Source organism: Bombina bombina, chromosome 6 (assembly GCF_027579735.1).
Source record: "Bombina bombina isolate aBomBom1 chromosome 6, aBomBom1.pri, whole genome shotgun sequence".
Lineage (NCBI taxonomy): Eukaryota > Metazoa > Chordata > Amphibia > Anura > Bombinatoridae > Bombina > Bombina bombina.
The window spans coordinates 788,725,828-788,797,916 of NC_069504.1; the positions used below are offsets into that span (position 1 = coordinate 788,725,828).

A 72,089-nucleotide genomic window follows, 5' to 3' on the forward strand; every position below is an offset into this window, starting at 1 on the left:
CCCCCCCAAACCTTTAGCTGAACAGTAGCTGAAGGATAACTGTTCTCTGATCACTTACTATTGTGAGATGAAGAAATTTTGAGGTAAAATATATATATTTTTTTGATAACACAAATTGTCATTTTGATGGACTTGTCTTGTTCACATTCTGTGCATTAGCTATGAGACTTTGAATTTCCATGTAAGATGTGGTAAGTCCCCAAGCTGAAGAACATTCTAAGATATTGCTTAATATTACGATATTTGGGTGACTTTTAGTACTGCTACTACTCCACCCTTTCTATATATACATATATATATATATATATGTGTGTGTGTATATATATATATATATATATATATATATATATACACACATAAAAAAAAGTCCAGCAGTCACTCACAAGCTCTCTGCTAGGATTAAAAGCAAAACAGGAATAGTTAGTTACCGCATTTTGTCAAATGGGACAATCTCAGGTACCACGTCAAGGTTTTTTCCAAGTACCTGAGTTCGTAATACAGCCACACAACTGCAGCCATGCACACAAACTTATGCAATCACCCTGGGCATAAGCAAAACAAGGAGAAAGGACAGCACATCCAGACCGAACCGGGTACACATCCCATGACCCATAAACAGGCTCAGCTTTTATTGCTATCGAACTCACATAAAGCTACACTATTTACAGAGTCACAGGCAGTTAACCCCGGGCCTGCCAGGGTGCAGGTCCAAAGGGTGAATTACAGAAACAGACACTGAAACACACACATAAAAAAGTCCAGCACTGGAGGCGGAGCGAGCGGCTAACTAAGATGGTCGCATGTAACTGAAGCTCCTCACGCAGGCTGGGCAAGTTAGCTCATAACCACAGATAACAACGAGGCACAGAGATATAAAACCTCAAACTGAGTATCGGAACATATAGAGAACGTTTGCTGAAATTTTGGTCCAGATCCGTATGCTATTACGGACATTATTTGAGCCGTCTACAACTGCGCCACGAGGCCTTTAAGCTCTACGCCACAGACAAGATGTAACACAGACCTCCACTCAAATCCACATACTATCCGGATCGCCTAACATAATGGACACAGGTGAAATGTATAGCTTTATGAAAGAGGCGACAATGCTTGCACTGGTTGCTGTTAAGTTTACTAACTAAAAATATGGAGCATGCAGCGCTTTAAGATCCACCCTATCCACATGATACAAGGCCGAAATTTAGCAAAGGGGATATTTTTTGCTTTTAGTATACGCATGTAATCCTACGCCATATTAGGTCTATACACATGATCTGAAATGCTGCATTTGGGTTGAAGTACCTAACTTACATCGTTTCCCAGGCTTAACATATATCTGTATATGAGATGCAAGTCGCAGCTGCGAACCGAACTGATCCATATAACAAAGTACATACTGACACCCTGACTCATCTCTACACACGTCTGATGAATTCTTTCTCCTTATAGACAAAAGTGAAAATCTTTATGCAGCTGTGATTTGTTTTTTATTCTCTCAGTGGTTGGACACCAGATACTCATATCTATAACTGAGCAGTTAGCTGAGAAGAACATCCTCCTATCCCTCTTCCCACTGTTCTTAGTAGCAGTGGGTCAAATCCACTACCCTTTCCCGAGATCGCTCTGTGAGGGCAAAAACCCCAGGGAGCGGTGTTCCTATTTACTTAGACTCATCCTTACTATATCATAAATATAATTGATCACCTGCTCTAACTTACGAAACACCTCCATGATGTCGCAGAGAAAATTGACCAGAAGTGACAAATCTCAAAAACTGCCTTTAACAACCCAGGGAGCCATGAACTCTTTTTTCAAACAAGCTGAAAAGCAAAAAGGCAATAAAGATCCAGATACCATACTAAGCTCACATGATGAAAGCTCTTGTGAAGCTGCAGATGCCATGTCAGACCTACAGCCTACAACTTTAAATGTTGGAAAAGATGATATTATCACTTATGGCGCTATGGAAGCTCTGATAGAACAGGTTAAAACTTGCATTAAAAATGAGTGCGCAGGTTTGAAGAAAGATATTTCGGACTTATGCTATAGAGTTGATACTTTAGAAGAGCATGAATACATATCATCTCAGAAGATTGCAAACCTGTCCTCTAAAGCCTTTCAACACCATCATCGTATGACAGACCTAGAGGATAAATTAGATGATTTAGAAAATCGCTCCAGAAGGAGCAATCTACGCTTCAGGGGAATTCCTGAGACCATACAAAACAATGAGATACAAGATTATTTACAGTCCTTTTTTGCAGACCTGGTAAAGAACAACTATGGCACTCTATCTGACATCATCTTGGACAGAGCACATAGAGCCCTACGTCCCAAGCCATCAGACAACTTACCTCCTCGGGACATTATTGTGCATTTTCAAAACTTCCACCATAGAGAGACTATCTACAACTATGCAAGGAAACAATCTTCTATCCAGTTCCAGGGTCACCGAATTCAGATATTCCAAGACTTATCAGCAAGAACACTCCAAAAGAGAAGAGATCTTTCCTTTTTAACCTCCATCTACGTGCTTTGAAGATCCAGTACAGATGGGGATTCCCAACTTCAGTTATTGCTGTTAAAAATGGGAAAAAAATCGAATGCTCTTACCCACCGGATGCAGAGCAATTCTGCCAGCAGTTGGGGATACCGTTGCCTGACCCTCAAACCTCAACTGGGCAATCCTCTACATCAAGTAAACAGGAAACCTCTAAATCGCAAAGAAGACCCTGGATGGACACTACAATCCCTCTAAACAAGCGGTGACAAACCAGTAATGAGGAGGATGAGATTCGACCACCTTGAAGGAGACACGTAACTATGTGTGATTGCCTATGCTGTCTATGCAACATTTGTTTGTAGACTTTCTCTCCTTTTATTTCAGGTTTAGAGGGAACTGTTTCCAATCACCCTTCAAGTTATATTACACTACACTTTATGTGTTTAAGGGATCTCTCATTTATGTTTTGAGGAAAAAGATCCTAGATGTTCATCATGTTTCGATGTGTTTTGTCCAGTTATCTTGTTATTAATAGCCCGCATGTTTTGCACATATATATCTATGTAATTATATGATAATAGTCATGTTTATATTCAGTCGTACGATATAATAGTTTATGATTGAGTTGTTGAATGACCCCATAAGCTAGCTGTTAACTGCTGGGACAGGAATAGTCTCAACCTTGACTTAATATAAAGGCCCCATTTATTTTCTATCTCACTCACTAATACTCCTCAAACATGGATAGTAGCCCCTTAAATGTCTTAAATATCTTCAATGTCTTAAATGCCTTAATCACTAGAAGCCAATTAGACAATAACCTATCCATTAACTGCAAACTCTGTTTTGCGAAACAAAAGCCACTCTTAGATAACAATAATACAGAGCTATTCATAGGAATCACTAATTCCCCTGAGTTCATAAATGTGAGATATGCACTGTAGAAGCGAACTATGCCACTTTAGTCCCCTTAAGTGGATATAAAACTGCAAGAATGTCCTGTTCTACAGAAAATTCTATATTATTCACAATGCTGCTATAAAGATATCTGTTTATATGAAAGTTTTGCTTGGATCTGAACAAATATGATAGCATACGCATAACATACCCCTTACCCCCTCTCCCCTCCTCCCCCCCCTCCCCATCTATCCTCTTACCATTCCATGTGCCTCCTACACGCTCATCACAATGCACCAGTGGGCATTTGCCCAGCTTGCCCAGAAGCCTCCATCAACTTAATTCCTCCAATCCCTACTCTATACCACCTTATTAGGCTCTTAGCCATACACTTTCCATTTCATTTTCACACATTGGTTCCCTTGTACAAATCTCTGGTTCCTTTATTTTAGAGGACACACACACACATATCCTTTGCAATGCCTACCCATCCACATGAAGGATCAATATCAATAGCCACCCAAAATGTGAAGGGATTCCTATCAGCTGAAAAACGCTCAATTGCTCTCCATGACTTTTACAAGAGAAATCTTGATATCATTATGGTTCAAGAGACACATTTTAAAAGAAACCATGAGCCCACCCTCTCGTCCAAATATTACGATAAACACTACTATAGCTCAGGCCTGACCAGACATAACGGTGTTTGCACTCTATTTAGACGCAATACCTCCTTTGACCTACTACAACAATTCAATGATCATGAAGGTAGAATTTTAATACTGGTAGGACTTTATTATGGTAAGCCTATTACTCTCGCAAACATATACGCCCCCATCAGACCCACCCCCTGTTTTTTTCGAAAAGTTACCAACAAACTCCTAGATATTGCCAAAGGCCCAATCATATTAGGTGGGGATTTTAATTACCCTTCGGACCCTCTACTGGACACTTCAACAGGTCACTCCTACCTAAGAAATTCACAGATTAGGAATAATAATACATCTCTCCACACACTTAAACTGTTCGAAACCTGGAGAACGGTACACCCCTCCATCAGAGATTACACATTTTTCTCCCACCCACAAAAATCTTATACCAGACTTGATTACATATTCTGTGACCAAGCCTCATTGACGAATTTGGTTGACTCAAAAATCTCACACACTACATGGTCAGACCATAGTCTAGTTAAATCTATCTTTAAATGGACGAGTAAACCCAGTCACAGTCTAAACTGGAGATTAAATGAGTATATCCTCACAGACAATGAAATCATAGACCAACTCATCAAATTTACAGACGAATACTTTGTATTTAATATATCTGCAGACACGAACACCGCAAACAATTGGGAATCCTACAAGTGTTATATTAGGGGAGTTATCATACAGCTAACAGCGAAACTTAAAAAGCAGAGATCTGCTCAATTCGATACTTTGTCTAACTCTCTAGAGAAAAGTGAAGCTATACATAAAAAAGACCCAAAATCCCCACAAAAATTGTCCGCAGTAACGGAAGCTAGGGAAAGCCTTAATAAATTCTTGGTAGAAAATGCACATATGCGAGCCCTGACAACAAAAGCTAAATTCTATGCTGAATCAAACAAAGCCGGAAAAATGTTAGCCAGATTCTTAAAAAAAACTTCCCTCTCATATTCAATCCATTAAACAAAGCACAGGAGTAATTTGCACTAAAAACGAAGATATAGCCGATAGCTTTGTTACATACTACACCTCACTATATAACATAAACAACACAAATGATCAGAGGAACAGAGACAAGCTACAAGCGTATTTAGATTGTATAGATGTTCCCTCTATCCCTGAAGAAGACGTGTCTATGCTAGACTCCCCCATTTCTTTACTAGAAGTGGTCAACATGGTTAAATCCATGTCCAATGGAAAATCACCAGGTTCAGATGGCCTTACAACCAAATTTTACCAGTTATTAGTAGGTAATCTTGCCCCACATTTACAAGAGCTATTTCTCTCTATAGACCAGGGTCTTACGTTCCCCCAATCTCTTTTAAATGCTATGATAACAGTAATTCCGAAACCAGATAAACCCAGAGATCTTGTTGGCAACTATAGACTGATTTCTCTCTTAAATGTAGATATTAAAATATATGCCAAGATCTTAGCTAATCGTCTTGCCCGTGTCCTACCGAAGGTCATCCACCCTGATCAGGTGGGATTCGTTAGTGGCCGTGAAGCAAAAGATAACACCGCTAGACTCCTACATACATTATTAACCTCACACGAACAAACAAGCCCCCTAGTGATGCTGTCTACTGATGCTGAGAAGGCCTTCGACAGGGTCGACTGGCATTTTATGTGGTCGGCCCTGTCGAAATTCGGTCTCTCAGACATATTCTTGTCCAGAGTACAAGCCCTATATCATAACCCTCGAGCCACTATTAAGGTTAATGACATAATATCACAATCTTTCCCTATCTCTAATGGCACCAGGCAGGGGTGTCAGTTATCCCCTCTCCTATTCGCTCTCACGGTAGAAATCTTAGCTATTCAAATCAGAAACAATCCAAATATTTTGGGAATTAGGGTAGGCAACATCCAACAAACATGTCTCCTGTTTGCAGATGACATCATCTTCACTCTGCAGGCACCACTAACTTCCATACCAGCCCTGATACGAGATCTGGAGAGTTATAAACAACTTTCCAACTACTCAATTAACATGAATAAATCGAGCATTATTCCCATCCATATGAACTCAATGGAAATGGACTATATTTTACATAAAACTCCCTTCCCTGTCGTAAATACCCTTAGATATCTAGGACTAAATATACCAAAGAACCCTAAGAATTTATTCCAAGAGAACTATACAACACTTCAAACTCATGTCTTCTCCTTATTACATACATGGCATAAGCAAGGACACCTTTCCTGGATAGGCCGCATAAACACAATAAAGATGATGATACTCCCTAAATATCTATACATATTCCAGGCTCTACCAATATCATTACCGAGACACTACCTTCGTACGCAACAAAAGATGCTAGATTCTTTTATTTGGGCTTACAAAAAACCAAGGGTATCAAGGAATTCCATGTATTTAGGTAAGGAGGAAGGTGGCCTAAATGTCCCAAATTTAATTCAGTACCACAAAGCGACACATTTAACACGAATAGTCTCATGGTCTCATAACCCCACCTCCAAACTATGGATCCAAATGGAAGCAGCCTCCCTCGGCTTAAGTGGGATGCGAGATCTATGTTGGCTCCCTAAATCATCCAGACCCCCTATAACCAAGGCTAATGAATGTATAAAAACTACCTTAACCATATGGGACTCTCTTATTCGAAATTCGAACACTCTCTCTACCCCAATCTCCCCAATGACTCCACTGTTAAACAACACCCTTTTTTTATCCCAACACCAGTTTAAATTTGAACCAGAAGATTCTTCCCTGAAAAATATGCCTATATTTTTACTCACAGAAAACTCCCAAATTAGGGATAGAATTGCCTTAAGGGAATCAATAGGCTCTCCTTTCCACTGTTGGTTTCCCTATTTCCAAATACGACAAGCAATTATGGATAACCCTCATAAAAATGATTGCCTCCGTCCGCTTACCCCATTTGAGAAGCTATGTAATACAAAAGACATTCAAAAATCCCATCTCTCTCTCACACATAAACTCTTAAGAGCTATCCACACAGTCAAACTACCCTCATATACCACCAAATGGGAAACTGAACTTCGAGTTCAGCTCCCAAAAGATACCTGGCTACAATGTTTTAACACAGTCCACTCCTCTTCCTCCTCACTCATCCTAACCGAACTTAACTATAAGATTATCTCACGCTGGTATCTCACACCTCAAAAATTGAATGAAATATATCCAGGAGCTAACTCGAGCTGCTGGAGGCGATGCGGGGAAGTGGGCACACTTTCCCACATATGGTGGTCCTGTAACAAAATGTCCACTTATTGGGCTCAAATCGAGTGTTGCATCAATCTTATATTGAACACACAGATATCCCTTTCGGCAACCATGATCTTACTAAACCAAATCCCTAAATTGGAATGTATCTACCGGAGGAAACTCCTTCAGCTGATGTTAACATGTGCCAGACGTGTTGTCCCTCGGTATTGGAAACAGGCTCATCCCCCTACTTATGACCATTGGGTGACAGAAGTCACACATATACTAGCTCTAGAGAAGAGACATTATTGTTTTGTAGGAAAGAGAGATTTTATACTAGATGTAATTTTCTTATGGGAACAAAGAACACTATGACTATACAAAAGCGACCCTTTTTCACTGCTATACACAACAGGCTCTATAATCATTCGAAGTATGTGTTTTACTCTATGTAAGGATTAACTGCAAAGGAACTACATGGAATCACGTTACAGTATACTATATTACTCTATAATATATCTTTACACATCTTTATATTTGTCTACTTCCCCCTATCCCCTACCGTTACCTGCCTGAACCCCTCTCATATTCCTCCTCTGACTTCCCCCATCCCTCTTGCTTTAAGATACGACAGAGACTCAAGGTAGCTGGAAAACATCCGCTGCTTTATGCTGTCTAATTATTTATCTATGTTACACCTAAAAAAGACAAGTGCAAGGAAATTATATTGTATTGTATTTCACCATGACATAATGTACCCTTGTATACCTTTAGACCTTTATTTTTGCTGTATATCATCCTACTGATCCCTATCGCCGCACACCCTAACCCTCTCCATATCCTTCCTCAAACCTCCTTTTTCCCTCCCGCCCCCTATATATCCCCTCTCTCGTTATATACCTTTTTACTAATCCCTATTGTTATTTGCCCTAACCCTCTCCATACCCTTCATCAGTCCACCTCTCTCCCTCTCACCCAAAGCATTTATTTTTAATTTTATTTTTGTTTCCCTTCAAAAAAGGGAAAGAAATGGTCAATAAGATGTTATAATATCTTACTGTAATTGAAAAGCATTTATTGGTTTTTGTTTGTTGTTCATTCTATGTCCTTGTTATTTCCCAAAAAGTCAATAAAAATTTGTTTTAAAAAAAAGTCCAGCACTCACTCACAAGCTCTCAGCTAGGATTAAAAGCAAAACTGGAAGAGTTAGTTACCGCATTTGGCCAAATGGGACAAGCTCAGGTACCACATCAAGGTCTCTTCCAAGTACCTGAGTCCCTAATACAGCCACACAACTGCAGCCACGCACACAAATGCAAGCTAATAATCAAACAAACTGGGAACAAGTCAGGGTTCACAGACTTATGTAATCACCCTGGGCATAAGCAAAACAAGGAGAAAGGACAGCACATCCAGTCCGGACCGGGTACACATCCCATGACCCATAAACAGGCTAAGCTTTGGTTGCTATTGCACTCACATAAAGCTACACTATTTATAGAGTTACAGGCAGTTAACCCGGGGCCTGCCAGGGTGCAGATCCAAAGGGTGAATTACAGAAACTGTGTTTCAGTGTCTGTTTCTGTAATTCACCCTTTGGACCTGCACCCTGGCAGGCCCGGGGTTAACTACCTGTGATTCTGTAAATAGTGTAGCTTTATGTGAGTGTGATAGCAACCAAAGCTGAGCCTGTTTATGGGTCATGGGATGTATACCCAGTCCTAGTGAGGGGTTAAAAGTTACTAGCCCAGAGGAAAAAGTTACTAGTCCATTCAATGTTAAATAAAAGAAAAAGTGGAGTAGTGGAAATTTGAAGCTCTGTATATATATATATATATATATATATATATATATATATATACACACACAAACAGAAAGGTATTGGCGCACATCCATTTTCAAAAGCACAACATATTTTTGGAACTGCTGCAAAAAATTGCCTGCAAACAATATCAAGAGACAACTATTCTTTTTAAATAAAATTGGGATCTTAGTCACACAATATGGCCATATTTTACTTAGCCAGTCACAACTTACAAGGTGCCCCAATATAGGCTGGTCCTAACACTACATTCTTTTTGCCACAGAGGGCTGAATCATTCCTGCTTTTACTCTTTATAATAGAATGAGACCCCCTGGCATAATATTTACAACTCTATTACACTGTCATGAGCACACCTGAGCTTGGGTGGGGTGGGGGAGATGGTCAGTCTCCCTGATTATGTTTAAATACAAATACAACATTAGTTTTTTTAGCACACCTTACAAAAAGTTTATATACACATCTTTGGGAGTGCTGCCAATATGACCCAGTAATTACACAAACAGAAAGGCATTGGCGCACATCCATTTTCAAAAGCACAACATATTTTTTGAACTGCTGCAAAAAATTGCCTGCAAACAACATCTAGAGACAACTATTCTTTTTAAATAAAATTGGGATCTTAGTCACACAATATGGACATATTTTGTTTAGCCAGTATTTTAACCGGTATTAGGTTATTTTGTTTTTTTTAGTATTTTGGCCTGTATTAAAGGATTACTGTAGTTTTATTCTTGGCATATGTAACAATTATATAAATCGGGTTATAATGTTCAAAGAAATAATTTGCACCTACTTGCAGTTTCAAACGATCCTTCTAATATATATAAAATTTTGTTTTAACATTTTCTAATGACGTAGGCTAAGACAGCCCACAAATATGGGCTGTACAATCGTCCGTATATTCAACCAATAATATTCAGCTTTTATGAGTCTAATTAAAATATTTAGTCGGCATCTCGCGCATGCGCAATCTGATCCGAGCTATAAAAAAAATATTTCTTTCTTATGCCCACACAATAATAAGTTGCTCATTAATGCTAGGGAGATTCTCTATGCGAACAGCACTCACATTATTAGCATTATTAGCGCAGCTCTGTCACCCGCTCTGCAATTTCAATACAGAGAAACACAAGGTGACGTATTTTCTGACGTGTCAAAACCTTGCGCTGGCGCCTAGCGGATAATGTCTGCCATATTGGTACCTGGGTTCTCATGCAAGATAGGGCTAGGTGATCAGGTACCCACAGAGTGGGTTTGGAAATCAGGATTACTTTGTTAATCAATTGCAGGCAAACAGTAAGTTATTACAAAGTATGTGACATTAATAAGTGTCTTAATTTTAAACATTTTATCTATTTTTCTAACATTGTTTTTTGAGTTCAGTGTCCCTTTAAAGGGACATTGAACACTTTAAGATAATATAAAATGATAAATCATTTATAAATAAAAAAAGTCTGCTATATACTTTCATTGTTTATTTTGCCCCCCTTTTCTGCAATTCCATTCTGAAATTCTGAGTTTTTCAGTTCCTGTTAGAATTGGAAGTGCAGAACACTGTTATATTCCACACAGTCATTGGCTGCACACTCTAGTGACCTATTTAAAACTGTCCCTGATTGGGCACAGCAGAGAAGGTAACCTAAGTTACAACATGGCAGCTTCTATTGTTTTATAGGCACTAAAACATTACACTTATTTTGTCAATGTTTAAACATCTATTTAAACTTTTAAAAATACATCTACATGTTATTCTCAGACTAATATTTTCTGTGAATGCATCCTTTTATTTAGCATTTATGTAGTGTTTAATGTCCCTTTAAGCTATATGATATAATAGTCTGTATTAGGTTTTTCAAATATATATATTATCCCTTCTTAAGCTTTTCTATATAACTATATTTTAAGCCTGTTTTAGGCTATTTTAAATTTAGCTATACAGGGAGTGCAGAATTATTAGGCAAGTTGTATTTTTGAGGATTCATTTTATTATTGAACAACAACCATGTTCTCAATGAACCCAAGAAACTCATTAATATCAAAGCTGAATAGTTTTGGAAGTAGTTTTTAGTTTGTTTTTAGTTATAGCTATTTTAGGGGGATATCTGTGTGTGCAGGTGACTATTACTGTGCATAATTATTAGGCAACTTAACAAAAAACAAATATATACCCATTTCAATTATTTATTTTTACCAGTGAAACCAATATAACATCTCAACATTCACAAATATACATTTCTGACATTCAAAAACAAAACAAAAACAAATCAGTGACCAATATAGCCACCTTTCTTTGCAAGGACACTCAAAAGCCTGCCATCCATGGATTCTGTCAGTGTTTTGATCTGTTCACCATCAACATTGTGTGCAGCAGCAACCACAGCCTCCCAGACACTGTTCAGAGAGGTGTACTGTTTTCCCTCCTTGTAAATCTCACATTTGATGATGGACCACAGGTTCTCAATGGGGTTCAGATCAGGTGAACAAGGAGGCCATGTCATTAGATTTTCTTCTTTTATACCCTTTCTTTCCAGCCACGCTGTGGAGTACTTGGACGCGTGTGATGGAGCATTGTCCTGCATGAAAATCATGTTTTTCTTGAAGGATGCAGACTTCTTCCTGTACCACTGCTTGAAGAAGGTGTCTTCCAGAAACTGGCAGTAGGACTGGGAGTTGAGCTTGACTCCATCCTCAACCCGAAAAGGCCCCACAAGCTCATCTTTGATGATACCAGCCCAAACCAGTACTCCACCTCCACCTTGCTGGCGTCTGAGTCGGACTGGAGCTCTCTGCCCTTTACCAATCCAGCCACGGGCCCATCCATCTGGCCCATCAAGACTCACTCTCATTTCATCAGTCCATAAAACCTTAGAAAAATCAGTCTTGAGATATTTCTTGGCCCAGTCTTGACGTTTCAGCTTGTGTGTCTTGTTCAGTGGTGGTCGTCTTTCAGCCTTTCTTACCTTGGCCATGTCTCTGAGTATTGCACACCTTGTGCTTTTGGGCACTCCAGTGATGTTGCAGCTCTGAAATATGGCCAAACTGGTGGCAAGTGGCATCTTGGCAGCTGCACGCTTGACTTTTCTCAGTTCATGGGCAGTTATTTTGCGCCTTGGTTTTTCCACACGCTTCTTGCAACCCTGTTGACTATTTTGAATGAAACGCTTGATTGTTCGATGATCACACTTCAGAAGCTTTGCAATTTTAAGAATGCTGCATCCCTCTGCAAGATATCTCACTATTTTTGACTTTTCTGAGCCTGTCAAGTCCTTCTTTTGACCCATTTTGCCAAAGGAAAGGAAGTTGCCTAATAATTATGCACACCTGATATAGGGTGTTGATGTCATTAGACCACACCCCTTCTCATTACAGAGATGCACATCACCTAATATGCTTAATTGGTAGTAGGCTTTCGAGCCTATACAGCTTGGAGTAAGACAACATGCATAAAGAGGATGATGTGGTCAAAATACTCATTTGCCTAATAATTCTGCACTCCCTGTATTAAGCCTGTATTAATTTGTGCTGCGGCATCTGTTGATGCTATTTAAATATCCGATAATAATAATAAAAATAAGGCTCTATTAATCTATTAAGGCTATATTATGTAACTATTTTAAGCCTGTATTAAGGCTCTATTAAATATATCTTTATTTAGACCTTTCATATGGCGGCGTCATTAGTGACGCGAGTGTGTCATTTCCGGTTATTTTTGGCGCCAAAAAAGTTTACGTTACGTTGTGCGTCATACTTGGTGCCAAATTTTTTTCATTATTTCAATACCCCATTGAAGTTTGCCTCTTGCTTTTTCTCAATCAGAGGCCTATGCTTTTGCATTTTTTCCCATTCCTGAAACTGTCATATAAGGAAATAGATAATTTTGCTTTATATGTTGTTTTTTCTCTTACATTGAGCAAGATGTCCCAATCTGATCCTGTCTCAGAAGTTTCTGCTGGAACATTGCTGCCTGACATCGGTTCTACCAAAGCTAAGTGCATTTGTTGTAAAAGTGTAGAAATTATTTCTCTAAATGTCATTTGTAATAGTTGTCATGATAAACTTTTACATGCAGATAGTGTTTCCATCAATAATATTACATTGCCAGTTGCAGTTCCCTCAACTTCTAATGTGCATGATATACCTGTAAATTTTAAAGAATTTGTTTCTGATTCTATTCTGAAGGCTTTGTCTGCATTTCCACCTTCTAATAAACGTAAAAGGTCTTTTGAAACTTCTCATTTAGCTGATGAAATTTCAAATGACCAACAACATAATAATTTATCCTCTTCTGATGAGGATCTATCTGATTTAGAAGATCCTTCCTCAGACATTGACACTGACAAATCTACTTATTTATTTAAAATAGAATATATGCGTTCTTTATTAAAAGAAGTGTTAATTACTTTGGATATTGAGGTAACCAGTCCTATTGACGTTCAGTCTAATAAACATTTAAATGCTGTTTTTAAACCTCCTGTGGTTTCCCCAGGGGTTTTTCTATTCCTGAGGCTATTTCTGATATGATTTCTAGGGAATGGAATAAGCCAGGTACTTCTTTTATTCCTTCTTCAAGGTTTAAAAAATTGTATCCTTTACCAGCAAAATCTATAGAATTTTGGGAAAAAATCCCCAAAGTTGATGGGGCTATTTCTACTCTTGCTAAACGTACCACTATTCCTATGGAAGATAGTACTTCCTTTAAGGATCCTTTAGATAGGAAGCTTGAATCTTATCTAAGGAAGGCCTATTTATATTCAGGTCATCTTCTCAGACCTGCTATTTCTTTGGCTGATGTTGCGGCTGCCTCAACTTTTTGGTTGGAGAATTTAGCGTAACGAGAATTGGATCCCTGCATATCTAGCATTACTCGCTTACTGCAACATGCTAATCATTTTATTTGTGATGCCATTTTTGATATTATCAAAATTGATGTTAGATCCATGTCTTTAGCTGTATTAGCTAGAAGAGCTTTGTGGCTTAAATCGTGGAATGCTGATATGACATCTAAATCTAGATTACTATCTCTTTCTTTCCAAGGTAATAATTTATTTGGTTCTCAGTTGGATTCTATTATTTCAACTATCACTGGAGGAAAAGGAGTTTTTCTGCCTCAGGATAAAAAACCTAAGGGTAAATCTAAGGCTTCTATCCATTTTCGTTACTTACGTCAGAATAAGGAACAAAAATTCAATCCTCCTCCCAAGTAATCTGCTTCCAATTGGAAGCCTTCCTCAAATTGGAATAAATCCAAGCCATTTAGGAAACCAAAGTCAGCCCCTAAGTCCGCATGAAGGTGCGGCCCTCATTCCAGCTCAGCTGGTAGGGGGCAGATTAAGGTTTTTCAAGGATTTTTGGATAAAATCTGTCCAAAATCATTGGATTCAGAGCATTGTCTCTCAAGGGTATCGAATAGGATTCAAAGTAAGACCTCCTGTGAGAAGATTTTTTCTCTCACGCATCCCTGTAAATCCAGTAAAAGCTCAGGCTTTTCTGAAGTGTGTTTCAGACCTGGAGTCTTCAGGGGTAATCATGCCAGTTCCTCCTCAGGAACAAGGTTTGGGGTTTTATTCAAACCTATTCATTGTACCAAAGAAAGAAAATTTATTCAGACCAGTTCTGGATCTGAAAATTTTGAATCGTTATGTAAGAGTACCAACTTTCAAGATGGTGACTATAAGGACTATTCTGCCTTTTGTTCAGCAAGGACATTATATGTCCACAATAGACTTGCAGGATGCATACCTTCATATTTCGATTCATCCAGAACACTATCAGTTTCTGAGATTCTCTTTTCTTGACAAGCATTACCAATTTGTTGCTCTTCCATTTGGCCTAGCAACAGATCCAAGAATCTTTTCAAAGGTTCTGGGTGCCCTACTATCTGTAATCAGAGAACAGGGTATTGCGGTGTTTCCTTATTTGGACGATATCTTGGTACTAGCTCAGTCTTTACATACTGCAGAATCTCACACCAATCAACTAGTGTTGTTTCTTCGGAAACATGGTTGGAGGATCAATTTACCAAAAAGTTTCTTGATTCCTCAGACAAGGGTCACCTTTTTAGGCTTCCAGATAGATTCAGTGTCCATGACTCTGTCTCTAACAGACAAGAGACGTTTAAAATTGGTCGCAGCATGCCTGCACCTTCAGTCTTAGTCATTCCCTTCAGTGGCTATGTGCATGGAAGTTTTAGGTCTCATGACTGCAGCATCGGACACGATCCCCTTTGCTCGTTTTCACATGAGACCTCTACAGCTTTGCATGCTGAATCAATGGTGCAGGGATTATACAAAGATATTACAATTAATATCCTTGAATCCCAATGTACGACACTCTCGACATGGTGGATAGATCACCATTGTTTGGTTTAAGGGGCTTCTTTTGTTCGGCCAACCGGGACTGTGATCTCAACAGATGCGAGTCTTTCAGGTTGGGGAGCTGTTTGGGGATCTCTAACAGCACAAGGGGTTTGGAAATCTCAAGAGGCGAGATTACCAATATATATTTTAGAACTCCGTGCAATTCTCAGGGCTCTTCAGTTTTGGCCTCTGCTAAAGAGAGAACCGTTCATTTGTTTTCAGACAGACAATATCACAACTGTGGCTTATGTCAATCATCAGGGTGGGACTCACAGTCCCCAAGCTATGAAAGAAGTATCTTGGATACTTGCTTGAGCGGAATCCAGCTCCTGTCTAATCTCTACGGTGCATATCCCAGGTGTAGACAATTGGGAGGCGGATTATCTCAGCCGCCAGACTTTACATCCAGGGGAGTGGTCTCTCCATCCAGATGTGTTTTCTCAGATTGTTCAGATGTGGGGTCTTCCAGAGATAGATCTCATGGCCTCTCATCTAAACAAGAAACTTCCCAGATACCTGTCCAGGTCCAGGGATGTTCAGGCGGAAGCAGTGGATGCACTAACACTTCCTTGGTGTTATCATCCTACTTACATCTTCCCGCCTCTAGTTCTCCTTCCAAGAGTGATCTCCAAAATCATCATGGAACAGTCTTTTGTGTTGCTGGTGGCTCCAGCATGGCCACACAGGTTTTGGCATGCGGATCTGGTTCGGATGTCCAGTTACCCGCCTTGGCCACTTCCGTTATGGCCGGACCTACTATCTCAAGGTCCGTTTTTCCATCAGGATCTCAAATCATTAAATTTGAAGGTATGGAAATTGAACGCTTAGTTCTAAGTCATAGAGGTTTCTCTGACTCAGTGATTAATACTATGTTACACGCTCGTAATTCTGTCTCTAGAAAGATTTATTATAGAGTTTTGAAGACTTACATTTCATGGTGTTCTCATAAATTCTCCTGGCATTCTTTTAGAATTCCTAGAATTTTACAGTTCCTTCAGGATGGTTTGGATTAGGGTTTGTCTGCAAGTTCATTGAAAGGACAAATCTCCGCTCTTTCTGTTTTATTTCACAGAAAGATTGCTATACTTCCTGATATTCACTGTTTTGTACAGGCTTTAGTTCGTATTAAGCCTGTCATTAAATCAATTTCTCCTCCTTGGAGTCTTAATTTGGTTCTGAAGGCTTTACAGGCTCCTCCGTTTGAGCCTATGCATTCTTTGGACATTAAACTACTTTCTTGGAAAGTGTTGTTCCTTTTGGCTATCTCTTCTGCTAGAAGATTTTCTGAGCTATCTGCTCTTTCTTGTGAGTCTCCTTTTCTGATTTTTCATCAGGATAAGGCAGTTTTGTGGACTTCTTTTAAATTTTTACCTAAGGTTGTAAATTCTAACAACATTAGTAGAGAAATTGTTGTCCCTTCCTTATGTCCTAATCCTAAGAATTATTTGGAGAGATCCTTACATTCTTTGGATGTGGTAAGAGCTTTGAAATATTATGTGGAAGCTACTAAAGATTTCAGGAAGACTTCCAGTCTATTTGTTTTATTTTCTGGTCCTAGGAAAGGTCAAAAGGCTTCTGCTATTTCCTTGGCTTCTTGGTTGAAACTTTTGATTCATCAAGCTTATTTGGAGTCGGGTCAGGCCCCGCCTCAGAGAATTACAGCTCATTCTACTAGATCAGTCTCCACTTTGTGGGCTGTTAAGAATGAAGCTTCAGTTGATCCGATTTGCAAAGCGGCGACTTGGTCCTCTTTGCATACATTTACTAAATTCTATTGTTTTGATGTATTTGCTTCTTCGGAAGCAGTTTTAGGTAGAAAAGTTCTTCAGGCAGCTGTTTCAGTTTGATTCTTCTGCTTTTGATTTAAGTTTTTTTCTTTCAAAAATGAAATAAACTTATTTTTTTGGGTTGTGGATTAATTTTTTTCAGCGGAATATGGCTGTTTTTATTCCCTCCCTCTCTAGTGACTCTTGAGTGGAAGACTCCACATCTTGGTTATTGATATCCCATATGTCACTAGCTCATGGACTCTTGCCAATTACATGAAAGAAAACATAATTTATGTAAGAACTTACCTGATAAATTCATTTCTTTCATATTAGCAAGAGTCAATGAGGCCCACCCTTTTTATGGTGGTTATGTTTTTTTGTATAAAGCACAATTATTTCCAAATTTCCTTTGTTGATGCTTTCTACTCCTTTCTTTATCACCCCACTGCTTGGCTATTCGTTAAACTGAATTGTGGGTGTGGTGAGGGGTGTATTTTTAGGCATTTTGAGGTTTGGGAAACTTTGCCCCTCCTGGTAGGATTGTATATCCCATATGTCACTAGCTCATGGACTCTTGTCAATATGAAAGAAATGAATTTATCAGGTAATCTCTTACATAAATTATGTTTTTCAGCATGTCCCTATAGAAGTCTATCATGTGAAGTAAAAATGCAATGAATAATTTCTGATGCATTAGTAAAATCCTGTTATGATCTATGAATTAGCATGACAAAACTCTATTTGCAGTGCTAAAACTATCTTGCTTCTTATTTTGATAAGTATTCTGTGCGTCTAGTTGGAGTGAAAGAATACAAAGATGTATGCTGATTTTCACATACTTTAGAATCTACAACTATAGTTAAAAATGAACATAAAACTTTCATTATAAATTTCAAAATGATTTTTTTTAATTAATCTTTATTGAGATATAAAATGTACAAAGGACATCGCAAATAACAAATAAAGACATAATTGTCTAAATGAAAGTAAAAGTCAATATATTGCATATCAATAGTAAGTATCAAGATGCAGTATGTTCTCTTCCATGACTTGACCTGAGTCAAGTGGTTGAATAAGATGGTTTTCAAACCTAAAGTCCAATCTGATATAGAGAATCACAAAAACAGCATAATAGACGAGAAAGGACTGTATAAACAGAACAATAAAGCAGTACATTTCCCAAAAACTCAGGCCTTTAAAACGATCAGAAGATATACAGAAAAGGGTATAATAGCCCAACTCGATATAGACCCAAAGATAGAACCTATTATACTGGAATCTTAATATTTATATGTTGTAAAGACTGTATTAGATGTGCACCATGTCCCTAAGTATATTTCATACACTAACAGGTCAACTAAGCTACAATGATAACCAGAACCAATGAAAGGTGTAGGAGAGAAAAAAGGGAACAGTAAAGGAAGAGAAAAAGCATTGGAGGCAAAGAAAGTATAGCAAGTATAGCACTCCCCTCACTCCTCTGCCTTTTAGCGTAAGACAACCCAACCAGAAAAAGGACAAACCCAGAGAGTCTGCCTTCATAGCTCCATCCCATTGCATCCAAATCAAAACATGCATATCAATAGCGCAGAGCGAATTATGAAAATATTCTTCCAATATACAGATGTGATAAATTATATCTAGTACAGGCTGAATGATAGGACAAACATCTAATTTCTGACAGCATTTCTCAGACTTTTCAGGAATTGTTAGTGGAACCATATGCCATCTAGCTTCATCTCATAGAACGTTATGCAATGAATGTATTTTTTAGTGTTTTATTATTATTATACTTTATTTATGAAGCGCCAACATATTCCGCAGCGCTGTCCATAGGTACAATTAATTTAAATAAAACAATGATATAAAACTTGTAAGAGACATGACAAAATTTACAAACACATACAGGAAGAATTGAGGGCCCTATTCCTTTGGGAACTTACAACCTAGAAGGGTAGGAGGTTGAGAAACAGGAGGTGAGGACTGCAAGATTGAGAAAGATGTTAATGCAGAGTTAGATAAGGGAAATGTTGTTAGGTAAGTGAATTTATTATTGACTGGGTGGTAGGCTTCTCTTAACAAAAAAGTCTTCAGGGAGCAAAAAGAAAGCTTAGGGCAAAGCCTGACAGCACGAGGGAGAGTGCTCCAGAGGGTACGTGCTGCACGACAGAAGTCCTGCAGTCTAGCATGGGGAAAGGTGATAGTCAAAGATGCACGGAGCAGGTCATTGTTGAATCTTAGTGGGCGGGCTGGAGTATACTTGATTATTAGAGACAATAGGTAGTGGGGAGCGGCGTTGGGGAGAGCTTTGTATGTAAGGGTGAGAATTTTGAATTTAATTCTGCTGTGAATGGGAAGCCAATGTAGGGACTCACAGAGAGGTGCAGCAGATACAGAGTGACGGGAAAGGTGGATTAGCCTGGCAGAGGCATTTAGGATGGATTGAAGGGGGGAGGCGGGAAAGAGGAAGGCCAGTAAGTAGGTTATTGCAGTAGTCAAGTCGGGAAATAACAAGGGAGTGGATTATTTGCTTTGTGGTGTTAGCACTCAGAAAAGGGTGAATCTTGGAAATATTGCGTAGGTGTTTGCGGCAAGATGTAGAAAGTGATTGGATGTGGGGGACGAAGGATAGATTTTATTCAAGTGTAACTCTAAGGCAGAAGTCGGCGTAGAGCTTTGGGGGGGAATTAGAAGGAGCTCAGTCTTGGACATCTTAATCTTTAGGTGGTGAGAGGCCATCCAGGGGGAGATACCAGATAAGCAGTCGCTGACATGAGAAAGGAGAGAGAGCTGGGGTGGAGAGGTAGATATGTGTGTCATCAGCATATAGGTGATATTTGAAACCATAACTGTTGATAAGTTTACCCAGTGAAGCAGTATAAATGGAGAAGAGTAGAGGACCCAGAAAAGATCCTTGAGGTACTCCAACAGATAGAGGCATTGGAGAGGAGGAGTCGCAAATGACACAGAGAAAGACCCGTGAGACATATAGAAGTGAATCCAAGAAAGAGCAGTGTCACAGAGGCCAAAAGAGCTAAGGATCTGTAGGAGGAGGGCTTGGTCAACTGTGTCAAAGGCAGCTAAGAGGTCAAGTAAGATGAGTATAGAGTAGTGGCCAATACTTTTAGCAGAGAAAAGATCTTTAGTGACCTTGGTAAGGGCAGTCTCAGTTAAGTGTTTGGGGCGGAATCCAGATTGCAGGGGGTCAAGCAAGGAATTGGTGGACAGGAAGTTGGTTGGACGATTGTAAATTAGTTTTTCAAGGAGTTTTGATGTTAGTGGAAGCAGTGATATGGGGTGGTAGCTTTCGTGAGAATTAGGTCGAGGGAGGGGTTTTTTGAGTATGAGAGTGACTTTTGGGTGTTTGAAAGAAGATGGAAATGAACCGCTAGGGAGAGATAGGTTGAAGATGTGAGTAAGAGCAGGAGTGAGTGTGGAAGATAGGGAGGGTATTATATGGGAAGGGATAGAGTTGAGCGGGCAGGTAGTGAGGCGTGAGGAGTATAGTTAGAAAGAAACTTCATTCTCAATGGCTGGATGGAAGATGCAGAGGGTGGCAGAGGGAGTAATTGGGCCTGTTGTTAGAATATTGTAGGTTGGTGTTGGGATGTTGCTTTAGATAGTACCTGTTTTGTTTAAAAAGTAATCTGCCAGGTCTTGAGCGTGTTTGCTGAGGATGTCAGTGAAATAAGTTTAGAGGCAGCTGGGGCAGATTGGTTGTCAATAGCTTTGTAACGCATCATATAAGATTTTGAATATTCCAATCGTTAAGAAATCAAAATATCGCTAACATATTGACTATACGGTATAACAATATATACAAGCTATTTTAAATTAACTGTGTTATAATAGCTGTACCCTTTAGAAACCGAAATATTGCTGCTATGTTTAGTGTTGTCAAAGAAACTTCGTTGTTTCTAAACCAATCAGGTCATTTCACTACCTTTAAATTAAGGCTGTTACCGTACATCTAGAGCTTGAAAAAGACCCACTGCGGGTTGAAACGCATTGCTCTTGTGTTTTAAGTTTGTCTCCCTAAGGCTTCCGTAGTCTTTGTCTTCAGTTATCCTTCGGCTACAGAGTGATTCAGACGGGTGCTCCAGCTTACCACCAATTCGTACTGCCACTAGGAAGGATATAGTGTTGGGAGCCGCCAGAAAGGATCTCCTTGCCGCTGGAAAGGATATACCGCTGTGAGCTGTTAGACACTGAAGGGACTTTCGGACATCTTTTCACCAGACCCTGTGTAAGTAAAAGTGAAAACCTTTATTTGGTAACCCTTCTGCTGTGTGATCCGGCTTCTTTATTTCATTCCAGCTTCAAATTTCGACATCTCGTCTGGCCTGTCATTTGAATTTATCTCCTGGCTTGTTTGGAAATCATCTGTACCTACAAGTTCATCATCGGTTTCTTCTCAGCTGTTATAATTTATTGTTGCAATTTATCATTGCAAATCTTATTTGTTGCCAAAATTTCTCTAATTTTTGTTCTCTTTTGTATTTATTGTATCATTGTATGCTACACTTTATATTGCGCCTGATCAACGCATGTAGAGTATTTTTGTATATTGAGTTTATTTTAACCAGTTGATATATAAAATTTATGTAGATTTTGCACTTTATTCATTGGTTTGTTTTTATTTTTATTTTAGCCCTTTATTTGGCTATTAATTTGACTCACTTTTTTAAATATTTAAAGCATTAGCTGTTGTAGCCAAATAGGCTTTTTTCTGCATATATATTTGTTTTTCATTTTTTTCACATTTTTTACCACATATATATTTTTTATTATTTCCACATTGTGTTTAATATTTTACACATATCTTACACATCTATACACATATGTTTATATATTTTATGTCACCTATATTAAGCTTTTAGTAGCGCTTATGATTTAAAGATTTTCTCTGGATTTTTTCCAGTTTTGATCTTGTGTTTTCAATTATCAAAGAGGGTGGGGTCCCTCAAACTTTTTCAGAAGCTTAATAGGGTTTCTAAGCGCAGTTAACCAAATACCTTTTTTGCACACACAGAATTAGCAAATATACATTGAGCTAACATTTAACAAATGTTATTAAAGAACAAAGGTGAATTATTTATGGTTAGTAACCATGAGACATTATTTTAATCTGTTAGAAAAGGGGCATAGTTAATTTCTTCATTTAGGCCGCTTGGATTTAGAGATTTTAAGTTATAAATCCACTTACACTCCTGTTGCAGGAGAATTTTATCTAAGTCACCTCCTTTTCCTTGCAGCTCAATTTTTTCCAATCCTCTAAACCGCAAATCATTTTTGTTGCTGTTATGGTTAATTAAAAAATGCCTTGCTACACTACTTGTTTTATATAGTTTGTTTTTAATGTCCCTCTTGTGTTCATTTATTCTTTCTCGTAGCGCCCTATAGGTTTTCCCTATGTAATATATTTGACAGCTGCAAGTTACCATATAAACCACTCCCTCTGATCTGCATGTTATGTGACCTTTTATTTGTCTTGTTTTACCTGAATTTTCAACGAAACTTTCCCCTGTTAACAAATTTTTACAAACTGAATATATTCTGCATTTAAAATTGCCCTCTTTTTTGGATAATAAGTTTAGCCAATTGGCATCTTTCACAAAATGACTAGAAACCAGTTTATCCCTTAGGCTTGATGCCCTTTTTGCTGTAAGTCTAGGTCTGATTCCTATTCATTTTTTTAGAATCGAATCAACTGTTAATACATGCCAGTGTACTCAATATGGATTGGAATTCTTTCCACTTATTATTGTATTTAGTTACAAATCTAAGTTGCTCATCATCATTTTTAAGTTCTTTGTTATATAGTAGGGTTTCTCTATTGGTGTTAATAGCCCTTGCATAGGCCTTTTTTAGAACACCCTGAGTATAACCTCTTTCTTTAAATCTGTTTTGTAGCTCTCTAGCTTCACTTTTAAATTGCTTTATGTCTGAGCAATTTCTTCTGTATCTTAAATATTGTCCCTGTGGAATATTCTTGAGAAGGAATGGAGGATGATGGCTTTCTGCTCTCAAAAGAGTATTACCTGCTGTCTTTTTTCTGAAAGTAGCAGTACTTAATTTATTTCCCATTTTGGATAATTTCAAATCTAGGAAGGAAACTTCCTTTTTTACTGAATGTATATGTAAATTCTAAATTATAATCATTCTGATTCAAACTTTCCATAAATTTATGTAACTCCTCAAGTGAACCTTCCCAGAACATCAAAATATCGTCGATAAATCTTATCCAAAAACTGAAAGGACAGTTCTCCATATTATATACAGTTTCCTTTTCCCAATACCCCAGAAAGAGGCATGCATAAGTTGGGGCACAGCTGGTCCCCATTGCAGTCCCCAACAATTGTTCATATACTCTTTTATTGAATAAAAATAATTATGTTTTAAAAGAAAATCCAATAATTTGATTACAAATTTTGTATGTGCATTATATTTTGAACCTCTTTGTTCCAGAAAATTTTCCATTATTTTTATGTCTCTTTCATGGGGTATTGAGAAATATAATGCCTCAACATCTATTGTGACTAAAATAGTCTTTTCTTCTAAACAAAGTCCATCAATCCTTCTCAATACATCTAGGGAATCTTGAACATAAGAGGGAAGGGAGGTTAGAAAAGGTCTTAAGCAGTAATCAATGTACTGGGATATCTTTTCTTGACAAGCATTACCAATTTGTTGCTCTTCCATTTGGCCTAGCAACAGATCCAAGAATCTTTTCAAAGGTTCTGGGTGCCCTACTATCTGTAATCAGAGAACAGGGTATTGCGGTGTTTCCTTATTTGGACGATATCTTGGTACTAGCTCAGTCTTTACATACTGCAGAATCTCACACCAATCAACTAGTGTTGTTTCTTCGGAAACATGGTTGGAGGATCAATTTACCAAAAAGTTTCTTGATTCCTCAGACAAGGGTCACCTTTTTAGGCTTCCAGATAGATTCAGTGTCCATGACTCTGTCTCTAACAGACAAGAGACGTTTAAAATTGGTCGCAGCATGCCTGCACCTTCAGTCTTAGTCATTCCCTTCAGTGGCTATGTGCATGGAAGTTTTAGGTCTCATGACTGCAGCATCGGACACGATCCCCTTTGCTCGTTTTCACATGAGACCTCTACAGCTTTGCATGCTGAATCAATGGTGCAGGGATTATACAAAGATATTACAATTAATATCCTTGAATCCCAATGTACGACACTCTCGACATGGTGGATAGATCACCATTGTTTGGTTTAAGGGGCTTCTTTTGTTCGGCCAACCTGGACTGTGATCTCAACAGATGCGAGTCTTTCAGGTTGGGGAGCTGTTTGGGGATCTCTAACAGCACAAGGGGTTTGGAAATCTCAAGAGGCGAGATTACCAATATATATTTTAGAACTCCGTGCAATTCTCAGGGCTCTTCAGTTTTGGCCTCTGCTAAAGAGAGAACCGTTCATTTGTTTTCAGACAGACAATATCACAACTGTGGCTTATGTCAATCATCAGGGTGGGACTCACAGTCCCCAAGCTATGAAAGAAGTATCTTGGATACTTGCTTGAGCGGAATCCAGCTCCTGTCTAATCTCTACGGTGCATATCCCAGGTGTAGACAATTGGGAGGCGGATTATCTCAGCCGCCAGACTTTACATCCAGGGGAGTGGTCTCTCCATCCAGATGTGTTTTCTCAGATTGTTCAGATGTGGGGTCTTCCAGAGATAGATCTCATGGCCTCTCATCTAAACAAGAAACTTCCCAGATACCTGTCCAGGTCCAGGGATGTTCAGGCGGAAGCAGTGGATGCACTAACACTTCCTTGGTGTTATCATCCTACTTACATCTTCCCGCCTCTAGTTCTCCTTCCAAGAGTGATCTCCAAAATCATCATGGAACAGTCTTTTGTGTTGCTGGTGGCTCCAGCATGGCCACACAGGTTTTGGCATGCGGATCTGGTTCGGATGTCCAGTTACCCGCCTTGGCCACTTCCGTTATGGCCGGACCTACTATCTCAAGGTCCGTTTTTCCATCAGGATCTCAAATCATTAAATTTGAAGGTATGGAAATTGAACGCTTAGTTCTAAGTCATAGAGGTTTCTCTGACTCAGTGATTAATACTATGTTACACGCTCGTAATTCTGTCTCTAGAAAGATTTATTATAGAGTTTTGAAGACTTACATTTCATGGTGTTCTCATAAATTCTCCTGGCATTCTTTTAGAATTCCTAGAATTTTACAGTTCCTTCAGGATGGTTTGGATTAGGGTTTGTCTGCAAGTTCATTGAAAGGACAAATCTCCGCTCTTTCTGTTTTATTTCACAGAAAGATTGCTATACTTCCTGATATTCACTGTTTTGTACAGGCTTTAGTTCGTATTAAGCCTGTCATTAAATCAATTTCTCCTCCTTGGAGTCTTAATTTGGTTCTGAAGGCTTTACAGGCTCCTCCGTTTGAGCCTATGCATTCTTTGGACATTAAACTACTTTCTTGGAAAGTGTTGTTCCTTTTGGCTATCTCTTCTGCTAGAAGATTTTCTGAGCTATCTGCTCTTTCTTGTGAGTCTCCTTTTCTGATTTTTCATCAGGATAAGGCAGTTTTGTGGACTTCTTTTAAATTTTTACCTAAGGTTGTAAATTCTAACAACATTAGTAGAGAAATTGTTGTCCCTTCCTTATGTCCTAATCCTAAGAATTATTTGGAGAGATCCTTACATTCTTTGGATGTGGTAAGAGCTTTGAAATATTATGTGGAAGCTACTAAAGATTTCAGGAAGACTTCCAGTCTATTTGTTTTATTTTCTGGTCCTAGGAAAGGTCAAAAGGCTTCTGCTATTTCCTTGGCTTCTTGGTTGAAACTTTTGATTCATCAAGCTTATTTGGAGTCGGGTCAGGCCCCGCCTCAGAGAATTACAGCTCATTCTACTAGATCAGTCTCCACTTTGTGGGCTGTTAAGAATGAAGCTTCAGTTGATCCGATTTGCAAAGCGGCGACTTGGTCCTCTTTGCATACATTTACTAAATTCTATTGTTTTGATGTATTTGCTTCTTCGGAAGCAGTTTTAGGTAGAAAAGTTCTTCAGGCAGCTGTTTCAGTTTGATTCTTCTGCTTTTGATTTAAGTTTTTTTCTTTCAAAAATGAAATAAACTTATTTTTTTGGGTTGTGGATTAATTTTTTTCAGCGGAATATGGCTGTTTTTATTCCCTCCCTCTCTAGTGACTCTTGAGTGGAAGACTCCACATCTTGGTTATTGATATCCCATATGTCACTAGCTCATGGACTCTTGCCAATTACATGAAAGAAAACATAATTTATGTAAGAACTTACCTGATAAATTCATTTCTTTCATATTAGCAAGAGTCAATGAGGCCCACCCTTTTTATGGTGGTTATGTTTTTTTGTATAAAGCACAATTATTTCCAAATTTCCTTTGTTGATGCTTTCTACTCCTTTCTTTATCACCCCACTGCTTGGCTATTCGTTAAACTGAATTGTGGGTGTGGTGAGGGGTGTATTTTTAGGCATTTTGAGGTTTGGGAAACTTTGCCCCTCCTGGTAGGATTGTATATCCCATATGTCACTAGCTCATGGACTCTTGTCAATATGAAAGAAATGAATTTATCAGGTAATCTCTTACATAAATTATGTTTTTCAGCATGTCCCTATAGAAGTCTATCATGTGAAGTAAAAATGCAATGAATAATTTCTGATGCATTAGTAAAATCCTGTTATGATCTATGAATTAGCATGACAAAACTCTATTTGCAGTGCTAAAACTATCTTGCTTCTTATTTTGATAAGTATTCTGTGCGTCTAGTTGGAGTGAAAGAATACAAAGATGTATGCTGATTTTCACATACTTTAGAATCTACAACTATAGTTAAAAATGAACATAAAACTTTCATTATAAATTTCAAAATGATTTTTTTTAATTAATCTTTATTGAGATATAAAATGTACAAAGGACATCGCAAATAACAAATAAAGACATAATTGTCTAAATGAAAGTAAAAGTCAATATATTGCATATCAATAGTAAGTATCAAGATGCAGTATGTTCTCTTCCATGACTTGACCTGAGTCAAGTGGTTGAATAAGATGGTTTTCAAACCTAAAGTCCAATCTGATATAGAGAATCACAAAAACAGCATAATAGACGAGAAAGGACTGTATAAACAGAACAATAAAGCAGTACATTTCCCAAAAACTCAGGCCTTTAAAACGATCAGAAGATATACAGAAAAGGGTATAATAGCCCAACTCGATATAGACCCAAAGATAGAACCTATTATACTGGAATCTTAATATTTATATGTTGTAAAGACTGTATTAGATGTGCACCATGTCCCTAAGTATATTTCATACACTAACAGGTCAACTAAGCTACAATGATAACCAGAACCAATGAAAGGTGTAGGAGAGAAAAAAGGGAACAGTAAAGGAAGAGAAAAAGCATTGGAGGCAAAGAAAGTATAGCAAGTATAGCACTCCCCTCACTCCTCTGCCTTTTAGCGTAAGACAACCCAACCAGAAAAAGGACAAACCCAGAGAGTCTGCCTTCATAGCTCCATCCCATTGCATCCAAATCAAAACATGCATATCAATAGCGCAGAGCGAATTATGAAAATATTCTTCCAATATACAGATGTGATAAATTATATCTAGTACAGGCTGAATGATAGGACAAACATCTAATTTCTGACAGCATTTCTCAGACTTTTCAGGAATTGTTAGTGGAACCATATGCCATCTAGCTTCATCTCATAGAACGTTATGCAATGAATGTATTTTTTAGTGTTTTATTATTATTATACTTTATTTATGAAGCGCCAACATATTCCGCAGCGCTGTCCATAGGTACAATCAATTTAAATAAAACAATGATATAAAACTTGTAAGAGACATGACAAAATTTACAAACACATACAGGAAGAATTGAGGGCCCTATTCCTTTGGGAACTTACAACCTAGAAGGGTAGGAGGTTGAGAAACAGGAGGTGAGGACTGCAAGATTGAGAAAGATGTTAATGCAGAGTTAGATAAGGGAAATGTTGTTAGGTAAGTGAATTTATTATTGACTGGGTGGTAGGCTTCTCTTAACAAAAAAGTCTTCAGGGAGCAAAAAGAAAGCTTAGGGCAAAGCCTGACAGCACGAGGGAGAGTGCTCCAGAGGGTACGTGCTGCACGACAGAAGTCCTGCAGTCTAGCATGGGGAAAGGTGATAGTCAAAGATGCACGGAGCAGGTCATTGTTGAATCTTAGTGGGCGGGCTGGAGTATACTTGATTATTAGAGACAATAGGTAGTGGGGAGCGGCGTTGGGGAGAGCTTTGTATGTAAGGGTGAGAATTTTGAATTTAATTCTGCTGTGAATGGGAAGCCAATGTAGGGACTCACAGAGAGGTGCAGCAGATACAGAGTGACGGGAAAGGTGGATTAGCCTGGCAGAGGCATTTAGGATGGATTGAAGGGGGGAGGCGGGAAAGAGGAAGGCCAGTAAGTAGGTTATTGCAGTAGTCAAGTCGGGAAATAACAAGGGAGTGGATTATTTGCTTTGTGGTGTTAGCACTCAGAAAAGGGTGAATCTTGGAAATATTGCGTAGGTGTTTGCGGCAAGATGTAGAAAGTGATTGGATGTGGGGGACGAAGGATAGATTTTATTCAAGTGTAACTCTAAGGAAGAAGTCGGCGTAGAGCTTTGGGGGGGAATTAGAAGGAGCTCAGTCTTGGACATCTTAATCTTTAGGTGGTGAGAGGCCATCCAGGGGGAGATACCAGATAAGCAGTCGCTGACATGAGAAAGGAGAGAGAGCTGGGGTGGAGAGGTAGATATGTGTGTCATCAGCATATAGGTGATATTTGAAACCATAACTGTTGATAAGTTTACCCAGTGAAGCAGTATAAATGGAGAAGAGTAGAGGACCCAGAAAAGATCCTTGAGGTACTCCAACAGATAGAGGCATTGGAGAGGAGGAGTCGCAAATGACACAGAGAAAGACCCGTGAGACATATAGAAGTGAATCCAAGAAAGAGCAGTGTCACAGAGGCCAAAAGAGCTAAGGATCTGTAGGAGGAGGGCTTGGTCAACTGTGTCAAAGGCAGCTAAGAGGTCAAGTAAGATGAGTATAGAGTAGTGGCCAATACTTTTAGCAGAGAAAAGATCTTTAGTGACCTTGGTAAGGGCAGTCTCAGTTAAGTGTTTGGGGCGGAATCCAGATTGCAGGGGGTCAAGCAAGGAATTGGTGGACAGGAAGTTGGTTGGACGATTGTAAATTAGTTTTTCAAGGAGTTTTGATGTTAGTGGAAGCAGTGATATGGGGTGGTAGCTTTCGTGAGAATTAGGTCGAGGGAGGGGTTTTTTGAGTATGAGAGTGACTTTTGGGTGTTTGAAAGAAGATGGAAATGAACCGCTAGGGAGAGATAGGTTGAAGATGTGAGTAAGAGCAGGAGTGAGTGTGGAAGATAGGGAGGGTATTATATGGGAAGGGATAGAGTTGAGCGGGCAGGTAGTGAGGCGTGAGGAGTATAGTTAGAAAGAAACTTCATTCTCAATGGCTGGATGGAAGATGCAGAGGGTGGCAGAGGGAGTAATTGGGCCTGTTGTTAGAATATTGTAGGTTGGTGTTGGGATGTTGCTTTAGATAGTACCTGTTTTGTTTAAAAAGTAATCTGCCAGGTCTTGAGCGTGTTTGCTGAGGATGTCAGTGAAATAAGTTTAGAGACAGCTGGGGCAGATTGGTTGTCAATAGCTTTGTAACGCATCATATAAGATTTTGAATATTCCAATCGTTAAGAAATCAAAATATCGCTAACATATTGACTATACGGTATAACAATATATACAAGCTATTTTAAATTAACTGTGTTATAATAGCTGTACCCTTTAGAAACCGAAATATTGCTGCTATGTTTAGTGTTGTCAAAGAAACTTCGTTGTTTCTAAACCAATCAGGTCATTTCACTACCTTTAAATTAAGGCTGTTACCGTACATCTAGAGCTTGAAAAAGACCCACTGCGGGTTGAAACGCATTGCTCTTGTGTTTTAAGTTTGTCTCCCTAAGGCTTCCGTAGTCTTTGTCTTCAGTTATCCTTCGGCTACAGAGTGATTCAGACGGGTGCTCCAGCTTACCACCAATTCGTACTGCCACTAGGAAGGATATAGTGTTGGGAGCCGCCAGAAAGGATCTCCTTGCCGCTGGAAAGGATATACCGCTGTGAGCTGTTAGACACTGAAGGGACTTTCGGACATCTTTTCACCAGACCCTGTGTAAGTAAAAGTGAAAACCTTTATTTGGTAACCCTTCTGCTGTGTGATCCGGCTTCTTTATTTCATTCCAGCTTCAAATTTCGACATCTCGTCTGGCCTGTCATTTGAATTTATCTCCTGGCTTGTTTGGAAATCATCTGTACCTACAAGTTCATCATCGGTTTCTTCTCAGCTGTTATAATTTATTGTTGCAATTTATCATTGCAAATCTTATTTGTTGCCAAAATTTCTCTAATTTTTGTTCTCTTTTGTATTTATTGTATCATTGTATGCTACACTTTATATTGCGCCTGATCAACGCATGTAGAGTATTTTTGTATATTGAGTTTATTTTAACCAGTTGATATATCAAATTTATGTAGATTTTGCACTTTATTCATTGGTTTGTTTTTATTTTTATTTTAGCCCTTTATTTGGCTATTAATTTGACTCACTTTTTTAAATATTTAAAGCATTAGCTGTTGTAGCCAAATAGGCTTTTTTCTGCATATATATTTGTTTTTCATTTTTTTCACATTTTTTACCACATATATATTTTTTATTATTTCCACATTGTGTTTAATATTTTACACATATCTTACACATCTATACACATATGTTTATATATTTTATGTCACCTATATTAAGCTTTTAGTAGCGCTTATGATTTAAAGATTTTCTCTGGATTTTTTCCAGTTTTGATCTTGTGTTTTCAATTATCAAAGAGGGTGGGGTCCCTCAAACTTTTTCAGAAGCTTAATAGGGTTTCTAAGCGCAGTTAACCAAATACCTTTTTTGCACACACAGAATTAGCAAATATACATTGAGCTAACATTTAACAAATGTTATTAAAGAACAAAGGTGAATTATTTATGGTTAGTAACCATGAGACATTATTTTAATCTGTTAGAAAAGGGGCATAGTTAATTTCTTCATTTAGGCCGCTTGGATTTAGAGATTTTAAGTTATAAATCCACTTACACTCCTGTTGCAGGAGAATTTTATCTAAGTCACCTCCTTTTCCTTGCAGCTCAATTTTTTCCAATCCTCTAAACCGCAAATCATTTTTGTTGCTGTTATGGTTAATTAAAAAATGCCTTGCTACACTACTTGTTTTATATAGTTTGTTTTTAATGTCCCTCTTGTGTTCATTTATTCTTTCTCGTAGCGCCCTATAGGTTTTCCCTATGTAATATATTTGACAGCTGCAAGTTACCATATAAACCACTCCCTCTGATCTGCATGTTATGTGACCTTTTATTTGTCTTGTTTTACCTGAATTTTCAACGAAACTTTCCCCTGTTAACAAATTTTTACAAACTGAATATATTCTGCATTTAAAATTGCCCTCTTTTTTGGATAATAAGTTTAGCCAATTGGCATCTTTCACAAAATGACTAGAAACCAGTTTATCCCTTAGGCTTGATGCCCTTTTTGCTGTAAGTCTAGGTCTGATTCCTATTCATTTTTTTAGAATCGAATCAACTGTTAATACATGCCAGTGTACTCAATATGGATTGGAATTCTTTCCACTTATTATTGTATTTAGTTACAAATCTAAGTTGCTCATCATCATTTTTAAGTTCTTTGTTATATAGTAGGGTTTCTCTATTGGTGTTAATAGCCCTTGCATAGGCCTTTTTTTAGAACACCCTGAGTATAACCTCTTTCTTTAAATCTGTTTTGTAGCTCTCTAGCTTCACTTTTAAATTGCTTTATGTCTGAGCAATTTCTTCTGTATCTTAAATATTGTCCCTGTGGAATATTCTTGAGAAGGAATGGAGGATGATGGCTTTCTGCTCTCAAAAGAGTATTACCTGCTGTCTTTTTTCTGAAAGTAGCAGTACTTAATTTATTTCCCATTTTGGATAATTTCAAATCTAGGAAGGAAACTTCCTTTTTTACTGAATGTATATGTAAATTCTAAATTATAATCATTCTGATTCAAACTTTCCATAAATTTATGTAACTCCTCAAGTGAACCTTCCCAGAACATCAAAATATCGTCGATAAATCTTATCCAAAAACTGAAAGGACAGTTCTCCATATTATATACAGTTTCCTTTTCCCAATACCCCAGAAAGAGGCATGCATAAGTTGGGGCACAGCTGGTCCCCATTGCAGTCCCCAACAATTGTTCATATACTCTTTTATTGAATAAAAATAATTATGTTTTAAAAGAAAATCCAATAATTTGATTACAAATTTTGTATGTGCATTATATTTTGAACCTCTTTGTTCCAGAAAATTTTCCATTATTTTTATGTCTCTTTCATGGGGTATTGAGAAATATAATGCCTCAACATCTATTGTGACTAAAATAGTCTTTTCTTCTAAACAAAGTCCATCAATCCTTCTCAATACATCTAGGGAATCTTGAACATAAGAGGGAAGGGAGGTTAGAAAAGGTCTTAAGCAGTAATCAATGTACTGGGATATCTTTTCTGTGAGTGACCCAATACCCGAAATAATCAGTCTTCCGGGGATTGGGGTTCTTTCTTTATGAAGCTTAGGGATCGTATAAAATGTTGAAATTTTTGGATATTTTACTGATAAGAATTCTTTCTCTTTTTTATTTATTATTTTGTTATATGCCTCCTTTATAATTTGATCCAATTCATTTTGATAATCCCAAGTAGGATCTTTCCTAAGCAATTTATATTGGCTGTCATCTGACACCTGTCTAGAACACTCTTTTTCATAATCTGCTATATCCATTATAACAACATTTCCTCCCTTGTCCGAATTTTTAATTATTATATTTTTATTTTGTTTCAATTCTTTTATAGCCTTTCTTTGTTCAGCTGTTAGGTTATCTTCTGATTTAAATTCCACATTTAAGGATTCAATGTCTTTTTCTACCAATTTAACAAAGTTATAAATGCTTGGAAATGTTGTTAGAGATGGCATATATTTTGACTTGTTTGCAAGGTTGCTATAGCCTATATGTTCTTCTTCTAATGGTTGTTCTCCCTCAATCTCACTTTCTTTATTAAACTGTTCTAATAATAATCTATCTTGCATATCCAAGACAGAAACCTTACGCCTAGATTTAGAGTTCTGCAGTAGCCGTCAAAAGCAGCGTTAAGGGGTCCTAACGCTGCTTTTGGCCGCCCGCTGGTATTTAGAGTCAGGCAGGAAAGGGTCTAACACTCAGTTTCAAGCCGCGACTTTTCCATACCGCAGATCCCCTTACGCCAATTGCGTATCCTATTTTTTCAATGGGATCTTCCTAACGCCGGTATTTAGAGTCTTGGCTGAAGTGAGCAGTAGACCCTCTACCGACAAGACTCCAGCCGCAGAAAAAAGTCAGGAGTTAAGAGCTTTATGGGCTAACGCCGGTTTATAAAGCTCTTAAAGGACCAGTCAACACAGTAGATTTACATAATCAACAAATGCAAGATAACAAGACAATGCAATACCACTTAGTCTGAACTTCAAATGAGTAGTAGATTTTTTTTCTGACAATTTTAAAAGTTATGTCTTTTTCCACTCCCCCTGTACCATGTGACAGATATCAGCCAATCACAAATGCATACACGTACCATGTGACGGCCATCAGCCATTCACAAATGCATACACACTTATTTTTGCACATGCTCAGTAGGAGCTGGTGACTCAAAAAGTTTAAATATAAAAAGACTGTGCACATTTTGTTAATGGAAGTAAATTGGAAAGTTGTTTAAAATGGCATGCTCTATCTGAATAATGAAAGTTTAATTTTGATTGAGTGTCCCTTTAACTACTGTGCTCTAAAGTACACTAACACCCATAAACTACCTATGTACCCCTAAACCGAGGTCCCCCCACATCGCCGCCACTATATTAAATATTTTTAACCCCTAATCTGCCGACCGCACACCGCCGCCACCTACATTATCCCTATGAACCCCTAATCTGCTGCCCCTAACATCTCCGACACCTACATAATATTTATTAACCCCTAATCTGCCCCCCCAACATCGCCGCTACCTACCTACACTTATTAACCCCTAATCTGCCGACCGGACCTCGCCGCTACTATAATAAATGTATTAACCCCTAAACCGCCGCACTCCCGCCTCGCAAACCCTATAATAAATAGTATTAACCCCTAATATGCCCTCCCTAACATTGCCGTCACCTAACTTCAAGTATTAACACCTAATCTGTCGACCGGACCTCGCCGCTACTATAATAAATGTATTAACCCCTAAAGCTAAGTCTAACCCTAACCCTAACACCCCCCTAAGTTAAATATAATTTTAATCTAACAAAATAAATTAACTCTTATTACATAAATTAATCCTATTTAAAGCTAAATACTTACCTGTAAAATAAACCCTAATATAGCTACAATATAACTAATAATTATATTGTAGCTATTTTAGGATTTATATTTATTTTACAGGCAACTTTGTATTTATTTTAACTAGGTACAATAGCTATTAAATAGATATTTACTATTTAATAGCTACCTAGTTAAAATAATTACCAAATTACCTGTAAAATAAACTAACCTAAGTTACAATTAAACCTAACACTACACTATCATTAAATTAATTAAATAAATTACCTACAATTACCTACAATTAAATAAACTAAACTAAATTACAAAAAAACCCACTAAATTACAAAAAATAAAAAAATATTACAAGAATTTTAAGCTAATTACACCTACTCTAAGCCCCTCTAATAAAATAACAAAGCCCCCAAAATAAAAAAATGTCCCTACCCTAATCTAAATTACAAAAGTTAACAGCTCTATTACCAGCCCTTAAAAGGGCTTTTTGAGGGGTATGCCCCAAACAAATCAGCTCTTTTGCCTGTAAAAAAAAACACAATACCACCCCCCAACATTACAACCCACCACCCACATACCCCTACTCTAACCCAAACCCCCCTTATATAAACCTAACACTACCCCCCCTGAAGATCTCCCTACCTTGAGTCGTCTTCACCCAACCGGGCCGAAGTCTTCATCCGATGGGGCAGAAGAGGACATCCAGACCGGCAGAAGTCTTCATTGAAGCGGGGCAAGAAGAGGACATCCGGACCGGCAGACATCTTCATCCAAGCGGCATCTTCTATCTTCATCCATCCGACGAGGAGGGGTTCCATCTTCAAGACCTCCGGCATGGAACATCCTTCTTTTATGACGACTACCCGACGAATGAAGGTTCCTTTAAGTGACGTCATCCAATATGGCGTCCCTCGAATTCCAATTGGCTGATAGGATTCTATCAGCCAATCGGAATTAAGGTAGGAAAAATCTGATTGGCTGATTGAATCAGCCAATCAGATTCAAGTTCAATCGGATTGGCTGATCCAATCAGCCAATCAGATTTAGCTCGCATTCTATTGGCTGTTCCGATCAGCCAATAGAATGCAAGCTCAATCTGATTGGCTGATTGGATCAGCCAATCGGATTGAACTTGAATCTGATTGGCTGATTGGATGAAGATAGAAGATGCCGCTTGGATGAAGATGTCTGCCAGTCCGAATGTCCTCTTCTGCCAGGATAGGATGAAGACTTCTGCCGCTCCGGATGTCCTTTTCTGCCCCATCGGATGAAGACTTCGGCCCGGATGGGTGAAGACGACTCAAGGTAGGGAGATCTTCAGGGGGGTAGTGTTAGGTTTATTTAAGGGGGTTTGGGTTAGAGTAGGGGTATGTGGGTGCTGGGTTGTAATGTTGGGGGTGGTATTGTGGGTTTTTTTACAGGCAAAAGAGCTGATTTCTTTGGGGCATGCCCCGCAAAAAGCCCTTTTAAGGGCTGGTAATAGAGCTGTTAACTTTTGTAATTTAGATTAGGGTAGGGAAATTTTTTTATTTTGCGGGGCTTTGTTATTTTATTAGGGGGCTTAGAGTAGGTGTAATTAGCTTAAAATTCTTGTAATCTTTTTTTATTTTTTGTAATTTAGTGTTTGTTTTTTTTGTAATTTAGTTTAGTTTATTTAATTGTAGGTAATTGTAGTTAATTTATTTAATTAATTTAATGATAGTGTAGTGTTAGGTTTAATTGTAACTTAGGTTAGGATTTATTTTACAGGTAATTTGGTAATTATTTTAACTAGGTAGCTATTAAATAGTTCTTAACTATTTAATAGCTATTGTACCTAGTTAAAATAAACACAAAGTTGCCTGTAAAATAAATATAAATCCTAAAATCGCTACAATATAATTATTTGTTTTATTGTAGCTATATTAGGGTTTATTTTACAGGTAAGTATTTAGTTTTAAATAGGAATACTTTAGTTAATAAGATTTAATTTATTTTGTTAGATTAAAATTATATTTAATTTAGGGGGGTGTTAGGGTTAGGGCTAGACTTAGCTTTAGGGGGTTAATACATTTATTAGAGTAGCGGTGAGGTCTGGTCGGCAGATTAGGGGTTAATAAGTGTAGGTAAGGTAGCAGCGACATTGGGGGGGGCAGATTAGGGGTTAATAAATATTATGTAGGTGTCGGCGATGTTAGGGACAGCAGATTAGGGGTACATAGGTATAATGTAGGTTGTGGCGGTGTACGGAGCAGCAGATTAGGGGTTAATTGTGTAATGCAGGTGTCAGCGATAGTGGGGGCGGTATATTAGAGGTTAATAAGTGTAAGGTTAGGGGTGTTTAGACTCGGGGTTCATGTTAGGATGTTAGGTGCAGACTTAGAAACTGTTTCCCCATAGGGAACAATGGGGCTGCATTAGGAGCTGAACGCTGCTTTTTTGCAGGTGTTAGTTTTTTTTTCAGCCCAAACTTCCCCATTGTTTCCTATGGGGGAATCGTGCACGAGCACGTTTTTCCAGCTAGCCGCTACCGTAAGCAACGCTGGTATTGAGGGTTGAAGTGGCGGTAAATTTGGCTCAACGTTCCCTTTTTGGAGCCTAACGCAGCCCTTCAGAGAACTCTAAATACCAGCGTTGTTTAGAAGCAGCGCTAGAAAAAAAAGACGCGTAGCTAACGCACCCCTTTGGCCGCAAAACTCTAAATCTAGGTGATAGTTTTTTCATAATGAATTTTCTTTAATGCTAGTTTCCTTGCAAAAAGATTTAAATCTTTTGTTAGAGTAAATTTATCACAGGTGTTGACTGGTGCAAATGTTAGACCTTTACCTAAAACTTCAATTTGTGCATCTGTAAGTTTTGTTTTAGATACATTTACTACTTTTTTAGTCTCAATTAGGCTTATTGATTCTCTTTTCTCGGGTTCCTTAATGGATATCGTTTGTTTCCTTGATTTATATCCTTTGTGTTTCCACCCTCCCCTTCGTTGTCTTTATGGCTTCTCTGGGTCACCCCTAAAAAATCTCTTCTCCTTCGAGGGAAGTTAACCTTGACCGAAATAGAGAGCGGAAAAGATGACCATAATTTAAATCTTCTTGGATCTTAAGAAATAAAGTTGTAAAGTTAGCGTCATACCAATTTTTAGGATTTCTATGAATTTCTATACCCAACTATTTCATAGAATCCACTTCTCTAAACGGGGAATATAAAGATTTCCTAGTCTGTTTCCCAATCCTCATCAGTTCACTTTTCTCCAGATTAACTTTGTAGCCAGAGAATGAACTGAACTCCTCCAGACACTGCATTGTAATCGGTATTGATTGCATAGTGTTTTCTAAAAATATCTACAGATCGTCCACATAGAGTAGCGTTTTCAAGGTAGAAGAGCCAACTGAAATCCCTTTTAACATGGCTCTTAATCAAATTGCTAAAGGTTCACGAGCCATAATAAAAAGAAGCGGTGAGACAGGACACCCTTGTTGCGTGCCTTTCTGCAATGTGATTGCTGAGGACACTAAAACATTAATTAACATTAATTAATTAACGCTGAAGTAGTGAATCTAGCTACGATGTCCCTTGGCTTGTCATTAGAGATGGATTGGGTAACAGCTTTATGTAATCTGTCATAAAGCATATCTATGCACTCTTTTAAGAACACAATGCCCCTTTTAAGGTACACAAAGGATCTATCTAATTTTCTCGAAAGGGAGTAATGATGGTTATCCAGAAGAGTCTTGATGGTATCAAGTAATTTGGAGTTTTCTCCCTCTGTACCTTTTGAGAGGGATGAGACATTGGGGCAAAGTAGTTGACTTCCCTTAGGAGAAGATTGTGATGTCTGAGGGAATTGAGTCATCTTGTTGGGAAGTCAGGAAATTATCTTTTACAGTGTGTTTGGGTGTTGCAAGGGGTATGAAAGACAAGGGCTGAGGAATATACGCATATAGGACGAGCATATTGCACTGTTTGATTTTGAAGCTAATTAGAAGTGCAACTGGGCCTTAAATGTATATTTTATATTGTAGACTGTTTTGCCCTTAACTTTGTTCCTAATTATCGCTTTTAAATTATGGAGCGCACTAATATTTTTTGAACCAATATCTCCTTTACCATTATTTTGTAATTCTAAATACAACATTTTTTTTAAAGCTATGCAGACATGAGGTAGCAACAAAAGTTAACCTACCAGGTGGGGATGGAGAGGCAGCCCAGTACATTAAAAAAAGCATGTTCTAGAGAAGCTTTGAATGCAATTACATTTTCACAACTACTTACTTGAGTACGCTGAGGTTTGAGGCCTAATGTCTCATTTTCTGAGATACCCCACTGATTTACTGGTGGACAGTGACATACATCACAAGCATAAAAACTATAATATATTTTTCACAGAACATAAACATCTATTTTGCTAAAAAAAACTAGCAGATTTTAAAATGTCATCTTTTAGATTAAACAAAGGGAAAAAAATAGCATTCTTTTATTAAGCTTATCATTTTTGTGTCATAGGGCTCTATTTATCAAAGGACGGGCAGAGGAGGCTCACTATCTTGTTATCTGCCCAGCCTCCAAGCGAGCGTGCAGCCATACGCAGCCTACAGTTAACATTGCACAATTCGCTGATTTTGCAATGCCACCACCTGCTTGCGTGCTGCCAATCGCGTGCAAGAGGGGGCTGTCAATCTCAATCCGCCACCTAAAGTGTTGTGGATAGGTTAAGTAGCAGTGGTTGAGGCTTGCTCTGAGCAAGACTGAAGCACTGGGGCTCCGAAGCAACTATTGCTGCTTGTTAAATGGAGCCCATAGTTGGTAGTTTATCTATTTAGTATCTCTATACATTGTTAATCAGCAACAGTGGTCCATGGTAGATTTAAAAGAATATAACAGTTACAGTCTGAATATTATCTTCTAGGAATCCATATTATTGTCTTCTTTATAGCAATCATTATATCTTTATTCCTTAGACTGTATATTAGAGGATTTATTGTGGGTGTCACTGCTAGATAAAACACTGCAAATATGTGGTCCAGGTCTTCTGAGTTTTCAGAGGGTGGGCTCATGTAAATGCAGAGAAGGGTTCCATAGAACATGAAAAGGACACCAAGGTGGGCTGTGCAGGTGGAGAAAGCGTTTTGTCTATTTCCTACGGAATGCATTGCTAAAATCTTGGCTACTATTTTGGAATAGGACACTATGATGAGCAGAAAGGGACAAAGACCCATGATCAAGGCCTCTATGTATATCATTGTTTGCAATTCTTTAGTGCCCCCACAAGATATCTTAGTCAGGACTTTAATATCACAGAAAAGATAGTTAACATGTTTTGAGCCACAAAAAGATAAATAAGATGCAAATGTTGTAGAAAAAATGGAATTACCATAGCCACATATCCAGCTACCTGCAACAAGTAGGACACAGTTAACCTTCTTCATAATAAGCATGTAATGTAATGGTTTACATATAGCAACAAAACGGTCATAGGCCATAGCAGTCAACAGTAGAATTTCTGTGATAACCAGAGCTGCAAAAAAGTACAACTGGACAAAACAACCAATGAACGAAATCCTCATATTTCCAGTAATAAAAATATCCATCAATTTTGGAATAGTGACTGAGATGTATGAGAGATCCACAAATGATAGATTACTCAGGAAGAAATACATAGGTGTCTGTAGCTGCCGGTCCATATTTATTACAACAATCATCAAAATATTCCACAAAAGACAAATTGAGTAAAACAAGGAGAATAAAATACACAGAAGAGATTTATCTTTAATAAATGTAAAAGCCATAATGTAGAAATCGGTACCATTTGTTTGGTTGTCCATCTGATTGAAGTGTTAGAAAAAAATGGTATTCTTATAACCATAGGATATCATGACATAACAGTGGGTTTTGTTATCCAAAAGTGTTCTATCCTGCAAAAAAAAAAAAGAGAGTATAGTATTAGAGTTTGTTAATATGCAGGAATGAAGTTACAATGCATATAATATTGGCATTTAGTATAAGTATTGTTGGTTTAGAGTACTAATGGTACCTGAATTGTGTGAGGACATGCAAGAAAGCTGCTCTGATTTCACATTCAGGACTCAGAAATACACAAGGTCAGTTATGCTTTCCACTTTCTCCCTTTTCATTTTCTTGGAACCTTGCCTGTTGTCTGTTTCTTTCACAAAAGGACCATCAAATACAGTAGAATTGAATAATTAACAAATACATAGTAACATGACAATACAATAGCACTTATTTGGTAGTAGATTTTTGTTCTGGTAAATTTCAAGGTTAATTCCATTTCCCACTGTGTCATGTGACAGCCAACAGTTAATCACAAAAAAAGCATATACTGTACATAGAAAATGTGTACTCTTGCTCAGCCTCAGTAGGATCTGGTGCCTCAGAAAGTGTGCATATAAAAAATGGTGCACATTTTGATAATGGATGTAAATTGTTTGTTTTTTTAAATTTGTGCGCATCTAAATCATCATAGTTAAAATTTGCATGTTGTGTCCCTTTAAGGTAGCTGTAAAATGTATTTATTCTGTATTTTATGAAGGTAGCTGTAAAATGTATTAATGGTAAATATTCTATGGGTTATATAAACAAACACTTCTCTGCAACTGATACTAAACATCTCTTGAACTCTTAAACAGTCGAATCTGTAATAGAAATTGCTACTTGTTGCAACTTTTTGATAGTGTGCACAAAATTAATTTTTATCCAATCCTATTATCAAATTTTCTTTATTCTCATGTTATCTTTATTTGAAAAAGCAGGAAAGTAAGCATAAGAGCTGGACCATCTTTGCTTCAGCACCTGGGTAGCGCTTGCTGATTGGTGGCTAAATGAAGCTACCAATCAGCAAGCACTACCCAGGTGTTGAACCAAAAATGGGCCGGCTCCTAACCTTACATTTCTGCTTTTTTTTAAAAAAAAACACACCAATAGAATGAAGAAAAATTGATAATAGGAGTAAATTAGAAAGTTGCTTACAATTCCATGCTCTATCTGAATCATGAAAGAAATTTTTTTTACAATATAACCTTGTGAGCCATTTTTTTTTGCATACGTTTTTGAATAAAGTAGATTTTTAGCAGCCCCTGATTTTTTTTTTTTTGCTATACATATCTGTATGATATGATTTTTAAATATGTTTGTCCTTAATGCTTATTCTAAATCTCTTTATCTATTTAAATATATCTTGCTTAGGCATTACAAATATTTCTCATTAGAAACATCTTTTTTTATCAACTATACATTTTACAGTTCATACAACAGCTAAATAAATCCTAAACATACAGCAAGCTATAATTGTTACAATAGCCTATTTTTTCTACTTTACTACGTAATATTGTTTAATAATACAGGTAGAACACAATTTATCCAAACTGCTTGGGATCAGAAAAGGTTTGGATTTTGGAATATTTGCATCTTTAAAATGTGCACTTACCCCAATAGGGGACTGCTGTGTTTTAACACACTATCAGAAGCAAAAAGCCTAACATATTGCATATCTAATTTGCATATCCTACCCTCCTCCTCTGGTGCATTGGTAACAATGTATACAGGGTATTTGTGATGTAAGGAAAGTGGGGACAATTGCCTAGATGTGCAGATTACCTGTGCTATAATTCTATTGCTCTTATTGTTATGAAATGGAGGATTTTAGCACTGCAGAATCTGTTGGCGCTCTACAAATAACCAATAATAATAATAATAATAATTTTAATCTCATGCTTTTATCTCCACCATAATTTAAATTAATTTTGCTATATAGGAATACATATTTAAAAATAAAATGAACATTTTTGCCTATGTGAAAAAAAATATAATGTAAAATATTTACAGTATATTAAAACACATTATTAAATATTATAATGGGAAATATGTATGTTTTCAGGTACTTGAGGGCTGCAAAGTTTGTGTGTTTATATATATATATATATATATATATATATATATATAGATATAGATATATATATATATAGAGATGTGTGTGTATATATGTATTTATATATACTGTATATATAAATATGTGTGTGGGTGTGTATATATATAATATAAGTTTGCAATCAAACACCTTGTCATACACCATATAACTTTAAACCATTATAACTTTATTTTTTTAGATGAATATTTTTTTATCGGATAGAGTTTATATGAATATAAGTGTATTTTTAAATGTATTAATGTTTGGTTTGATGCATTTTTTTTTACACCCCTACCATTTACACCGGGTTTACAGTAGGAATGGGCGAATGTGATTAAATTCTAATGGTAGAATTACTTTTTTGTCAAATTCGATTTGGAAAATCGAATGTTGATAAGAACGAATATTCTTTAAATTAAAAAATCTAATGTTATTTCCATTTTTTTAACGTAATTTTCTATTTTGAATTTTGGTTTTGATTTCGAATGTAACTTTCTATTTTGAATGTAACTTTCTATTTCGAATGTTGATTTCAATTTTGAATATTACATTTATTAAAGATAAATGTAGATTAGAAATACTATTTCGAATTTGAATATTACATTTATAAGAGATAGCTGTAGATTACAAATACTATAACAAATATTTGCATAAAATGAATTTTAAATTGAATGTTAGTAATATTTTTTATTTTGATGTAAAATACATAACTACATATTTGAATTTTTTATTAAAATTTGATTTGAACGAATGAACAGATGTATCGAAATTTGTTTTCAATTTCAAATGTTTCAAAACATTCACCCATCCCTAGTCTTCAGTCACCCTAATCTGACGAGTGTAAAATGTGATTGCGCTCTCGCGTTCACATTTACTTTCAACTTGTAATATGAGTAAAATTTAACACGGTGTGATATTGGTATATTGCGCGGTAATTTAAGCAAACCACTTGTAATTTAGATCAGTATCTTATGCCTTTTCAGCAATATTTAAATGTCATAATACAGTTTATATATGTAATCTAAAGGTAGTTTTATATAGCGTTTAATACTTTTGTAGACATAGCACCCTCAGAAAGATAGTACAGTACTAAAATCAGAAAGGTGATATTTGCTATTTTAGAATACAAAAAAACAAAACAATAAAAAACAGACACAGGCAGAAACGATTATGACTTACATGCACGGAAAAATATTAATTTTTGAGAATTTTATTTAAAAATAAAAAATAAGTAAAATGGAATTTAGAATAAGCTTGGATTTTGGAATACCGGATTGCTTATTTCTAAAGATTTTATAACATTAAAATACCTTTGTTCGCCTTACCAATCTAGTTATTTATTAGTCAGGAGAGAGAAAAATACAAATTAAAAAGAGAAAAAACACACCTAATTTCTTACTTTTACTTTGTACTAAGGAACATATTGATTGACATACCTTTTGTTAAAATAGGCCACCATTAACACCATCTGCAGAAATTTTGCTCACATATTATATTGCAAAAATTATTGTGTGTGATATTTATAAGATAGGATCACTCTAAAAATAATGATCAATAAACACTGGCATGATTATCACCTATTGTCTTGAGGATTTTGTGCATAATTATGATGTTCCAATTCTCCATTGTCATTATGGCTTAAAATAATTAAAATAATCTTTAAGGAACTTTACTCTTATTAACTTGCTGGAAGAGTTGTAATGGGGCATTAAACTCAAAATAATTTTCCCCATAAAGGCTAGATTAGGGTTTATTGCAACCAGAAGTAGCATGGAAGTAAACGCATTCGCTCAAGCACAATTTAATTTAATGTGTACCTGGATAAAGTGAATCCAGAGCTTTAGTTAATTATTAAACTTAAAAAGTTGACAAAACCACATAAAAATGACATTTAAATGTACAGTTACACTCAATAACACTATCTAATAAAAATTATTTTTTAAAAATTGCAGTAAAAAGTTTTAGGGGATCCAAGATATGAGGTCTCAGGTGTTAGAGAAAAAATGGCTGCAAAGGGCTTAAAAATAGAGATAAAACATATACATGTTTAAATATGTATAACATATACATGTCTAAATATATATATATATATATATATATATATATATATATGTGTGTACATATGTATTTATGTATTTATATTTGTATATCTGTATTTAAAGGCATATATACACATATAAACACATAAATATAAATGCATACATAAAAAGACATATATACAATGTATATATATATATATATAAAATTCAAAAAAGGATCAAGTAACCTCAGAGCTCTATGCCAAAGTGGATTTATTCAAACAAAAGGTGTGTAGCACAATCACAGTGTGCAAGGGGTGCTAGAGCTGACGCGTTTCGCGCATGTTCACATGCGCTTCATCAGAGATCTACAGGTGTTCACCTGTTGTCAGGTTAAATACTGTGTAATAGCCAATAGTGTGAAAGTTGAACAATGCTTGTCACATGAGTGAATAGGTGGGGGTGATGTCAAACATAAAACAATGTGAAATACTGTGATAAAAAGAATTGGATACATAAACAAGTTGAACTACATGTGACACATAGTTAAAACATTTTCCTAAAAAGGGAAGGAAAAAATAAAAATAATTTATTTACAATCTAAACTATTGGCAATATTAATCACTCTTAGAAATCTAATCTAATATTCCTATAACCCATTGAAAGTGGGTTATTACTAGAGCCACTCAAACACTCTATTTCTAAAATTCCTTCACCTAAGTGAGGATGGAAAAGCCAAACATAAAAAAAGGAAAAAGCTTGGAGCTCAATTTAGGAGAGTACTGGCTAGTCAAATTTTACAACCTAAAAGTACTCTTGATTGATTTACTAAAAACTATATGTTTAGAAGGAGGAGCTCCATATGTGCTTGTATATACCATGATGGTATTGTAGTGGAAAAATATAATAACTATTAACTGAAAACTAAAGGTTATTAAAATTAAAATATGAATTTTTTAGATTCAGTTAAGTATATTTTTGATGAATATAAATCTGATGTATCTAGTTCTTGCTGTTTATATACACTTACAAGGGACAATTTTGCCAAACGTGTAAACAGTGACTACTTTGTTAACTGCTGCTGGGTCCCTAATCTGTAAGTAAACCCTATATACAGGGAAAGAAAAAAGTGCATAGTGCACTGATTTAACCATTAAACTGGCAATTGGAACAAGATACTATAAAACTATTCTTGAAAGAAAGGACTGGAAAGCAAACTGCATTAATACGGTCCTTACTAAAAAAAAGTCATATGTGGAAAAAATAAAAAATAAAAATGAAGATTGGTACAATATCATAGTTAGGGCAAGGAAATGAAAAATATATAGTGTAAAAGGGAAAAAATAGAATAATTATAACTAAGTAAGTAAAAAATGAATTAGTAAAAAAATGGTTTGAGGCTAATAAAATAGTGAAAAAAAGTAAATGAAAAAGGGGGAAAAAGAAAAATAATTTTAAGAGTTAAAAGTGGTGATAGTGGTGAACACTAACAAGATTTTAAGGTAAAATTAATGTACCATGGGGCTTGATTCACTAACAATAGGTGGAAAGGTTACCACCGATTGAAGAAAGAATACACTTATAGCACTCTCTGAATTCCTAGAAATAAATATACGTCATAAGTATAAGGTGTTGGTGTAACTGTGAACACAGGTACACATTAAAACATAACAACTTTATTAGATAATTTAAAAACCAGGGAATGTTAAAAACAATGATCTGGCATCTAAGGTCCTAAATATGATTGACTGGATAGCCAAGAATAGTAAAAGGCACATAAAAAATATTGGAACAGATAATACACCAAATATGTTGTGTCTATGACATACAGGTGTATTCCAATATCTGCTAATTCTCCTATTCACCTAATAGTTTGCCTAAATTCCCTGCGCTATTGCTGAATATTCTTTTATACAAGTAGCTATGCAGTTGTATGAACTTTAGTTCATCATTATAAGTATCAGGCCTGCACGTATTGCTGGGCTATGGTGTAACCAAGTATTGAAAGATATTGAATATTATACTAATATGGTAACTGAGTTACAACATTAAATAAATTGTAACTGTATAACTCTAGAAGAATTGCTGCACATGAAGCTGTGCTCCTGAGGTGATCGAATAACACAAATTTTAAAGTTACTGGCTGATATTATAGCCAGGTGATCAGGTTGGTTGGCCTTATTGCGGTGTAGTTGCAGTTAAACTGTTACCATATAACTTGTGTCTATGGCAATGAATATACTATATTTATGTAAGTCACTAATTGTGGTATACTGTTACTTTAAGAAAAGACACTCTGGAGCTGGGAGGGAACTCTATGATCAGCAGTCATCTTCTTTATGTTAGTTTCCTTAGTTAGTTCAGTTAGTGTTGTTGCTTACATCTGAGCTGAAAAAAGACCTGCTCTGTGTACCTACTATCAAGTAGTGCTTATTCCTACTGTTAAATACCCACATAAGAAACATGGCATGGTGTCAGAAGTGCTGAAAAAGTAACTTGCCTGATTAAAGATATTGTAACAAGGACTTTATTCACAGTTTCTCTAGCATCAGCATGGAGATGTTCAGAGCACCAGACCCTCTGCAATTCACAGGAAAACTGGAGAAGATTGGAGCAAAGATTTTTAATTTATGCTGAGGCAGTTGAACTTTATAAAAAAGAGCAGAGAACTCAGATTGCCATAGCCCTGCATGTTTTGGGTGGGGAAGGCCAAGAGATTTACAACACATTGGAACCAGCCCTGCCTGCTGAAAGAACCTTAGACTCAGTGCTGACTTTGTTCAGGGAGCATTGTACTCCAAAGAAAAATGTTGTGTTTGAGCGACATCAGTTTTGGTCACATTCATATTATGAGGGGCAGGGCATTGAAAGGTATATGACAGAACTCAGACTAAAAGCCAGAGATTGTGAGTTTGGTGCAATACTTGAGAACATGTTAAGAGACAAATTAGTATTCAGTGTTACAGATACCAGACTTAAAGAACGTTTGCTCAGAGAGGCTGACCTTACACTACAAAAGGCAGTGGAGATATGTCAGGCTGCTGAAGCTACTAAATCTCAGGTTCAGGTTATGGCTGCAAACACACCAGCAAGTTCCTACCAGACTATTCATGCTATACAGTACAAACCCACATTCACTAGCCAAGCAGAGTCTACTAGAGGCAGCAAGAACAAACCTCACTCTAGTGCAAGGTCTGAGCAAAAAAGGAATGTGTGCCCTAGGTGTGACGGGGTACATCCATCTCAAAGATGCCCTGCATTTGGGTGTGTTTGTTACACTTGTCACAAAAGGAATCATTTTGCAAAATGCTGTAAATCACAGGGCCTGGAGTGTGACAGAGTAAAAACATTTGAGACTTTATTTATAGGAGCTATATTGAAAGATGTAAAACAAGAACTAAAACATTCTGCATGGTTCTCTGAAGTGCAAATCAATGGTGCACCCATTAACTTTAAACTGGATACTGGTGCTGAGGCAAATGTGCTACCTATCACTCTCTTAAATAAGATCCCTGCACAGTTCTGCATCAGAAATACTAACACTATGTTAATTGCTTATGGGGGTTCCAAAATCCATCCAGAGGTATGGTGCATCTCACTAAAGCCACCCCCACACATACAGCAGAGCTGGAATTCTTTATTACGCGAAGCTCCTCACTTCCATTATTAGGAAAAGCAGCATGCCAGGAACTGGATTTACTTCGCAAAGTTCACACAATATCTACACAAAAACTCTATACAAAAGATGATCTGGTAAAACGTTACCCTGATGCATTTCAAGGAATTGGGCAATTTAAAGGAACGTACCACATCTATTTGGACCCAAGTGTTGCTCCAGTCATACATGGCTGTAGGAAAATCCCATTTGAAATACTGGGCAAGCTTAAAGAGACTCTAATGCAGTTAGAAAAGGATCAGATCATTGCTAAAGTACATACTCCCACTGATTGGGTGAATAGCCTTGTTGTAACGGAAAAGAAAAATGGTACTCTGAGGGTATGTTTGGACCCTCGTGATCTTAACAAGGCTATAAAGCTTCATCACTTCAATATCCTTACTGCAGAGGATGGACAGAGTCAACTGGCCGGGAAAACCATATTCACCATCCTTGATGAAAAGGATGGTTACGGGCAAGTTAAATTAGACAAAGAGTCCTCAGAACTATGCACTTTCAACTCCCCATGGGGGCGCTTTAGATTTTGCAGGATGCCATTTGGGATAAAGTCAGCCAGTGAAGTATTTCAGCAGAAAAATATGGTGATTTTTGGGGACATCCCAGGTGTGCATATCATAGCTGATGATATGATTATTGCTGCATCATCAGATGAAGAACATGATCAGATCCTGAGCCAGGCGATGAACAGGGCATTAGAACAGAACATTAAGTTCAATCCAGATAAAATCCAATTCAAAGTATCAGAAGTCCAGTATATGGGACATGTCATCACCCCTGCAGGAGTTCAACCTGATGTAGAGAAAGTCCAAGCAATTAGCAAAATGCCTGACACAGAGGACAAAAAAGGGCTGCAAAGATTTTTGGGCATGGTCTGGTATCTGGTACAATATATACCAGGGGAGGCAGAGATTACTGCTCCTTTGAGGAAGTTACTTTTAAAGGATATTGTTTGGCAGTGGGGTCCAGAGCATACTAAAGCAGTACAGTCTTTAAAGCAGGCACTGATTGAGGCTCCAGTATTAAGATTTTTTGACCCAGCAAAAGCAGTGTTGATTCAGGCAGATGCATCTAAATCAGGCCTTGGAGCTTGCTTACTTCAAGACAATTGCCCTATAGCATATGCATCGAGAGCAATGACTGCCACAGAGCAAAATTATGCCCAGATTGAGAAAGAACTATTGGCTATTGTATATGCTACAAAAAAGTTTCACCAGTTTATATTCGGCAGAGCAGTTACAGTGCATTCTGACCACAAGCCTCTTGAATCAATACTCACTAAACCATTGAGAAAAGCACCAGCAAGACTCCAAAGAATGCTCTTACAACTGCAACGATACAACCTAAACATCATTTATACACCTGGACGTGATATGTTTATTTCTGATACTCTTTCCAGGGCCCCTGTTGATCCACCAAGACAAGAAAAGGACAGTTTATCAGAAGAAAGGGTCATCTATACACTGTCATAATCAGAATCTATTGGGACTGAGATGTTATCTTATTTACAAACTTCCACAGCAGAAGATACAGACTTAAACAAACTTAAACAACTTCTGTCTGAAGGTTGGCCACAAAGAAAAAGGCAACTCCATCCAAGTATGCAGTCATTTTGGCAATTTAAGCACTTGCTGTGCATGGAAGATGGTCTCTTATTGCTGGGTGAAAAGATTGTATTTCCTCAGAATGCTCGCAGGAAAATTCTAGAAAGTCTGCATGAGTGCCATCAAGGTATACAGAGAACCAAAATGCGGGCTCGGATGATCCTGTTCTGGCCCAGCATGTCCAAGGACATACAACAGATGGTAGAGACCTGCAAGATTTGTGCTAGTCACCTACCAGTGAATCAAAAGGAACCAATACTCTCACACAATATTCCTCACCTGCCTTGGCAAAAACTGGCAGTGGACATTTTTGAGTGGAAGGGATAGTCATTTCTTGTAATAGTAGACTATTTTTCCAAGTATCCTGAAGTACTAAAGTTGTCTGATAAAACTGCAACAGCAGTAATTGCAAAGCTGAAGGCAACATTTAGTAGACATGGCATCCCAATAGAAGTTATCAGTGACCATGTACCCTTTGCCAGTGCTGAGATGAAGGCATTTGCTGCACAATGGGTATTAAGTTTACTCATTCTAGTCCTGGTTACCCCCAATCAAATGGACTGGCAGAAAGAACTGTAAAAACAATTTAACGTATGCTCCAAAAAAGAGGGGAATCGGGGGTAGATCCTCATATTGTGCTTCTAGAATTGCGCAATACTCTAATCACTGGAATGCCCTATTCCCCAGCACAACTTTTAATGGGTCGGACACTGAGAACCAAGTTACCGGTTGCAGCTCATGCATTAAAGCCCCAGATCCCTAAGAATGCACACCAAAAATTGAGGGAGCTACAGCATAGGCAGAAAGTATATTATGATCATGGTGCTAAGCCACTACAAGCCTTCCAAAAAGGGGATGCAGTGCGTATGGAGACATCAGCGGGTTGGCAGCCTTCACAGATATCATCTGTTGGTCCTGAACCAAGAACATATGTAATTAAAACACCTGATGGCAGACAGTACAGGAGAAACCGGTGTCATCTCCGGATGGATTGCAGATATGAACAAGATCACTCAGAGCCACAGGTACTTGTACCTGAAAAAGGAGAAGAGTCATCAATTACTCACAATAGTGACTCAGAGACTGAAGTGCCAGGTTCAGATGCAAACCAAGGAGAATTTGTCCCTATACAGTCTGCAGAAGCTGGAAACAAAACATCACGAGCTGGAAGGGCAATACACCCTCCAGAGAGACTAAAAGATTATGTTGTAGGATAAAGTTTATTGAGCCATTGGAGCACATTTGTATTGTTTCTTTTTTGTTAAGATGTGTTAAATGTTAAGAGGGGATTTGGAAGTAGTTGGGGAGATGTGGTATACTGTTACTTAAGGAAAAGACACTCTGGAGCTGGGAGGGAACTCTATAATTAGCAGTCATCTTCTTTATGTTAGTTTTCTTAGTTAGTTCAGTTAGTGTTGTTGCTTACATCTGAGCTGAATAAAGACCTGCTCTGTGTACCTACTATCTAGTAGTGCTTATTCCTACTGCTAAATACCCACACAAGAAACATGACACTAATATTAAATATCAAAACACAAATTGAGTCTACAAATGGTAACCCTTACACAAGACACAACTAAGATTTTAATCCACTCTCTCATTCTTTCCCGCCTCGATTACTGCAACTCTGTCCTCTCTGGTCTCCCCACCTGCCTCCTAGCTCCTTTACAATCCATAATGAATGCCTCTGCCAGACTCATCTTCCTTACGCATCGCTCTTCATCTGCTGCACCTCTCTGCTAATCCCTTCACTGGCTTCCTCTTGTCTCTAGGATCAAACACAAAATTCTAATTCTGACATACAAAGCCCTCAACTGCACCGCTCCCCCCTATATCTCAGACCTTGTCTCCAGATACTCTCCCTCCTGTCCCCTTCGCTCTGCTCATGACCTCCTCCTCTCCTCCTCTCTTGTCACCTCATCACACTCCCGTTTACAGGACTTCTCCAGACTGGCTCCCATCTTGTGGAACTCTCTGCCTCGCTCCACAAGACTCTCTTCTAGTTTTAAAAGCTTCAAGTGCTCCCTAAAGACTTTACTGTTCAGGGATGCATACAACCTACGCTAACCTTTCTTTATACCATTTCCTCTTCTCCATTGCTATCCCCTGAACCCCCTAAGCATGTAAGCCTAAGAGTCCAGCTGTTTGTAGATCACCTTCTTAAGAGCTGACTAAAACAGTGCAACTCTTGGTAGGGCGTTCTACCCATTTGATCCCTATAATTGTTTTGTTGTACTCCGTCTTTGTTTATAGCACTGTGGAATCTGTTGGCGCTCTACAAGTAACTAATAATAATAATAATAATAATAATAATAATAGTGACTTAGTAACTCATGTAGTTAAAATTATACACTCACACTTGAGCGTGTTTGCTGAGGATGTGAGTGAAATAAGTTTAGAGGCAGCAGGGGCAGATGGGTTGTCAATAGCTTTGTGGGAAACGGCTGGGGATAGTTCCAATAAAAAATGTTTTACATTGATAAATATAGCCTGTTTTCACGCATTGTGAACAATTAAGCAACATGGATTAATGTGCTGATAAAGGTTTGTGCAGTAACATTACTGAATGTTATTCCAAGGAGGGAAAACCCCACAAATGTAAAAGAAAATATATTCCCATCAATTTGAATCTATATTTTACAGGTATCTGCTTTTGATGCAGTATCTTCACACCTCTTCAGAGAATTAACAGTGGATTATTTGAAACAAATTATGTCTTCAGAAGCAATAAACATCACCGCCAGCTCTCTCAGTAGGCATAGTGTTTGAACACTAGTGTACAGTCCCTCACAGAAAATGTGTGTATGCTTCAGAAAAACAGCAATGTCTTTTTTCTAGAACCATTTTTGCTGATGAAAGTATATCTCAAAAATGCTTATGTTTCAAAATGAAATGCATCATGCACATTTTATTTTTGGCCTTTCTATCCCTTTAGGTCCAGCTAAATGGAGTGTATGAGTCAGTTCTCTGAATCATTTTTCTAACTGTCAGTGTATGGGATGACGAGTCAGAAAAAAATTGCAAGGCCTCAAAACTTCCTGAGGGACTTGCCCCTCTTTCCAAAGTTTAAAGAAGTTGAAGTTTAAGGCTGAAGTAGTGAATCTAGCTATGATGTCCCTTGGCTTGTCATTAGAGATGGATTGGGTAACAACTTTATGTAACCTGTCATAAAGCATATCAATACACTCTTTTAAGAACACAATGTCCCTTTTAAGGTACACAAAGGATCTATCTAAATTTTCTCGAAAGGAAGTAATGATGGTTATCCAGAAGAGTCTTGATGGTATCAAGTAATTTGGAGTTTTCTCCCTCTGTACCTTCTGAGAGGGATGAGACATAGGGGCGCAGTAGTTGACTTCCCTTAGGAGAAGATTGTGATTCAGACACTTCCTTGTCTGAGGGAATTGAGTCATCTTGTTGGGAAGTCAGGAAATGATCTTTAACAGTGTGTTTGGGTTTTCCAAGTAGGGATGGGAGAATGTTTCTAAAAATTCGAAATTTAAAACGAATTTTGATACATTCGTTCGTTCAAATCGAATTTCGAATGTTTATATAACATTCTATTTTCGAATTTTCATTTTCTAATTTTTCAATAAAATTCGAAAATATTTGTTCGAATAATAGAATATTTAGCTATGTATTCATTCAATTTCGAAATGTAATATTCAAATTCGAATGTGACATTCGAATTCGAATGTGACATTCAAATTTGAAATAGTATTTCTAGTCTACAACTGTGTTTAATAAATGTAATATTCGAATTCGAATGTCACATTCGAATTTGAAATAGTATTTCTAGTCTAATACTGTGTTTTAAATGTGATATTCGATTTGAATGTGACATTCGAATTCGAAATAGTATTTCTAGTCTAATACTGTGTTTTATAAATGTAATATTCGAATTCGAATGTAACATTCGATTTGAATGTGATATTCGATTCGAATGTGACATTCAAAATAGTGTTTCTAGTCTACAATTGTGTTTTATTAATGTAATATTCGAATTTGAATGTGATATTCGAATGTAACATTCGACTTCGAATGTGATATTCAAATTCGAATGTGACATTCGAAAACTGTAAATAACATTCAAAAATCGAATTTTTAAGAATATTCGTTCTTATCAACATTCTATTATGTAAATCGAATTTTTACAATAACATTCGTTCTAACATTCGAATTTGGATATAAACACATTCGCCCATCCCTAGTTGCAAGGGGTATAAAAGACAAGGGCTGGGGAATATACGCATATAGGACAAGCATATTGCACTATTTGATAGATAATTTGATAGATTGATAGATAGATTGATTTGTTTTGAAGATAATTTGAAATGCAACTAGGCCTTAAATTTATATTTTGTATTGTAGACTGTTTTGCCCTTAAGTTTGTTCCTAATTATAGCTTTTAACTTATGGAGCACACTAATATTTTTGAACCAATATCTCCTTTACCATTATTTTGTAATTCTAAATACAACATTTTTTTAAAGCTATGCAGACATGAGGCAGCAACAAAAGTTAACCTACCAGGTGGGGAGGGAGAGGCAGCCCAGTACATTAAAAAAAGCATGTTCTAGAGAAGCTTTGAATGCAATTACATTTCTTTCATGTAATTGGCAAGAGTCCATGAGCTAGTGACATATGGGATATACAATCCTACCAGGAGGGGCAAAGTTTCCCAAACCTCAAAATGCCTATAAATACACCCCTCACCACACCCACAATTCAGTTTTACAAACTTTGCCTCCTATGGAGGTGGTGAAGTAAGTTTGTGCTAAGATTTCTATGTTGATATGCGCTTCTCAGCATTGTTGAAGCCCGATTCCTCTCAGAGTACAGCGAATGTCAGAGGGACGTGAAGGGAGTATCACCTATTGAATACGATGATTTCCCTAACGGGGGTCTTTTTCATGGGTTCTCTGTTATCGGTCGTAGAGATTCATCTCCTACCTCCCTTTTCAGATCGACGATATACTCTCAAATTTACCATTACCTCTACTAAAGAACTGTTTTAGTACTGGTTTGGCTATCTGCTATATGTGGATGGGTGTCTTTTGGTAAGTATGTTTTCATTTACTTAAGACACTCTCAGCTATGGTTTGGCACTTTATGTAATTTATGTAAAGTTCTAAATATATGTATTGTACTTATATTTGCCATGAGTCAGGTTCATGTATTTCCTTCTGCAGACTGTCAGTTTCATATTTGGGAATATAAACACTTTAAGAAATTTGTTTCTTACCTGGGGTTTAGTCTTTTTTCAAATTTGACTGCATTTGTGGGTATTAGGCCCGCGGGTGCGTCAAATGTTAGACTTTATTGCGTCATTTTTGGCGCGGGAAATTACGTTTTTGACGCAACTTCGTCATTTCCGGCGTCATACGTGACGTCGAGACCTTTCACACGGCGGCGTCATTAGTGACGCAAGTGTGTCATTTCCGGTCATTTTTGGCGCCAAAAAAGTTTTAGTTACGTTGTGCGTCATTCTTGGCGCCAATTTTTTCTTCATTATTTCTATACCCCATTGTTGTTTTCCTCCTGCTTTCTTTCTATCAAGAGGCCTATGCTTTTGCATTTTTTCCCATTCCTGAAACTGTCATTTAAGGAAATAGATAATTTTGCTTTATATGTTGTTTTTTCTCTTACATTGAGCAAGATGTCCCAATCTGATCCTGCCTCTGAAGTTTCTGCTGGAACATTGCTGCCTGACATTGGTTCTACCAAAGTTAAGTGCATTTGTTTTAAACTTGTAGAAAGTATTCCACCGAATGTCGTTTGTAATAGTTGTCATGATAAACGTTTACATGCAGATAGTGTCTCTATCAGTAATAGTGCATTGCCAGTTGCAGTTCCTTCAACTTCAAATGTGCATGATATACCTGTAAATTTTAAAGATTTTGTTTCTGAATCTATTATGAAGGCTTTGTCTGCATTTCCACCTTCTAATAAACGTAAAAGGTCTTTTAAAACTTCTCATTTAGCTGATGTAATTTCAAATGACCAACAACATAATAATTCATCCTCTTCTGATGAGGATCTATCTGAAACAGAAGATCCTTCCTCAGATATTGACACTGACAAATCTACTTATTTATTTAAAATAGAGTATATGCTTTCTTTATTAAAAGAAGTGTTAATTACTTTGGATATTGAGGTAACCAGTCCTATTGACGTTCAGTCTAATAAACGTTTAAATGCTGTCTTTAAACCTCCTGTGGTTTCTCCAGGTGTTTTTCCTATTCCTGAGGCTATTTCTGATATGATTTCTAGGGAATGGAATAAGCCAGGTACTTCCTTTATTCCTTCTTCAAGGTTTAAGAGATTGTATCATTTGCCAGCAAAATCTATAGAGTTTTGGGAAAAAATCCCCAAAGTTGATGGGGCTATTTCTACTCTTGCTAAACGTATCACTTTTCCTATGGAAGATAGCACTTCCTTTAAGGATCCTTTAGATAGGAAGCTTGAATCTTATCTAAGGAAGGCCTATTTATATTCAGGTCATCTGCTCAGACCTGTTATTTCTTTGGGTGATGTTGCGGCTGCTTCAACTTTCTGGTTGGAAAATTTAGCGCAACATGAATTGGATTCTGACATATCTAGCATTGTTCGCCTACTTCAACATGCTAATCATTTTATTTGTGATGCCATTTTTGATATTATCAAAATTGATGTTAGATCCATGTCTTTAGCTGTATTATCTAGAAGAGCTTTGTGGCTTAAATCTTGGAATGCTGATATGACATCTAAATCTAGATTACTATCTCTTTCTTTCCAAGGTAATAATTTATTTGGTTCTCAGTTGGATTCTATTATTTCAACTATCACTGGAGGAAAAGGAGTTTTTTTGCCTCAGGATAAAAAACCTAAGGGTAAATCTAAGGCTTCTAACCGTTTTCGTTCCTTTCGTCAGAATAAGGAACAAAAACTCAATCCTCCTCCCAAGGAATCTGCTTCCAGTTGGAAGCCTTCCTCAAATTGGAATAAATCCAAGCCATTTAGGAAACCAAAATCTGCCCCTAAGTCCGTATGAAGGTGCGGCCCTCATTCCAGCTCAGCTGGTAGGGGGCAGATTAAGGTTTTTCAAGGATTTTTGGATAGAATCTGTCCAAAATCATTGGATTCAGAGCATTGTCTCTCAAGGGTATCGAATAGGATTCAAAATAAGACCTCCTGTGAGAAGATTTTTTCTCCCACACATTCCTGTAAATCCAGTAAAAGCTCAGGCTTTTCTGAAGTGTGTTTCAGACCTGGAGTCTTCAGGGGTAATCATGTCAGTTCCTCCTCAGGAACAAGGTTTGGGGTTTTATTCAAACCTATTCATTGTACCAAAGAAAGAAAATTTGTTCAGACCAGTTCTGGATCTGAAAATTTTGAATCGTTATGTAAGAGTACCAACTTTCAAGATGGTGACTATAAGGACTATTCTGCCTTTTGTTCAGCAAGGACATTATATGTCCACAATAGACTTGCAGGATGCATACCTTCATATTCCGATTAATCCAGAACACTATCAGTTTCTGAGATTCTCTTTTCTAGACAAGCATTACCAATTTGTTGCTCTTCCATTTGGCCTAGCAACAGCTCCAAGAATCTTTTCAAAGGTTCTGGGTGCCCTATTATCTGTAATCAGAGAACAGGGTATTGCGGTGTTTCCTTATTTGGACGATATCTTGGTACTAGCTCAGTCTTTACATACTGCAGAATCTCACACGAATCAACTAGTGTTGTTTCTTCGGAAACATGGTTGGAGGATCAATTTACCAAAAAGTTTCTTGATTCCTCAGACAAGGGTCACCTTTTTAGGCTTCCAGATAGATTCAGTGTCCATGACTCTGTCTCTAACAGACAAGAGACATTTAAGATTGGTCGCAGCATGTCGGCTCCTTCAGTCTCAGTTATTCCCTTCAGTGGCTATGTGCATGGAAGTTTTAGGTCTCATGACTGCAGCATCGGACGCAATCCCCTTCATTTTCACATGAGACCTCTACAGCTTTGTATGCTGAATCAATGGTGCAGGGATTATACAAAGATATCACAATTAATATCCTTGAATCCCAATGTACGACACTCTCTGACATGGTGGATAGATCACCATCGTTTTGTTCAAGGGGCTTTTTTTGTTCGCCCAACCTGAACTGTGATCACAACAGATGCGAGTCTTTCAGGTTGGGGAGCTGTTTGGGGGTCTCTGACAGCACAAGGGGTTTGGAAATCTCAAGAGGCGAGATTACCAATAAATATTTTAGAACTCCGTGCAATTTTCAGGCAGTGGCGTCGCTACAGGGGGGCCAGGGGGGGCATTTGCCCCCCTTATCTCAAGGCTTGCCCCCCTGTCTGCCCCCCCAGCCCCAGCACATGCATAATGTTGAAAGTGAACTGATATATACTTTATTTTTTTTATAATGGGCCCGTGTTTTTTTATTACAAAAATGACTTAGAGTGACTGAGTAGCAATATGAGCAGCAGCAGCGCGTCTCCCTGTGTTCCCCATCTGCATGCATGTTGCTGTCGCTATGCAATTTGCTTCTCCTCTCCAGTTCCAGCCAGGTCATGTTCCTACACCGCACAAGGAACATGACTGGAGACTGGACAGGAAGAGGGAGGAGCCAGCCAGTAGGTGCTTTTGTGTGCAGCCTCAGGACAGAGCAAGCAGAGAGCGCGGGAAGGAGCAGCAGTAGCAGCCAGGCACTGGCTGTCTGGGACTGTCAGTGGCTGTCAGTGGCAGCAAAGATAGATAAAGATAGTCTGAAGATCTGATTCTGGGCCGGGGTAAGATTAAACATGATTCTTCAGAGTTAACTGTAGCCTAGGCACACATAGGTGAGGTTGTAGTTGTGTGTTTCAGCTCAGTCCTTCACAATAATCATAGGATTTCAAATAGCTAGCATTAGTTTCTGTTAGCACCTAGTCCCTTAGTATAGCAGTTTCAGTATCACCCCCTCCCCCGCCACTCGCGACCCCCCCCCCGTGTGGGGGGGAGGGGGTGATACTGAAACTGCTATACTAAGGGACTAGGTGCTAACAGAAACTAATGCTAGCTATTTGAAATCCTATGATTATTGTGTAGGATTGAGATGCTGCTGGCAATGTGTGTGTTTTATACATACACACACACATTATATATATATATATATATATATATATACACATATATATATATAAAACTATTTGCTCTTTAGGAAACCTTTTATAATTAAGAGAGGAGATTAAGCACTCTTTTATTGCTCAAAGAGGTCTCCCAGAGGGAGAGACACACACACCACTAACAGATTAAAAACTGGTGGCAAAATAGATATTAAAGTGCAGAGACCATTTATTAAGTCAATGAAAAAACATTGGACAGTTCAGTGATGCATCACAAAAATAAGCAAATATACACTTATATATACACATATATAGTACAGTCCAAGATAGTTGATTTATGTTAGTGGCTATATGCCTATTTATGGTCTTGTGCTGTACTATATATGTGGAAAATATTGAATATATATATATATATATATAAATGGTCTCTGCACTTTAATATCTATTTGACCGCCAGTTTTTGGTCTGTTTGTGGTGTGGGTCCCTCACCCTCTGGAAGACCGCTTTGAGCAATAAGAGTGCTGAATCCCCTCTCAATTATATACAGATATATATTTCTCTCTTTCAAGTAAAAATATTTTTATATCTTAGAGGATCTGCACCACTACTTTTTGGCGTTTGAAAGTACGCACAGTAGTTTTATAAATTATCTAAATTCTTTAGATTAATTTCATACTCTCTCCCTAGCTTTGTACTATTTAAAAAAAACAAAAAACATATATATATATATGTATGTATATATATATATATATATATATATATATATATATATATATATATATACACATGTAACTCACACAATGTGTTATGAAAAAAATCTGTACAGTTTACAGGGAATTAAAATTTTGCTCTTTTCTGCTGCAGAAAAAAAATGAATTTAAAGTCCCTGTAAAATGAACAGATTTTTTTTTCATAACACATTGTGAGCTATATTCTATGTGTATATCTGCAATGATTTGCACACAAGTCTACTAATCTTTTTCTCAAATGGGGGCTGAAACAGCTCCTAAAAGTAGCAACACTACCCAGATTAGGCCTTTTTATTATACTTTTGACTGAAAATGGAGTACAATCAATAACCTTAGAAACAGTCAGTACTATAGGTTTTACAGAGCTGCTACCCTGCATAAATTGTATGAATCAAGTCTTAGGAAGGGCAGTGTGAGAGCTCTCTGTGTTACCTATGGAGCAGGATGTACTGAATTTTCTACCATCACTTTTATGTAGCATTTTTAACACCTTGGAGATAAGCTTTTTAGTAATTTTTACTTCAAAGCTGGTGAAATATTCTCTTTCACTCCTGGACTGAAAACAATTAAAAGCTATTTAAATTAAAATAACACTATAGTATGTGTGTGTGTGTGTGTGTGTGTGTATGAGTGTGTGTGTGTATGAGTGTGTGTGTGTGTGTATGTATGAGTGTGTGTGTGTGTATGTATGAGTGTGTGTGTGTGTATGTATGAGTGTGTGTGTGTGTGTGTATGTATGAGTGTGTGTGTGTGTGTATGTATGAGTGTGTGTGTGTGTGTGTATGTGTGTGTGTGTGTATGTGTGTGTGTGTGTGTGTGTGTGTGTATGTATGTATGTATGATGTATGAGTGTGTGTGTGTGTATGAGTGTGTGTATGAGTGTGTGTGTGTGTGTATGAGTGTGTGTGTGTATGAGTGTGTGTGTGTGTATGTATGAGTGTGTGTGTGTATGTATGAGTGTGTGTATGTATGAGTGTGTGTGTGTGTATGTATGAGTGTGTGTGTGTGTATGTATGAGTGTGTGTGTGTGTATGTATGAAAGTGTGTGTGTATATGTGTGTATGAGTGTGTGTGTGTATGTATGAGTGTGTATGTATGAGTATGAGTGTGTGTATGTGTGTGTGTATATGTTTGTATATTCAGGGGTATAATTTAGTGGAAAAATTATTAGTGCCCCCTCAGTTTTGACTGTGGTATCTTATGTGCCCCCCCTATATATTGTTCCTAGAGTCGCCACTGTTTTCAGGGCTCTTCAGTTTTGGCCTCTACTAAAGAGAGAACCGTTCATTTGTTTTCAGACAGACAATATCACAACTGTGGCTTATGTCAATCATCAGGGTGGGACTCACAGTCCCCAAGCTATGAAAGAAGTATCTTGGATACTTGCTTGGGCGGAATCCAGCTCCTGTCTAATCTCTGCGGTGCATATCCAAGGTGTAGACAATTGGGAGGCGGATTATCTCAGCCGCCAGACTTTACATCCAGGGGAGTGGTCTCTCCATCCAGATGTGTTTTCTCAGATTGTTCAGATGTGGGGGCTTCCAGAGATAGATCTCATGGCCTCTCATCTAAACAAGAAACTTCCCAGATACCTGTCCAGGTCCAGGGATGTTCAGGCGGAAGCAGTGGATGCGCTGACACTTCCTTGGTGTTATCAACCTGCTTACATCTTCCCGCCTCTAGTTCTCCTTCCAAGAGTGATTTCCAAAATCATCATGGAACAGTCTTTTGTGTTGCTGGTGGCTCCAGCATGGCCACACAGGTTTTGGTATGCGGATCTGGTTTGGATGTCCAGTTGCCCCCCTTGGCCACTTCCGTTACGGCTGGACCTACTATCTCAAGGTCCGTTTTTCCATCAGGATCTCAAATCATTAAATTTGAAGGTATGGAAATTGAACGCTTAGTTCTAAGTCAGAGAGGTTTCTCTGGTTCAGTGATTAATACTATGTTACAAGCTTGTAAATCTGTCTCTAGAAAGATTTATTATAGAGTTTGGAAGACTTACATTTCATGGTGTTCTTCTCATAAATTCTCCTGGCATTCTTTTAGAATTCCTAGAATTTTGCAGTTTCTTCAGGATGGTTTGGATAAGGGTTTGTCTGCAAGTTCCTTGAAAGGACAAATCTCCGCTCTTTCTGTTTTATTTCACAGAAAAATTGCTATACTTCCTGATATACACTGTTTTGTACAGGCTTTAGTTCGTATTAAGCCTGTCATTAAGTCAATTTCTCCTCCTTGGAGTCTTAATTTGGTTCTGAGGGCTTTACAGGCTCCTCCATTTGAACCTATGCATTCTTTGGACATTAAACTACTTTCTTGGAAAGTGTTGTTCCTTTTGGCCATCTCTTCTGCTAGAAGAGTTTCTGAGCTATCTGCTATTTCTTGTGAGTCTCCTTTTCTGATTTTTCATCAGGATAAGGCAATTTTGCGGACTTTTTTTCAATTTTTACCTAAGGTTGTGAATTCTAACATTAGTAGAGAAATTGTTGTCCCTTCTTTATGTCCTAATCCTAAGAATTATTTGGAGAAATCCTTACATTCTTTGGATGTGGTAAGAGCTTTGAAATATTATATGGAAGCTAATAAAGATTTCAGGAAGACTTCCAGTCTATTTGTTTTATTTTCTGGTCCTAGGAAAGGTCAGAAGGCTTCTGCTATTTCCTTGGCTTCTTGGTTGAAACTTTTGATTCATCAAGCTTATTTGGAGTCGGGTCAAACCCCGCCTCAGAGAATTACAGCTCATTCTACTAGATCAGTCTCTACTTCATGGGCTTTTAAGAATGAAGCTTCAGTTGATCAGATTTGCAAAGCAGCCACTTGGTCTTCTTTGCATACATTTACTAAATTTTACCATTTTGATGTATTTGCTTCTTCGGAAGCAGTTTTTGGTAGAAAAGATCTTCAGGCAGCTGTTTCAGTTTGATTCTTCTGCTTTTTGATTTAAGTTTTTTTCTTTCAAAAGTGAAAATAACTTATTTTTGGGTTGTGGATTATTTTCTCAGCGGAATATGGCTGTTTTTTTGTTTTATTCCCTCCCTCTCTAGTGACTCTTGAGTGGAAGACTCCACATCTTGGGTATTGATATCCCATATGTCACTAGCTCATGGACTCTTGCCAATTACATGAAAGAAAACATAATTTATGTAAGAACTTACCTGATAAATTCATTTCTTTCATATTGGCAAGAGTCCATGAGGCCCACCCTTTTTATGGTGGTTATGATTTTTTGTATAAAGCACAATTATTTCCAAATTTCCTTTGTTGATGCTTTCTACTCCTTTCTTTATCACCCCACTGCTTGGCTATTCGTTAAACTGAATTGTGGGTGTGGTGAGGGGTGTATTTATAGGCATTTTGAGGTTTGGGAAACTTTGCCCCTCCTGGTAGGATTGTATAGCCCATATGTCACTAGCTCATGGACTCTTGCCAATATGAAAGAAATGAATTTATCAGGTAAGTTCTTACATAAATTATGTTTTTCACAACTACTTTCTTGAGTACGCTGACGTTTGAGGCCGCCTAATGTCTCCATTTCTGATAAGCAGATACCCCACTGATTTTCTTTTATGAAGCTTATCATTTTTGTGTCATAGGGCTCCATTTATCAAAGAGGAGGTTCACTATCTTATCTTCCCAGCCTCCCAGCGAGCGTGCAGCCATACGCACCCCACAGTTAACATTGCACAATTAGCTGATTTTGCAATGCCACCAATTGCTTGCGTGCTGCCAATCTTGTGCAAGAGGGGGCTGTCAATTGCAATCCGCCACCTAAAGTGTCGTGGATAGGTGAAGTAGCAGTGGTTCAGGCTCGCTCTGAGCGAGACTGAAGCACTGGGGCTCCGAAGCAACTATCGCTACTTGTTAAATGGAGCCCATAGTTGGTAGTTTATCTATTTAGTATTTCTATACATTGTTAATCAGCAACAGTGGTCCATGGTAGAGTTAAAAGAATATAACAGTTATAGGGGCATATGTATCAAGCAGTTATGAAGCAGCGGTCAAAAAGACCGCTGCTCCATAACCTGTCCGCCTGCTCTGAGCAGGCAGACACACATCGCGGAAATCAACCCGATCGAGTACGATCGGGTTGATTGACACCCCCCTGCTGGCGGCCCATTGGCCGCGAGTCTGCAGGGGGCAGCGTTGCACCAGCAGCTCTTGTGAGCTGCTGGTGCAATGCTGAATACGGCGAGCTTATTGCTCGCCGTATTCAGCGATGTCTGTCGGACCTGATCCGCTCTGCTGGATCAGGTCCGACAGACATTGATAACTAGAGGCCACAGTCTGTTTATTATCTTCTAGGAATCCATATCATTGTCTTCTTTATAGCAATCATTATATCTTTATTCCGTAGACAGTATATTAGGGTGTTTATTGTGGGTGTCACTGCTAGATAAAGTACTGCAAATATGTGGTCAAGGTGTTCTGAGTTTTCTGAAGGTGGGCTCAGGTACATGCAGAGAAGGGTTCCATAGAACATGAAAAGGACACTTAGGTGGGCTGTGCAGGTGGAGAAAGCTTTTTGTCTCTTTCCTGCGGAATGCATTGTTAAAATGTTGACTACTATTTTGCAATAGGACACTATGATGAGCAGAAAGGGACAAAGACCCATGATCAAGGTCTCTATGTATATCATTGTTTGCAAATCTTTAGTGCCCCCACAAGATATCTTAGTCAGGACTTTAATATCACAGAAAAGATAGTTAATATGTTTTGAGCCACAGAAAGATAAATAAGATGCAAAGGTTGTAGAAAAAATGGAATTGCCATAGCCACATATCCAGCTACCTGCAACAAGTAGGACACAGTTAACCTTCTTCATAACAAGCATGTAATGCAACGGTTTACATATAGCAACAAAACGATCATAGGCCATAGCAGTCAACAGTAGAATTTCTGTGATAACCAGAGCTGCAAAAAAGTACAACTGGACAAAACAACCAATGAACGAAATCCTCATATTTCCAGTAATTAAAATATCCATCAATTTTGGAATAGTGACTGAGATGTATGAGAGATCCACAAATGATAGATTACTTAGGAAGAAATACATAGGTGTCTGTAGCTGCCGGTCCATATTTATTACAACAATCATCAAAATATTCCACAAAAGACAAATTGAGTAAAACAAGGAGAATAAAATACACAGAAGAGATTTATCTTTAATAAATGTGAAAGCCATAATGTAGAAATCTGTACCATATGTATGGTTGTCCATCTGATTGAAGTGTTAGAAAAAAATGGTATGCTTATAACCATAGGATATCATGACATAACGTTACCAAAATTGTTCTATCCTGCAAAAAAGAGTACAGTATTAGAGTTTGTTTATATGCAGGAATGAAGTTACAATGCATAAAATATTGCATTTAGTATAAGTATTGTTGGTTTAGAATACTAATGCTACCTGAATTGTGTGAGGACCTGCAAGAAAGCTGCTCTGATTTCATATTCAGGACTCAGAAATACACAAGGTCAGTTATGCTTTCCACTTTCTACCTTTTCATTTTCTTGGAAACTTGCCTGTTGTCTGTTTCTTTCACAAAAGGACCATCAAATACAATAGAATTTCATAATTAACAAAAACATAGTAACATGACAACACAATAGCCCTTATTTGGTAGTAGATTTTTGTTCTGGTAAATTTCAAGGTTAATTCCATTTCCCACTGTGTCATGTGACAGCCAACAGTTAATCACAAAAAAAGCATATACATAGAAAATGTGTACTCTTGCTCAGCCTCAGTAGGATCTGGTGCCTCAGAAAGTGTACATATAAAAAAATGGTGCACATTTTGATAATGGAAGTAAATTGTTTTTTTTTTTTAAATTTGTGCGCATCTAAATCATCATAGTTAAAATTTGCATTTAGTGTCCCTTTAAGTTAGCTGTAAAATGTATTTCTTCTGTATTTTATGAAGGTAGCTGTAAAATGTATTAATGGTAAATATTGTATGGGTTATATAAACAAACACTTCTCTGCAACTGATACTAAACATCTCTTGGACTCTTAAACAGTCGAATCTGTAATAGAAATTGCTATTTGTTGCAACTTTTTGATAGTGTGCACAAAATAAAAAATCTGGAAATTACAATAACAACAAATAGATACAAATAAGTATTAATATGTTTTTGATGAAATATTGCTAAAATATATTTAAAAATATCAGTCCTGTTTATAATTCACCATATTTTAAATAATATTTGGTGATTTATGCTTCTGTATCTATCTTCCATGTGGAATAACTTATTGCATAAGAAAATACTTTGCTGTCAAAGAAGAAGATGATGTATTAATGAGATTTTATTGAATGTCAACTTTATGAGCTCTATTTTTCAATCCATGGTGGACAGGGGTGTACATATTCGCCCCTGTCTGCCCAAGCTATCCTCTAGCGGGCAGCAATCAGCTGCAGGAATTTAACATTGCAACCCCGCCCCCTGCCCGTGCCCAGCCAATTACGCGCGGGCAGATGCTGTCTGACGAGACCGGGGAGATTGAAATTCTCCACCTAAGAGGTGGAGAACAGGGTAGAGAAGCAGCGGTCTGATGACCACTGCTTGATAAATGCTGACTGCAGGTTCTCTTATGCCAACTTGCAGTCATAGGGAGGAGAAAAGCTTGATAAATTGAGCTCTAAATGTATTTGAATAGAATGTTCATTAACCTTTCTATAAGAAATATGGTTGTTTTTATCAAACAGGTTTGCTCATGCGAGACAGCAAGTTAAGAACAGTGATGTCTGAACCTTTCTAACACCTGTGAGGTGGAGTTACCCCCTGAACGCATTTGCCCTGGGTGATTGACAGGCCCTGCTTTTGCAGTATTGTTCTCACAAAACCAGGGATGGCAAACAAGTAGTAATAAATGCTAGTACGGGCAGACAGGTTCTTTATCTGAGAACATTATATAATCAACTATTGCTAAATAGTTCCTCGCCAGAAACAGCAGTTTTGAAGCGGCAGTCTTAAGACTGCTGCTCCTTAACTGGTCCGCTGCCTCTGAGGCTGCGGACATCAGTCCGCCTGATCCTATATGATTGGGTTGATTGACACCCCATGCTAGTGGCTGCAAATCTGCAGGGGGCGGTATTGCACATGCAGTTAAGTAGAACTGCTTGTGTAATGTTAAATGCCAACAGCACATGCTGTCTGCATTCAGCGATGTCTGTCGGACATGATACGCTACAGCGTATCATGTCCGCCAGACTTTGATAAATCAGCCCCACAGTCTTCACAGCTGAAACACTCCAAACACACTGGATTAGATGTAAAAGCCTTTGCCTGCTTATTCACAGACAATTTGCAGGAATACAGTTTTATCATAAACAAAATAAATCCTGGCACAATGGAGCTTACTAAACAGAAAGTATCTCTAACTACATTTGTGTGACTTTTCCACATAACTACAAAATTACAAACAGATTTCAAACCTCACAGGCCTAGAACCTCTAGACAACAGCACAACTCTATATCCTCTGTCTTTCTCATACAGGTTCCAACTAGCAGCCTCAGCACTCATTATTCAACAGTAGTTAATGTACCTTAATTAGCTGCAGGTGAGAAAACAATAACTTGTAGGGAAAACCTGAACCAGATTCCTCACCTACAATTCTCTGCCACATCCAAACTGTGGAGTGGATTACCGGCTCGAAATACACATTTACATAATACATTTAGGGCTAGATTACAAGTTTTTGCATTCCCCCTATAGAAATCAATAGCAAAGAAAAAGTGGGGAAAAAACACCCCACTATCACACAAACCTGATTGCATATTCTCATGAGCACAACCCCAACATGAAATTATGAATATTTGATATTCCAGTGTTCTTTACATAACGGAATATGTTATATTTAGTCATAAATAAATATCTCTACATATATCTGATGGTTTTTAAAACAAATAAATATATATTTATACATGATTATATATAGGTATATATATATATATATATATATATATATTTATATAGGATTATCTATTTAGAAATACAAATAACATATGTCATGTCTATATGTGTGTTCATATATATTTATGTTTATATATGTCTGTAAATACATATATACACATATAAAACATTAGCAAATATCTACATATATATATATATGGTATTTGTTTGAGTAAAATTCACATTTTTGTTTTATTCTTTAAACTTTGACATTTCTCCCAAATTTCAAATAGAACGTGACAACTGGTCAAAAAATAAAAAAAAGACTTCAAATAGTGCAAAGAAAACAAGTTCATATTCGTTTTTAACCAATACAATACTAATGTTTTAATGTAGCAAGAGTACAGAAATCAATATTTGGTGCAATAACCCTTATTTTCAATCACAGCTTCCATGCGTCTTGGCATGTTCTCCATCAGTCTTTTACATTGCTGTTGGGTGACTTTATGCCACTCCTGGCATACAAATTCAAGCAGCTTGGCTTTGTTTGACAGCTTGTGTCCATCCATCTTCTTCTTGATCACATTCCAGAGGTTTTTAATGGGGTTCAGATTGGGCTGGCCATGACAGGGTCTTTATCTGGTGGTCCTACATCCACACCTTGATTGACCTGGCTGTGCGGCATGAAGCATTGTCTTGCTGGAAAAAACTAACCCTCAGAGTTGGGGGAAAATGTCAAAGCAGAAGGGAGCAATGTCGCCTGTTTATGGGCGCATGATAAATAACCAGCCATTACAAGTGGCTGGTTATTGCTACTGCGAGCTTCAAACATTAAACAGAGATCAGATCTTTGGTTAATTTTCCAAAAGTGCCCAAATTGGCCCCCTAAAAAAGTATATTTTAGATTTTTAACTAAAGTTTTAGGCTTCCACCATCATGCTTCAAAGTTGGCGGATGAGTTGCTAGAAGAAAAACAGCACTGAAAGTGCCTTTACATTGTGGTCTATGGGGAACTGTGTATTCCCTGTAAATATATATGTATGTGCTTACATACATTTATATTTATGTGTTAAAGGGACACAAAACCCAAATTTTTTCTTTCACGATTCAGATAGAGCATGCAGTTTTAATCGTCTTTCTAATGTACTCCTATTATCAAATTTTCTTTATTCTTTTGTTTTCTTTATTTGAAAAAACAGGAAAGTAAGCATAAGAGCTGGACCATTTTTGTTTCAGCACCTGTGTAGCGCTTGCTGATTGGTGGCTAAATGAAGCTACCAATCAGCAAGCGCTACCCAGGTGTTGAACCAAAAATGGGCCGGCTCCTAACCTTACATTTCTGCTTTTTTTTTTTAAAAAAAACCACACCAATAGAATGAAGAAAAATTGATAATAGGAGTAAATAGAAAGTTGCTTACAATTGCATGCTCTATCTGAATCATGAAAGAATTATTTTTTACAATATAACCTTGTGAGACATTTTTTTTTGCATACGTTTTTGAAAAAAGTAGATTTTTAGCAGCCCCTGATTTTTTTTTCTTGCTATACATATCTGTATGATATGATTTTTAAATATGTTTGTCCTTAATGCTTCTAAATCTCTTTATCTATTTAAATATATCTTGCTTAGGCATTACAAATATATGTCATTAGAAACATCTTTTTTATCAACTATACATTTTACAGTTCATACAACAGCTAAATAAATCATAAACATACAGCAGGCTATAATTGTTACAATAGCCTATTTTTTCTACTTTACTACGTAATATTGTTTAATAATACAGGTAGAACACAATTTTTCCAAACTGCTTGGGATCAGAAAATGTTTTGATTTTGTAATATTTCCATCTTTAAAATGTGCACTTACCCCAATAGGGGACTGCTGTGTTTTAACACACTATCAGAAGAGAAAAGCCTGACATATTGCATATCTAATTTGCATATCCTACCCTCCTCCTCTGGTGCATTGGTAACAATGTATACAGGGTATTTGTGATGTAAGGAAAGTGGGGACAATTGCCTAGATGTGCAGATTACCTGTGCTATAATTCTATTGCTCTTATTGTTATGAAATGGAGGATTTTAGCACTGCAGAATCTGTTGGCGCTCTACAAATAACCAATAATAATAATAATAATAATAATAATAATAATAATAATTTTAATCTCATGCTTTTATCTCCACCATAATTTAAATTAATTTTGCTATATAGGAATACATATTTAAAAATAAAATGAACATTTTTGCCTATGTGAAAAAAAATATAATGTAAAATATTTACAGTATATTAAAACACATTATTAAATATTATAATGGGAAATATGTATGTTTTCAGGTACTTGAGGGCTGCAAAGTGTGTGTATATGTATGTATATATATATATATCTGTGTGTGTGTATACATGTGTATATATGTATTTATATATACTGTATATATAAATATGTGTGTGGGTGTGTATATATATATATAATATAAGTTTGCAATCAAACACCTTGTCATACACCATATAACTTTAAACCATTATAACTTTATTTTTTTAGATGAATATTTTTTTATCGGATAGAGTTTATATGAATGTAAGTGTATTTTTAAATGTATTAATGTTTGGTTTGATGCATTTTTTTTCACCCCTACCATTTACACCGGGTTTACAGTAGGAATGGGCGAAAGTTATTAAATTCTAATGGTAGAATTACTTTTTTTGTCAAATTCGATTTGGAATATCGAATGTTGATAAGAACGAATATTCTTTAAATTCAAAAATCTAATTTTATTTCCATTTTTTTAACGTAATTTTCTATTTTGAATTTTGGTTTTGATTTCGAATGTAACTTTCTATTTTGAATGTAACTTTCTATTTCGAATGTTGATTTCAATTTTGAATATTACATTTATTAAAGATAAATGTAGATTAGAAATACTATTTCGAATTTGAATATTACATTTATAAGAGATAGCTGTAGATTACAAATACTATAACAAATATTTGCATAAAATGAATTTTAAATTGAATGTTAGTAATATTTTTTATTTTGATGTAAAATACATAGCTACATATTTGATTATTTGATTAAAATTTGATTTGAACGAATGAACAGATGTATCGAAATTTGTTTTAAATTTCAAATTTTTCAAAACATTCACCCATCCCTAGTCTTCAGTCACCCTAATCTGACGAGTGTAAAATGTGATTGCGCTCTCGCGTTCACATTTACTTTCAACTTGTAATATGAGTAAAATTTAACACGGTGTGATATTGGTATATTGCGCGGTAATTTAAGCAAACCATTTGTAATTTAGATCAGTATCTTATGTCTTTTCAGCAATATTTAAATGTCATAATACAGTTTATATATGTAATCTAAAGGTAGTTTTATATAACTTTTAATACTTTTGTAGACATAGCACCCTCAGAAAGATAGTACAGTACTAAAATCAGAAAGGTGATATTTGCTATTTTAGAATACAAAAAAACAAAACAATAAAAAACAGACACAGGCAGAAACGATTATGACTTACATGCACGGAAAAATATTAATTTTTGAGAATTTTATTTAAAAATAAAAAATAAGTAAAATGGAATTTAGAATAAGCTTGGATTTTGGAATACCGGATTGCTTATTTCTAAAGATTTTATAACATTAAAATACCTTTGTTCGCCTTACCAATCTGGTTATTTATTAGTCAGGAGAGAGAAAAATACAAATTAAAAAGAGAAAAAACACACCTAATTTCTTACTTTTACTTTGTACTAAGGAACATATTGATTGACATACCTTTTGTTAAAATAGGCCACCATTAACACCATCTGCAGAAATTTTGCTCACATATTATATTGCGAAAATTATTGTGTGTGATATTTATAAGATAGGATCACTCTAAAAATAATGATCAATAAACACTGGCATGATTATCACCTATTGTCTTGAGGATTTTGTGCATAATTATGATGTTCCAATTCTCCATTGTCATTATGACTTAAAATAATTAAAATAATCTTTAAGGAACTTTACTCTTATTAACTTGCTGAAAGAGTTGTAATGGGGCATTAAACTCAAAATAATTTTCCCCATAAAAGGCTAGATTAGGGTTTATTGAGGCTCTTTTCACAAGTCAGAAGTAGCATGGAAGTAAACGCTCAAGCACAATTTAATTTAATGTGTATCTGGATAAAGTGAATCCAGAGCTTTAGTTCATTATTAAACTTAAAAAGTTGACAAGGGGGGCGGAGCCATCTAACTAAGAGAGCAGACGTGTTTTCATGGAGCTCCTCTGCTCTAAATAATTTAAGATAGATGAATGCATAATTCTCTGGCAACCTATATCTTTAAACTTCGCAGAAACGGAGAGTGATCATACCTGTCAACTCTGCTAAGAACATATTTACAATCGGTAGCTGTTTGGGGTT

The 72,089-nt window shown here is 37.1% G+C and overlaps 1 protein-coding gene across 1 annotated transcript; it reads right to left on the bottom strand.

Moving 5' to 3' along the window:
- Positions 1 to 39,631: 39,631 nt before the first annotated feature.
- Positions 39,632 to 40,558, bottom strand: LOC128664625 (olfactory receptor 5V1-like). Its single transcript, XM_053719440.1, has one exon. It carries the CDS (start codon positions 40,556 to 40,558, stop codon positions 39,632 to 39,634), a length of 927 nt encoding a protein of 308 aa, XP_053575415.1.
- Positions 40,559 to 72,089: the final 31,531 nt, after the last annotated feature.

Bases quoted from the DNA above. Each gene is read 5' to 3' on its own strand.
- LOC128664625 (XM_053719440.1), bottom strand. From the start codon at position 40,558: ATGGACAACCAAACAAATGGTACCGATTTCTACATTATGGCTTTTACA.